The sequence below is a fragment of the Mustela putorius genome, unplaced genomic scaffold, assembly GCF_011764305.1.
Source record: "Mustela putorius furo isolate JIRA1106 unplaced genomic scaffold, ASM1176430v1.1 tig00000139_pilon_pilon_pilon, whole genome shotgun sequence".
Taxonomy (NCBI): Eukaryota; Metazoa; Chordata; class Mammalia; order Carnivora; family Mustelidae; genus Mustela; species Mustela putorius.
In genome coordinates this window covers 189,189-247,690 of record NW_025421293.1, presented here as the reverse complement: position 1 = coordinate 247,690, position 58,502 = coordinate 189,189, and the positions used below count along the sequence as shown (strand labels likewise).

The following is a 58,502-nucleotide window of genomic DNA, read 5'->3' as shown; positions in this document are numbered from 1 at the left end:
CTGAGCCGAAGGCAGCAGCTTAACCCACTGAGCCACCCAGGTGCCCCACCTTTTTTTTTTTTTTTAAAGATTTTATTTATTTATTTGACAGAGAGAAATCACAAGTAGACAGAGAGGCAGGCAGAGAGAGAGGAAGGGAAGCAGGTTCCCTGCTGAGCAGAGAGCCCAATGCGGGACTCCATCCCAGGACGCTGGGATCATGACCTGAGCCGAAGGCAGCGGCCCAACCCACTGAGCCACCCAGGTGCCCTGGCATTAACTCACCTTTAAATGTGTGGTAGAATTCGCCCATGAAGCCGTCTGGTCCTGGACTTTCGTTAGTTGGGAGTTTTTGATTACTGATTCAATTTCTTAACCAGTTACCAGTCTGTTCAAATTTTAATTCTTCTTATTTCAATTTTGGTAGTTTTTTTTTTTTTTTTTTTGACAGACAGAGATCACAAGCAGGCAGAAAGACAGGCAGAGAGAGAGGAGGAAGCAGGCTCCCCGCTGAGCAAAGAGCCTGATGCAGGGCTCGATCCCAGGACTCTGGGATCATGACCTGAGCCGAAGGCAGAGGCTTTAACCCACTGAGCCACCCAGGTGCCCCTCAATTTTGTAGTTTATATGTTTTTAAGAATTTATCCATTTCTTCCGGGTTGTCCAGTTAGTGGCATATTGTTTCTCATAATATTCTCTCGTACTTGTTTGTATGTCTGTGATGTTGGTTGTTGTTTATCCACTCGCATTGGTGATTTTATTTATTTGGATCCTTTCTCTTTTCTTTTTGATAAGTCTGCCTAGAGGTTTATCAATTTTATTATTTTTTTTTCCAAAGAGGCAGCTGGTGGTTTCATTGATCTGTTCTATTGATTTTTTGGTTTCTATAGCATTTATTTCTGCTCTAATTTTTATTATTTATTATTTATTAATTATTATTATTATTTATTATTTATTTATTATTTCCTTCCTTCTGCTGTCTTTAGGCTTCCTTTGTTCCATGTGTAGTTTTGTTTTATCAATGAAAGGAGGTGAATCAGGATCTTTCTGTGCTGCCATCTTAAACCCTCTCCATCCTGTTTTTCCTTCGCCCATTAAAATTTTGAGTTATTTGTTACTTTGCTATTTACTTGTAGGAGATTCTTATATATCTTGGATATTAACCTGTTATTGGATACATGATTTGAAAATACTATCTCCCATTTCTAGGTTACTTTTTAATTATTATTATTATTTTTATCCCTTTACTCTGCAAAGTTAATGAGTCAACTTGTTACTTTTGCTTTTGTTTTCTGTGTCATTTTCAAAAAAAAACTATTGACAAGACCATGTCAAGGAGATTCTCTGCTATGTTTTCTTCTAGAAATTTTATGATTTGAGGTCATATGCTTAAGTTTCTAATCCATTTTGTGCTCCTATTTTTTACACACTGTAGTCTGGTGTAAAATAACCATTCAACTTTATTATTATTTTTAAAGATTTTATTTATTTATTTATTTATTTATTATCAGAGAGAGAGAGAGCGCGCGCGCAAGAAGGCAGAGAGGCAGGCAGAGGGAGAGAGAGAAGCAGGCTCCCCACTGAGCAGGGAGCCCAATGCTGGACTCTATCTCAGGACTCTGGGATCATGACCTGAGCAGAAGGCAGCGGCTTAACTGACTGAGCCACTCAGGCATCCCCAGTTTTATTCCTGTATATATGTTCATTTAGTTTCCCTAACAAGGTTATCCTTTCCCCATTGTATACTCTGGAAACTTGGTTGAAAATTTGTTGCCTATGTGTCATATATTCCTAGGAATTCCATTCTGTTCTACTGGTCTATTATCTCTTTTTATTAGCATAATTTTCTCTAGATATATCCATATTGTGCTATATATCAGTACTTATTTCCTTTTTATCATTGAGTAATATTCTGCTTTATGAATATAGCACATTTTGTTTATCCATTCATCAGTTATTGGATATTTGGGTTGTTTCTGCTTTTGGTCTATTATGAATAATGCTATGAATGTAAATTTTGTACAGATACATGTTTTTATTTTTCTTGCAGATATACCTAGGAGAATTACCTGTCAGATAGAAACTCCACATTTATCATTTTGAAGAACTGCCGACTCTTCCAAAGTAGCTGCACCAATTTACATTTCCAGCAGCAGTGCCTGAACATTTCAGTTTCTCCCACTGTCCTCCCCAACACTTGCTATTATTTTAGTTGTAGCCATAAAAGAGGTTTTGAAGTATTATCTCATCATGCTTTTGATTTGCATTTCCTCAATGGTTAATGATGTTGAGTATCTTCTCATGTGTTTACTGGACATTTTTCTGTCTTCTTGGAGAAGTGTCTATTCAGATTTTTTGCTCTTTTTCAATTAGATTGCCTTTTTTAAAAAAAATTAGGTCGTCCTTTAAAAAATATTTTTATTTGAGAGAGGGAGAGAGAGAGAACAAGTGAGAGCCTGAGCCGGGAGGGCCAGGGAGGGAGGAGAGGGACAGGGAGGAGCAGACTCCTGGTGAGCAGGGAGCCTGACGCAGGACTCTATCCCAGTACCCTGGGATCATGACCTAAGCCAAAGGCAGACACTTAACTGACTGAGCCACCCAGGCACCCCCATTAGGTTGTTTTTTTATTGCAAGTTTTCCACAAATGGCCTACTAGATCTTTACATATTCTAAATATGAATCTCCATCAGATATGATTTTTTTTAAAGATTTTATTTATTTATTTGACAGAGAGAAATCACAAGTAGATGGAGAGGCAGGCAGAGAGAGAGAGAGAGAGGGAAGCAGGCTCCCTGCTGAGCAGAGAGCCCGATGTGGGACTCGATCCCAGGACCCTGAGATCATGACCCGAGCCGAAGGCAGCAGCTTAACCCACTGAGCCATCCAGGTGCCCTGATTTGCAGATTATTTCTTTCCAGTCTGTGACTTGTCTTTCTACCTTCTTGATGATTTCCTTGGCAGTACATTTTTTTTTTTTACATTTTGATAAAGTCTGATTTGTCTATTTTTTTCTTTTGTAATTGTGGCTGTGGTATTGCATCTAGGAAGACTTTGCTTATTCAAGATTATGAAGATTTAATACTAAGTAGTTTTTTTGTTTACCATTTTAAAAAAAAATTATATTTACAGATCTTATATTTAGTAGGTCTTTGATCCTTTTTGAGTTTTTTTTTTTAATGGTGTAAGAAAGGAGTCTAACTTTATTCTTTAGTATGTGGACTCCAGTTGTTCCAGCATCATTTGTTTAAAAACTCTTCTTTCCTTATTGGATTGTCATGACACCCTTATTAAGGAACGTATGTATTGCATGGAGCACTGGGTGTGGTGCATAAACAATGAATCTTGGAACACTGAAAAAATAAAATTAAATTAAAAAATTGATGGATCATCATAAATGTAAGGGTTTATTTATGGACTCTCAGTTGTGTTCTATTTATCGATATGTCTAATCTATGCCAGTACCATTGTGTCTCGATCATGATAGCTTTGTAGTAATTTTTGAAATCAATAAGTGTGAGTCCTCTACCTTTGTTCTTTTTCAAGAATATTTTGTCTATTCTTGCTCTTTGCATTTCTATATGAGTTTTAGGATTAGTTGGTCCGTTTCTGCAACCCCCTGAGAGTTTATTAGATCCGTGTTAGATCCGTCTTCTTTCACTGAAGACTTCCTTTATCCTTTGCATTTTCTTTAAAGATTTCATTTATTTATTTGACAGAGAGAAATCACAAGTAGGCAGAGAGGCAGACAGGGGCGGGGGGAAGCAAGCTCCATGCTGAGCAGAGAGCCCAATGTGGGGTCAATCCCAGGACCCTGGGATCATGACCTGAGCTGAAGGCAGAAGCTTTAACCCACTGAGCCACCCAGACACACCTTTATCCTTTGTATTAAAATATTTCGGTTTCATGTTTCTCGCAGATGAAATATTAGACTTACATAACAAATGTGCTCATCTAAATATCTGATCCTGAATATAAGAGTGACACCAATAAATGGAACCAATAAAATACCTTTATTTCTAAGGATATTGGAATGTTCAGATCTATTTGGAAACATTTTGGTGAATGTTAGCTGATAGTATGTTACAAGAAATTGTAAGAAGATAAAACTGCTCTAAGGGCAAACATTTTCAGACAAAGGGCCTGTTTTCAGGTTTACTCCTTGCCTTCCTCTTGATAATACGCCTGCCCTGTTTGTCATGGGATGTGATGAAGGGATTGTAGTGTGTGGAATAATGTCTGACCAAAATTCATGTCTACCCAGAACCTGAGAATGTGACTTCATTTTGAAATAGGGTCTTTGCAGATGTGATTAGTTAAGGATCTTAAGATAATATCATATTGGAATTAGGGCAGGTGCTAAAACCAATGTTATAAGAAGTGAGGAGACAGAGATACACAGAGAAAAGGGCCATGCAAAGATTGAGAAAGAGACTGATGTGATGCAGCTGTAAGCCAAGGGTTTCTGGAAGCCCATAGAATCTAGGAAGAAGAAAGATTTTCCCCTGAAGTCTTCAGAGAGAACATGGCCCTGCTGAAATCTTGGTTTTGTACTTTAGCCTCTAGAACTCAGAGGATACATTTCTGTTGCTTTAAACTTCTTAGTTTGTGGTAGTTTGATATGTCAGTCCAAGGAACTTAATAAGCTGGTGTGTGTGAAGTTATAACATTTTCATTAAAAATATTTTATTTGTTTATTTGACAGAGTGCTAGAGAGAGAGCACAAGTCAGCAGAGTGGCAGTGAGAGGGGGAGAGAGAGAAGCAGGCTCTCCACTGAGCAGGGAGCCTGATGTGGGCCCGATCCCAGGACCCTGGAATCATGACCCGAGCCAAAGGCAGCCGCTCAATGAACTGAGCCACCAGGGCACCCCTGAAATGTTGTGAAGGTAGCAGACTTTGATAGAATAAGCACTTTCAAATGTACTCTTAAGACTAGGGGTGGGACGCCTGGGTGGCTCAGTTGGTTAGGCAGCTGCCTTCGGCTCAGGTCATGATCCCAGCGTCCTGGGATCGAGTCCCACATCGGGCTCCTTGCTCAGCGGGGGGCCTGCTTCTCCCTCTGACTCTGCCTGCCATTCTGTCTGCCATTCTGTCTGCCTGTGCTCGCTCCCCCCCCCCCGATAAATAAATAAAATCTTAAAAAAAAAAAAAAAAGACTAGGGGTCAGCAAACTGTAACCTATAAGCTGTATCTGGCCTGCTGCAGGCTTTAAAAATTAATTCCAGTGTAATGAGTACACAGTGTCATATTAGCATCAGGTGTACAATGTAGGCTAAACAATTCTTTTTTTTATTAATTTTTAAAATTTTTATTAACATATAATGTATTATTAGCCCCAGGGGTACAGGTCTGTGAATCGCCAGATTTAGATACTTCATAGCACTCAACATAGCACATACCCTCCCAAGGGTCCATAACCCTGCCACCCTCTTCCTCCCCCCTCCCCCTGGAAACCCTCAGTTTGTTTTGTGAAATTAAGAGTCTTTTATGGTTTGTCTCCCTCTCGGTCCCATCTTGTTTCATTTATTCTTTTCCTACCCCCCAAACCCCCCACGTTGTATCTCTCCTTCCTCATATTAGGGAGATCATATGATAGTTGTCTTTCTCTGATTGACTTATTTCGCTAAGCATAATACCCTCTAGTTCCATCCACGTTGTCACAAATGGCAAGATTTCATTTCTTTTGATAGCTGCATAGTATTCTATTGTGTATATATACCACATCTTCTTTAGCCATTCATCTGTTGATGGACATCTAGATTCTTTCCATAGTTTGGCTATCATGGACATCACTGCTATAAACATTGGGTGCACATGCCCCTTTGGATCACTACATTTTTAATCTTTAGGGTAAATACCCAGTAGTGCAATTGCTGGGTTGTAGGGTAGCTCTATTTTCAACTTTTTGAGGAATCACCATGCTGTTTTCAAGAGTGGTTGCACCAGCTTGCATTCCCACCAACAGTGTAGGAGGGTTCCCCTTTCTCTGCATCCTCGCCAGCATCTATAATTTCCTGACTTGTTAATTTTAGCCATTCTGACTGGTGTGAGGTGGTATCTCATTGTGGTTTTGATTTGTATTTCCCTGATGCCGAGTGATGTGGAGCACTTTTTCATGTGTTTGTTGGCCATCTGGATGTCTTCTTTGCAGAAATGTCTGTTCATGTCTTCTGCCCATTTCTTGATTGGATTATTTGTTCTTTGGGTGTTGAGTTTGATAAGCTCTTTATAGATTTTGGATACTAGCCCTTTATCTGATATGTCATTTGCAAATATCTTCTCCCATTCTGTCAGTTGTCTTTTGATTTTGTTAACTGTTTCCTTTGCTGTGCAAAAGCTTTTGATCTTGATGAAATCCCAATAGTTCATTTTTGCCCTTGCTTCCCTTGTTTGGTGATGTTCCTAGGAAGAAGTTGTTGTGACTGAGGTCAAAGAGGTTTCTGCCTGTGTTCTCCTCAAGGATTTTGATGGATTCCTTTCTCACACTGAGGTCCTTCATCCATTTTGAGTTTATTTGTGGTGTAAGGAAATGGTCCAGTTTCATGCTTCTGCATGTGGCTGTCCAATTTTCCCAACACCATTTGTTGAAGAGACTGCATTTTTTTTCCATTGGATGTTCTTTCCTGTTTTGTCGAAGATTAGATAACCATAGAGTTGAGGGTCTATTTCTTATTGATTTTGAGGGGAGTTCTCTGCACCTCCTGGATTTTGATGGTTGTTCCCTTTGCCATATTAGGGAAATTCTCTCCAATAATTCTCTCCAATATAACTTTTGCTCCCCTCTCTTCTTCTTCTGGAATCCCAATTATTCTAATGTTGTTTTGTCTTATGGTATCACTTATCTCTCGAATTCTCCCCTCATGGTCTGGTAGGTGTTTGTCTCTCTTTTGCTCAGGTTCTTTGTTCTCTGTTATTTGGTCTTCTATATCACTAATTCCCTCTTCTGCCTCATTTATCCTAGCAGTAAGAGCCTCCATTTTTTACTGCACCTCATTAATAGTTTTTTTTTTTTAATTTCAATTTGGTTAGATTTTAGTTCTTTTATTTCTCCAGTGTTTCTCTAATATCTTCCATGGCTTTTTCAAGCCCGGCTAGTACCTTGAGAATTGTCATTCTGAACTCGAGTTCTGACATATTACCAATGTCCATATTGATTAAGTCCCTAGACTTCAGTACTGCCTCTTGTTCTTTTTTTTTTTTTTTAAATTATTTATTTATTTTATTTTTACAGAGATCACAAGCAGACAGAGAAGCAGAGAGAGAGAGGGAAGCAGGCTCCCTGCTTAGCAGAGAGCCCGATGCAGGACTCGATCCCAGGACCCTGAGATCATGACCTGAGCCGAAGGCAGCGGCTTAACCCACTGAGCCTCCCAGGCACCCTCTCTTGTTCTTTTTTATTGTGGTGACTTTTTCTGCCTTGTCATTTTATCCAGATAAGAATATATGAAGGAGCGAATAAAATACTAAAAGGGTGGCAAAGACCCCAGGAAAATGTGCTTTAACCAAATCAGAAGAGATACCAAATAGTGGGGAAAAGAAAGGGGGTAAAAAGAAGTTCAGGGAGGGGCGCCTGGGTGGCTCAGTGGGTTGGGCCACTGCCTTCAGCTCGGGTCATGATCTCGGGGTCCTGGGATCAAGTCCCACATGGGGCTCTCTGCTCGGCAGGGGGCCTGCTTCCCTTCCTCTCTCTCTGCCTGCCTCTCTGCCTGCTTGTGATCTCTCTCTGTCAAATAAATAAATAAAATCTTTAAAAAAAAAGAAAGAAGTTCAGGGGAAAAAATTAAAAAAAAAATAAAGGAAAAATATAAAAAAGAAAAAAGTATATATTAGACTCATGAATAGAACAGGGTCTTGCACTTAATTTTGGGAGTATTTTGGTCTCTTAGAAGAAACTACCTCTCAAAATTTTAAAGAATGAAAAACATATATAAGGGTAAACACAAGGAAGGGATGAATATGACTATAAAGATGAAATTTTTTTTTTAATTTCTAAAAAAAGAGTTGATAAGATAAGTTGGTTAGGAGAATAAAGAAAAAGAAAGTGGAGAGAATATGCTCAGGCTGGAGACGAGAACAAAGCCCTGTGCTAGATTTAGGGTATATTTTGATTAGAAGAAGTTGTATCCCAAATTTTTTTAGAAGAAAAAACCCAGGTGTATACAAAAAATAAAGTTAGATACAATGAAGCATAAAATATAAGTATAATAATGAAGGTTCAAAAAAGATTTTTTAAAAAATGAAAGGTATTGTTAAGATAAATTCACTAAAAAAATGTTAAAATAGGAAAGGGTAAAAGTTAAAAAATTTAGCAGAAGAAAAAATAAAATTAAAAAAAATTAATTTACTTTGCAAGACTAAAGAATCATGGGGAGAGAACCATGAATTCCATGCTTTTCTTTCTTCTCTGGAATTCTGCTGTTCTCCTTGGTAAGTGAACTTGGTGTTTGCTGGATATCTTGCTGATCTTCTGGGGGAGGGGCCTGTTGTAGTGATTCTCAAGTGTCTTTGCGGGAGACAGAATTGCCCCGCCCTTAGGAGGGGCCAGGTTAAGTAATCTGCTGGGATTCAATTTCGGGAGCTGTTATTCCCTCAACGCTTTCTGTAGAGTTCTGGAGGATGGGAATGAAAATTGTGGCCGCCCTATCTCCAGCCCGGAGAAGCCAAGAGCTCGGGGCCCCACTCCTCAGTACGCCCTCAGAGAAAAGCCTCAATCACTCCTATCTCCTTAGTCTCAGGCTGCGCTCCGAGTTCACCCAGCCTGTGGCCAAGCATCTCTGTCTGGCACACAGCCCCACCTGGAGTCTCCAAACCCCGCAGATCCCTGCATTCTTCGGGGGGGGGGGGGTGTCTCCCCGGTTCTTGTGGGGTCTCTCCTCACAGAGCAGCGGCCTGTGTCCCGGACCACAATTTAAGGTAACCCCAAGTTAAGAGCTCACTCCTTGGCTCTGTCTCTGTAGCCAGCTTCCCTGCTCTAATACCTGTGAGTTCTGCAACACTCAGACACCCCCGATCCTTCTGTGACCCCGTGGGACCTGAGACCATGTTGTCCCCACATGGGCTTCACTCCGGCTTAGCCTCTGGAGCGATGTCCCTCAGCAGAACAGACTTTTAAAAGTTCTGATTTTGTGCTCCGTTGCTCCGCTGCTTGCCAGCCCCTCCCCCCGCGGTCCATCCTCCTGTCTCTTTGGATTCACTTCTCTGCTTCTCCTACCTTTCAGAAAGTGGTCAATTTTCTGTTTCTAGGATTGTTGCTCTTCTTGTCTTCGATCTGTTGGATTTGTAGGTGTTCAGAATGGTTTGATAAGCTGTCTAGCTGATCTCCTGCTACCTGTTGTTGTCTCAGCCTGCTACTTCTCTGCCATCTTGACTCCTCCTAACTAGACTAAAGAATTCTATATGTTACTTAGTACTAGTCCCTTTCACCTATTCCACCCACCCCCTCACACACCTCCCCTCTGGCAAATACCTATTTACTCTCTATACTTAAGATTTTATTTTCTATGGCTGCCTTAGTGCTATGGTGGGAGATTTGAGTAACTTCCAAAGAACTGTATGTCCCCAAAGCGTAAAAACTGCGTAAAAAAAAAAAAAGCGTAAAAAAAATGGCTTACATCATCAAACTGTCTACTGACTTCATGACCACAGGCATCATGATGACAACAACTTTAAAAAGATCTTTAACTTTAAACTTTAAATCTTAATCTTTTAACTTTAAAAAAGGTATTTGGTAGAATGAAGTTGTCTACGAATGCATGATTCTCAAAACAGCAGTCACTTAAAGGAGACAGAAGTTTATTTCTCTCATCCACATTTAAACAGTGAAAAGCTGGAATGCCAACCTTATGATTACCAGCAACTCTGCTCCTTATGTATTGCTGATTTTCCATCCTCAACATATTGTTTCTACTTCATAAGCCAAGATGCAGCTAACCCATCTATATTCTAGTCAGTGGGAACAGAGAAAGGGAAAAAGAGCATACTTTCCTTGAAGGACTCTTCTAGGAATTTAGTCACACTTCTACCTATATTTAATTTGCCAAAACTCAGTCATGTGGTCACATGTAGCCACAAGGTGGCTGAGAAATTTATTCTGAGAGGCTAAGTGCACAGTTAAAAATCAGGGATTCTATTATTTTGGGAGGGAAGGAACAGATCTTAGGGAATGGACTAATAACGTCTGCCACAGCTAACCAGGCTGGCTTTTGTCCTTTTTGTTACTCAAGGATCCAAGGGAAAACACTATATCTCAAATAAAGTTGTAATAATATTAACATACTTAAACCTCTTGAACAAATGGCTTTATACCACAGGAATGCATCTGCGGTTCTGTTTCAGGAGTCCCACCAGGAAAATGGTCAAGGATTTGAATCTAGTTATTTCAGGGAGGACTTCATACCTGATTGTATGAAGTGGAGGGTGAGATAGAGAAATCTAGGGTAATTCTCTGGTGTCTGCCTTCAGTGAATTGGAAGGCTCTTGGGTATACTGGCATTTGAGAGATGAGAGAATGAGGAGGCTGTTCAGTGTGATTTACTTCTAAGGTTTTAAAAGTTGTTAAGGTTTATCCCCCCTAGGTGATGCTCAATTGCTCTACCTTTCAGTCCTACTGAATATTTTAAACTTCATTTTTTACATGGCTATCTGGGCCTCGGAGACAAATCATTCTTGCCTTGCATGTCTGTCCTTCTGTCTTATTTGAGCACCTTCCATGTCACTCAGCCATCTCTCATATCTTGGCAATCTGGACTTTCTAGGTTTCATATTATGAGATGGCAGCATGCTCTAAATTATAGCATTGTATTTATGTAAAATGTAAATGTGTAGTTGTATACAATTGTGTAGGATGAAGTATTAAAGACTGTGATGTAGAGGAAGAAAAGGGTGGTAGTCAGGAGTGTCCGTGATCTTGTAGCTGATTGGGCTATCATGCTATATTCAAAATATCATTATCAGGAGGTGTATTCTTACGGGGTTTTGCTCTAACTTATAAATTCTCAGTTCAATAAAATGTTCAAGTTCTTCCTACATTAGAATATCATTTCTTTCATCTCCTAATTCTTTTTTATAAAGTTTGGGCCTTTTTAAAGGTTCAATGAATGTTGTTTTTTAAAATAAGTTTTTTTTTTTTTTTAAATTCAAACCCACAGAAAAATTATAATAGTACAATGAGCAGCCATAAACCCTTACTCAATAAACCCTTACTCATAAACCCTTCACTCAAATCCATGAACATTTCACTCAAATATTCATCAATTGTTAAGATTTTGCATGTTTTTTCTCTCTTGCTATTATATTTTATACATAAACACACACAATCATTTGATATATATGTGTGTATATACAAATATATACACATGTGTGTGAGACATGTATTTTTTGGAAACCATTTGAGAGTTTCTTGCAGACAATGACACTTCAACCATAAATACTCCATTTATCATGTGTCTGCATCCTCATATATGACCACAGGGAAATTATAAAATTTCACATTGATACAATATTATGAATCCATAGCCACAATTTCTTAATGATCCCAATGATGTTCTTTATTGACCCAGGATTTAACCAACGATCATGCATTGCATTTAGTTGTGTTTACTTTCCTTGAAGTTTTCTTTTCTTTTCTTTTTTTACGACACTGACATTTAAAGAGTGTAAGCCAACTCTTCTGCAAAATAACTCCCAATTTGACTTTGCCTGATGGTTCCTGATGTGTGAATTCAGGCTAATGTTATTTGCAGGAACATTACATATGATATGTCTTTCTCAGAACATTATTATTACTAGTTACATGATTTCAGGGTGTCCCACTTTTTTTTACTTTGAAAATTTAATTAATTAGAGTATAGTTGACACATATTGTTACATTAGCTTCAGGTGTGCAACCAGTGATTCATGAACTCCATACCTTCCGCACTGTGCTCACCACAAGTGTAGCTACCACCTGTCACCCTCCATCACTGTTATGATACCATTGATTATTTTCCCTGTGCTGTACCTTTTATTCCTGTGACCTATTCATTCCATACCTGGAAGCCAGTACCATCTACTCCCCTCCACCCATTTTGTCCTTCCTTCTACTGTCCTCCCTTCTGGCAAGCATCAGTTTGTTCTCTGTATTTCTAGGTCTGATTCTACTTTCTGTTTGCTTATTCATTTTTTTTTTTTTAGATTCCGTTATAAGTGAAACAGTTTTTGATATTAGTTTAATCTTTGATTGAGGTAGGTAGGGTCTGCCAGATCTCTCCATTGTAATTTCCTTTGTAATTAATAATTAGTGATTAATATTAATACTTAATAATTAAAATTAATAATTAGTAATTGCTGGGAGATGCTTTTGAGATTGTGTGAATATACTGTTCTCCAAACAAACTTTCAGCCAAGAGTTTTAGCATTCATTCATGGCTCTCAATTATTGCCAAGGTGGTTATGAAATAGTAATTTTTCTATCTCTATTACACCTGCTACATTTTTTAGTTAGCATGATTTTGTAAAAAAGAGCTTTCCTTTTCCCCCACATCACATTTAAACGTTATTTTTTGCTTGAGATGTAGTCCACATACAGTGAGATGCATATGTAACTTAAGTATTCATCAGTTTTGATGAATACACACACACACACACACACACACACACACACACACACACACACTCAGACCACTGTGAAGACAGAACATTTCCATAAATTTCCTCATGTCCCTTCCTAGTCAAGCCATCTCCTCCGGAAGCGACCGCTGACCAAATTTCTATCACTATACATTAACACTGTTTATTCTAGATCTTCACATAAATGGAATCCTATGGTATCTATTTTAAGTCTAGCTTCTTTCACTAAGTATGTTTTTGAGATAGATTCATTTTTTTTGCATTCACCCCTTTAAAAATTTTGACTTTTTGTATTTGTATGGACTAATGGATTTTTAAATTTACTGTTTTATTCCTCCCATTCATTTTGAAGTCTGCATTTTCCCAAAATTAGCCGGTGGGAACCTTGTTAAGCTGATGTCTGTGTCTTTCTGAACTTGCCTCCATTAGTTTTTGTGAATTTCTTACTTTCTGGCAAAAAAGTGTGATCCAGGCTTACCTGTACTTTTCCTATCTTGGTTATTGGATCAGCAAATTCTCCAAGAAGTTTCAGTGGGGAATGGTATTTAGAAACCAAAATCTAGGTGTTAGGTGAGCGCTTTGCTACAAGAGTTTTTTTGCTTCCAGAATATTGTAGAAGATGTAGCTATCTGTATATTCAAATACTCATAGAGAAGCCTGTGTGCATGCATACAGGCATATAACAGAAACCTCTAAAAACCAATGTGCCTCTTCTTTTCCCTGTATTCTTTGTTTTTGTCCCCTTTCTCCTACAGTGAAAACCTTGGTACCCACTCCAGCAACATCAATGATTGATTTGCCAAATGCTACAGTACACACTAGATACTTTTGTAATTGTAGAAATAATATCACCACTAACAACAAACTTGCTAAGTATATTTGAGATTGCTTTTTGAATTTATTTTGTCTTTACTGCCTACAATGACAGCACTGTGTTAAAAATTTATTGGGATGATTTTTTTCTGTGTGGTTATTATCAATATTCTATACAATTAGGTTCATTTGTATTTGTATACAGTTTTGTATTCAAGGATAGGGAGAAACCTGTCATTTTAAATTTAATCTTCATTTTTGAATCTGTAAGTCATTAAAATGGTTCAAAACTCAAAAATATAAAAAGATATATTCAGAGAAGTTTCATTCCTTTCCAATTCCTTTAACCCTGTTCTTGTTCCCATAGGTGACCTATTTGTTTCTGGTTAGTCCTTCCTGTATTGATTCTTGCAAAGATAATCAAATACATGTGCATTCTTTTTCTTTCTTACAAAAAGTAACATTCCATATATGCTTTTCCACACTTGTCTCATTTAACATATTCTGAAAGTATCATTCACTCCAGATTAGCTTATTCTTTTTCAGATGCATAGAACGTTACTGTGTGGATGTACCATAGTTTGTTGAGAAATATTTCTTATATGAACATTTAGTTTTTTCCTCCAGTGTTTTAATAACCAACTTTGGACATATGTATTTAATTATTATTAGTGGTGTGTCTTCAGTGTGAATTTCTAGAATGGGTTTGCTCTATACTGCCAAATGCCCTTCGAGAGAAGTTGTGACATTTCTCCTGGTAATGTATAAGAGAATTTTAAAAGAGGCTTTAAATAATGCTAGTCAACTTCCCCTAGAAAAAAAAAATAATGCTAGTCAATAAAATTCCTATACCAAAATGACATGACAATGGGATAGATGATTTTGGGAAAGTTCAAGAGTCAAAATTTCATATCTGTACAAAAAGGTCTTAAAATGCCCCATGATATAATAAATATTTTGTTATAAAAGGAGATCCAAGAAGAGTCTTTGCACCTAGGTTTTATGGATGACCTAAGAATCAGCCAGGTGTTAATCCATAAGTTGCAACTTAATTTGTCTGACAGTATTATTCTTGTTTGGGTTAGATAAGATTACTAGAACCTAAGGAAGCTATTCAAATAGTACCTGGAAAGAACAACCTAAACCTATGAACAAATGAAAAACTGAAACCCTGGGAAAGTATTCAAATAAGGATAAGACAAAAAAAAAATCCATATAGGTTAACATTTTAATGGTTTTGGTATAATTAATATTCAGGTTACATTTTACCTTTTTTTTTTTTTTAACAGATTTTATTAGTTTGAGAGAAAGAGAGAGAGAAAGCACAAGCAGGAGGAGGGGCATGGAGAAGCAGACTCCCTGCTGAGTGGGGAACCCAATGTGGGGCTCTGTCCTACGAGTCCAGGATTATGATCTGAGCTGAAGGCAAAGGTTTAACCAACTGAGCTACCCAGGTGCCCCTTTTTTACTTGTTTCTTTTTTCTTTCTTTTTATTTATTTGACAGAATGAGAGTGAGAGAGCACAAACTGGGGCAGCAGGATAGGGAGAAGAGGAATCCCCACTGAGCAGGGAGCCTGATTTGAGGCTTGATCCCAGGACCCTGGGATCCTGATCTGAGCCAAAGGTAGATGCCTGATTGAGCCATCCAGATGCCCCTTTTCCCGTGTTTCTTAAGGTATTTAAAACATTTGATACGATCTTAAATTTTAGGCTTGTGATTTTTTATTTTTATTTTTATTTTATTTTATTTATTTATTTAGGCTTGTGATTTTAATGAAGCACTTTGATGTGTTTAAATTGAAATCAGTGCTTAAAAGAGTGGGTATATCTAATTTTAGAAATTCCTAAGTTTTTATATGTTAGTTTCACAGCTGTGAATAATTAGAGGAATGCTGGCTGCTTAAAGAATGTGTTTCTAAAACTAATAAACACTAAGCAAAATATAAATAGTAACAGATATATTTCTCCAAGCCCACAAGGCCTTTGGACATAAGAGAATCTATCAACCTGATGATCCTTTAACATTCTGAAGTTCTGAGAAAGTTACACAGATTTTAATGTGAGCAGCAACCTTTTGCTTTATTAACTTTAATATATTCAACAAATATTTTTCATGTGTTATAAAATGCTGCTCCAGGCACTATTTTTATTCACTGTACCAGTAAGTGATCCATGTTCTAGTGACATTTCTAATGAGAAATCCTTTATTATTATTATACATATTATATTATAGGATTATTATACATAATCCTTTATTATTATGTATAAACTTTAATCTCTTTTCATAAAGGATGAATGGACATAGTTGGATGGACCAAATGAACTAAGATATTTGAAAGGGTAATGTCTTGCCCTCCTAGACAGAAATAAGTCATAACTAACAGGTTTTTGAATGACTACTATTCCTCTGGCTTCTCTACTCCAAGAACAATATATAATCAATATACTAAGAGTTCACTCTTTAACTTGCAACATTTTGAAAAGAACAAAGGACATGAAAAGAATTTGATCCCAGAATGATATAGTTTACTGTACAACTAAGATAAGCATCATCATTTATGACCCAAAGAAATTTAATAAGCTTCTAATTTTTAATTCTTATTTATTATGATGAATTGGTGAAAATCTCTGGGGAACTGTGGTCTGGATAAGTCCAGACACTTCTTTTCTAGGATTATCTAAGTTCTGCGGAAACTCTCCTGAAAATCCCATTGTTTTCACCTGTGTTGATACACTGCCTTGTATTGGAACCCTTAACACTCTTTGCAGATAGGTTTTTTTTTTCTGGTTGCAAAATTAAACTTTGTTCAAAGCCTTTACCAATTTTAATTAACCATTACTTCTTTTAATACATACCTCCACTGTCTGAAATTTCACCTTAGCTCACTTTCTTTCTGAAATGTGGGTGCCCTCTTTATGGAAAATGAATGTTAAATGTAGCTCATTTTGGTGCCTGTTTCCAGAACAGATCTGACCTGAAAGTGGACCCCTACTACACAGACATTTGAACACAAAATACTATTAAAAATCCTTCTTGACTATAGTAACTCAGGATTTTATTAGCTATTCCACACCCACTGATGCATGGGGCATAAATATACTTTGAAAAGTTTGTGACAAAATGAGTTCATTACTTTCTTGGTTTTTAGCATTTTGGTTTTTAAAATCTTTAAGCATTTCAGCTTTGCCCCGAGAACTTTATAAAATCTAGTCTTTCAGAGGGAAAAAGAGAAGCCTTTGAGCTGAGAGCTATGTTAGAAGAAAAAAGGTGAGGAAGCAAGGGGAAATGCAATCCTACCTTAACTTCATGGCTTCTTCAAGCCATGCCTTAGGAGACAGAAAAACAAAAAACCAAGCAACTGAAGCACCCCCAAAGGTGCAGCTGTTTGCTGCTTATGACAGTTTACATTTATAATGCTTTGTAACATCAAAAGGTGATAACCTGTTAAACAGGGCAGTATTCATAAAAATAAAATTTAACCACCTTAAATTCTTTTTGGAGAAAGGTGTTATATACACATATTTCAATAAATAAAATGAATTATTAAGCCAATTAGTAATACTTCCTTAGTTGTTTATATAAGCCAGTTAGGCTCTTCCCTGGTTCTTATCCTCATGATGGCACCACAGCTCAACATCTGGGATAGTCTCATACTTCTTGTCTTTCACAGATGTGCAGGGAGGTGCAGGCACTCTCAGCCCCTGGTCCTTACAGAGGAAAAAAAAAAAAGGCAACACAAAACAACAAGAAGAAACTTCTCTCTCCAAACCCACAAACAGAGCAGAAATACCCATTTTAGCGAAAACAATCTGCTATAAGGAAATTTAAACTAGAACAACAGGATAGAAAAGTAGACTTCTCTGAATCACTTTTTAAAGTCCATCACTATGATCCTCGGTCTCCCCCAAGACTCTTCTTAAAGTGATCCTAGGACTTGTTTGATGAAAATGCAAAAGTTGCTAAAAAACAAACAAATAAACAAATAAACACCACCATATCCTGTCATATTGTTTCTCAAATAAAGGTACAGATTTAGGTGGTACATCAAATAGAAACTTCTAATTTGGAAGTTATATATATATTGATAAATATCTGTTTATTTATTTTAGAACAGATATAATTGACATATAAAACTCATAATTTCCATAAATACTATTTCCTAGGACAAGGTTAAAAATTCTTAGTCCCTTTAAAGGAAAATATTAAGTAAACACAATATGATAAAAACTGTAAAGGAAACACACAAATGACGAAAGTTTGAGAAATATTGCCTTTATGTTTATTTCAAATTTATGTGACTGGTTACACTACATCATTGCCTTAATCAATGTTTACATAATTTAAAAACTTTATATCATAAAAGTTAAAGGTGAATAATTACAGATTATTGCCTACAAGATTTCTGGTCATTGAAAAAAGCTTTATATCAGATTTGGAATGTGACTTATAAGTTATTTTCACTATTTATAAGTGCTCCTTGGAATACACTACTAATTTAAAACCTAAATTTATTTAGTTTCTATGCATTAAAAGTTTTCTCTCCTCTGTAAATAATTTGATATTGAAAGGGATGAAAAGATCTGACCAAAAGTTTTCCCAGATTTATATATTCATATGATTCCCCCACCATGAGTTATGTGCTGCTGGGTAAGTGAAGGACTGGGACTTAAGGTTTTCCCACATTTATTATATTCACATAATTTCTCCCGAGTATGGATTTTCCTATGTTGATTAAGGTGTGCACTCTGGCTAAAGGCTTTCTCACATTCATTACATTTATAGGGTTTCTCTCCTGTATGAGTTCTCTCATGCTGATTAAGATGTGTCCTCTGGCTGAAGGCTTTCCCACAAAAACTACATTCATAAGGTTTCTCTCCAGTATGAAGTCTATGATGTTCAGTAAGGGATGTGATACGGCTAAAGGCTTTACCACATTGATTACATTTATAGGGCTTCTCTCCAGTATGAATTCTCAGATGTTGAGTAAAGGATGAATGCTGACGGAAGGCTTTTCCACATTCATTGCATATAAAAGGTTTTTCTCCTGTGTGAATTCTCTGATGTTGAACAAGATGTATCCTCTGGCTGAATCTTTTCCCACATTCATCACACTTATAGGGCTTCTCTCCTGTAAGGACTATCTGAGGTTGAGTAAGAGAGGAGTTGTGGCTGAAAACCTTCCCACATTCACTGGGTTTCTCTTCAGTATGAAAATGGTTAGTAAGAAGAATACCTTGATTGAAGATTTTTCCACACTCATTATATTGATAAGGATTCTTTCTTACATAGTTTCCCTGATAGTAAATCAAGTCTGGATTATGTTTGATGCTGTTTCCTTGTGTGTCAGAATTAAGAGGTATTTTAATGGAAGGAATTCTCTGATGCGTAATAAGGTTTGCATTCATGTTATAGTTTTCTCGAAATCTATTACAATCACGGCTTCTCTCCTGTGTGATCTTTTTGTGGGTTAAAGATATTTGTGCTAAGTATCTCTGCTGGTTTTCTTGGTTAAACTCTAACTGGTAATCAAAATCCCAGAGTCCTCCCAAGATGGAGTACCAGAAACTATCTCCTGTTAGTCTCTCCATTATCATGTCATGATTTTGTTTTTCATCAGAAATGTTCTGGTTTGGAGTCGATTTTTTGATTTCACGTCTACTCTCCCCATCTAAAAGAAATGCAGAACATACAAATACTTTGTGATCTCCTCTGTTTTGAAAAAGAAACTGTTGCACAATGAATTACCAAGGGAAGTATATAGTAATGTGGACAAGGTGTATGTGGCATAAGTTTTAAAATATGGCCATGTAACAAGGAAGACTATAAAAGGATGATGGAAAGCAGTAAGCAGGGGGAAATTTAAAACATGGATGGTAATCATAAGAAGAGATCATCCAGGAGTATCTATAGCTGAAAGGTAATGGAAAGGAAAACAAGAAATGTCAGAGAAAGTTCTGTGCTTAGAGGTGGGAGATATTAGAGGAAAGACTATACTTGTTGAAGACAGGTCCAAGTACTCCACCTTATAAATTTCATCTGTGGATTATTCTATGGTAGTGTCAGTGACCTGTTTATTTAAAAAAGTATTTCTTCATATTTTTATCTTTTGCTTAAAATGACACAATGAATACTTGCTTATAATAATACATTCAAATAATATGGAACTGCAGTAAGGAAGAATTTCAGCCCCTTAGAGGTCATTATTTTTAATAGTTTGGAGCCTGTCTTGCCAGATTTTTTTCCATGTTCATACAAATATAAATGTAAATCATATTCTAAACAAGCATGAATTGTGATAAAAAAAATTTCATTTCAGTCTCCTACTACTTCTTTAAACTTAATTTAATGGGGGCATTCTTACTATGCTTCTGGATGAAGATTTGGGCAGGTTCCATGGTTCCCCTAATTTTTAGATAACAAATACTCCTTCTGTTATATTAAGTTACAAACACAGTCTCTAATCAGTAATTAAAGTGTTCAGTCACCTGTTAATAATCAAAACTTCAAAATTAATTCCCTTTCCTTCGCCTTGGCCGTTAAGAGTCATAGTCTTCCTTTTTCCCTACCACCTGCCTCTTTCTGCATCCTACTCTTCCTACTCGTTTTTTCCCCTGGTGCTGTGCTCTCATTTCTTGTTCCCACTTTAATTATTTCCCTGGCTACCTCTTTCTTCACTCACTGTTGTTTAGTTCCCTTCTTTTTTGGGGGGGGGGGTGCGCAGAGGGCGAGAGAGAATCTTAGCTCCACACCAGCACAGAACCTGTTGTTGGGCTCAATTTTATGACCCTGAGATCATGACCTGATCCAGAATCAACAGTTGGACACTTAACCAAGTCACCCAGGTGCCCCTGTTTAGTTCCCGTCTAACAAGACTTTGAGGGTAGAAGCTGTGTGGAGGAAGAGATTAAAAGGCCAGTTTTTGTATGACTGTATGACTGAGTAGCTTCACATTCTCACCTTGGCAGAAGATTAAATAGGAACTCATGACTCTTGGGAGGTTTTAGCTGGACCTCTCTTTTTCCTCTCATTTCCATGATCTGGACAGATAAATCTTTACTTGGATAGTACCTTGGGACCATCCCTACAGCAATGAATCCTATTGGACAAAATCAAAGATGTTGGATGACTCGTAAACACCGATGATACCTTGGCTTGACAATCTTGCAAACTGCAGACAGATCCTAACTCAACAGTTTCTCCTGGCTCACCTATAAAAGCCATTTTATCAGTAGGCTGTTCTTGGACCTTGGACAGTTTTAGTTTTCTCAAATGTAAGTCATGTGCTAGTCTTGGTCTTTCAACCATAGGGAATGCATATAAAAGCTGAAAGCGTGTTTTCCCCTGTAGCTGGGACATATGATTATCATCCTAATGAGGGCACTTAACAGTAAAAGGGAGCACCATTAATAATTATGCCAAAAACTATCCTGGAAAAATAAAATGGAATTACACCATAATACTCTTTCGTACTTTGCTTTTTTTTTTAAAGAGAGAGATAAAGTGAGGAAAGGCAGAGAGAGAATCTTAAGCAGTGTGGAGCCTGATGTGGGGCTTGGTCTCACAATCCTGAAATCATGACATGAGCCAAAATCAAGAGTCTGGAGCTTAACTGAGCCACCCAGGCCTGTGAATTTTTTTTTTTCTCATTACTGCATATCATGAACACATTTCCATGTCAATAAATACATTTCCATAATTTTTAAAGGTTGTAAACTATCCACTTTTATGGATAAATAAAATTATGTTTAATCAATTCACATGGGCACTGGACTTACTGTTATTACAAACAGCATGGCAAGAATAGTTAGTTGGCTGAACATGAAATAGAAATTGTAGAAAGAAAAAGAAAATTGTTAAAAACAGATCAATATGCTTACAGATATTACAAAAAGATACAAAAACAGAACTTACTCTGGTCTAAAATTATATGTGGAAAAAAGTGATTTAAAATATTTGTTTTAAACCAATGGACATTTTCAACGAAATTATCAACTGAACCACTTTATTTTTAGCCAAAACACTTTGTCTGCCTAGGGACTTTGGCTCCAAAATGTTTAGAATTGTTGGCTGGAGTTTGGAAACAACTCCTTCTGCCTAGGAGTACAGTTCAGGGCCTTCATTCCCTACAGCCTAGCTTCTAAAACTTGCTTATTCCTGGAAACATGGCAGCTTGGTCAACATACTCATGGCCACCTTTGTTGACGGCCTTCTTTCCATGTCTTTCCTCTGAGTGAAAAGGGAAAACTGCTGCTGGTTGGCAGACTTGTCATCTATTGATACCAGGAGGAGTGACAATGCATGGACAATATAGGCACTGTTTCCCTACTCTGGATACCCTCAAGGCCCATCAGATATTCAATCACAGGGCTATCTATCTATGTCCCATTGGGATGCCAGGGTACAGAGTCTAGACTCCAGGTTGAGACAGTGATTATCTTGTGCTATCTGTGAAGAACATTTGTGAAGAACAAACTCTAATCCATTTGCTCTAGCTCCTTACTTAGCCCAAACCCCCATGTTAGTAGACATGACTGCAACTTACCTTGAAAGGAGGGTGGGCATTGACGAGGATGAATACTTTGATCAAGCTGTGTATATGAGATGATGTTTTGGTGCCTTTCACTCATTATCCACTGTCTACTTTCCTCCTCATTTGGCTTTACCTGGCTAGAAACCCAACCATTCACTGAAGCTCCCAAGTCTTAGTTTATACTTCTCCTGAATTGATTTCCTATCACATCTTATATTGCCTACGCCTCTGTTGTCTGAGATTATGGAAAAGGTGCTAGTTGGGAGGAAAGTGTTTTCAGACACAGAAGCAGAAGAGCTTCCTGTGCCTACACTGTGGGAATGACATGCATTCTGTTTGTGCCCAAGTTCTAAATTAAGTAAGTGCAATATCTTGGTCACAGCTACAGACTAAGGTTCTTTAGCTTATTAAGGGAGTTCCAGGCTTTCATTATTCTTGCAGGAGCCCAGGAGCTCTACATCAAGAAAAACAGGGGATTTGCATAGAACTACTGTAGTCTCAATATGGTAACTATTTGTCCCCACTGACTCCATACCCCTGAATCAACTCTTAGGGTGATGAGCCTTTAATAAAATTAGATTTCTAGGGTACCTAGACCTCTGACATCCTTTGCATCTAGGCAGGGATAGCTTCTAGATAGGATCTTAGAATTAGCATATTGTGATGCCACTGGGCAGCCACAACATCTTGGAAGGCCTTCTGCACTACTGCATACCTCACCTAGTAGACATCTTACCCTGCTTAGCCTCATCCAATGCCTTTTGAAATAAGTTGTTTAGAAGTCAGAAGAAAGGAAAGAGGAAGGGAAAGAAGGAGAGAAGGGAGAAAATGAAAGAATTAGGGAGAAAGGGAGGGAGGAAAACATTTTAAAAATTTATCTTTTTTTAAAAGATTGTATGTATGTACGTACGTGTGTGTGTGTGTGTGTGTGTGTGTGTGTGTGTGTATGTATGTATGTATTTGTGAGCAAGACAGCACGAGCAGGCAGGAGAGGGAGAAGCAGGCTCCCCAAGAGCAGGGAGCCTGATGCGCGTGTGATCCCAGGACTCCAGGATCATGACCCTGAGCCAAAGGCAGATGCTTAATCAACCGAGCCACCCAGGCACCCCAAGTTTATCCTTTCTATGTGTAAAGTACTATAGTATTTCTAGTTCTCTTTTGTTAACTAAAAAAAAGTGCCATGATTTATAGTAGGTTATAGTATTAATTTAGTGGATAGAACAATACATTAAAACTGAGAGAAAACAGGCTCAAAAAGTTTAGAAACTATCAGTTCATCAGACATAGAAGGATAAATGTTTTTTGGTAAGACTGTCTCAATTGTAGAGATTATACAGATCTTATGGGTTGCAATAAAAATGAATTTCTTAATGAGGGTGGTGGTTATAAATAATTAAAAACTACTGTTTTAGCAGAGGTCGGTAAGCTTTTTCTGTAAAGGGTCATAGTAAATATTTAAAGTTTTGTGGGTCGTATGGGCTTTATTGTTTAATCAACTCTGCTGTCATAGAGTGAAAGCAGCCACAAACAATATAGTGACAGAGTGAATGTGGCTCAGTTCCCATAAAATTGTTTACAGAAACACGTGACTGTAGACAATGTTTATTCATCCAAACAGTCTATAATACCAAACAGGGTTATCTGGAAAGGGAACCCCTGTGATAATCTAAGACCTCCTTATGCTGACTGGGTGATTCATCTTATACTAGCAATGTATGAGAGTGCTTTCTTCCCTACAGAGATTTCAACAGTGTGGGCAACTTTTTGGACTTTTGCTAAACTGAGAGATGAGAAAAGGTAATCTGTATTTTCATTTTGTGTTTCTTATGAGCGAGGCTGATCATTTTTTCTTACATTAAATGTATTTGTATTCTTTATCTAGTAACTGTTCAGAGATGTGTGTACTCTATTAGGCTGTTGGCCTCTTCCTGAGTTTGAGGAGCATTTTATTAATGGGAGCTTAGCCCTTTCGATAGAAGTTGCAAATATTTCCCTTTATTGCCACTTGCCTTTTTACCTGCTTATTGTTCTACACCACGCAGAGTGCAGGGATTTGTGTCTGTCGAATGTATAAATCTTTTTCTTTTATGGCTTCTAGATTTTGAAACATACTCAGAAATGATTTCTCTATTTCAAAGTTTTAAAAGATTTCTCCTGTGTTTTCTTCCAGGTCTCTTATGGTTTCATGTTTTACATTTAAAGCCTCTGATTCCTTTGAGATATCTTGGTTTAAGGGGTAAGTTATGGATCTAATTTTATCTCTTTCCAGATGGCTATTCACTATTCATTAAAAAATCTACTTTTTATAATTATATGTGTGGTGAGCATAGTACAAATATGAATCACTATGTTGTGTACCTGAAACTAATGTGATATTGTGTGTCAGTTATTCTCAAATTTAAAAAAAAAAGGTCTACCTTTTAAATACCAGTTGGCTCAATACCATTTTCTTAACATGTCCACCTTTCCCCTCCTAATTTGAAATAACGCCTTTATCATCTACTAAACTCCTGCATACATCTATTTCTGGATGTCCTATTCTGTTCAGTTGGTCTGCCCTGTTCTAACAAAATTTTACTGAATATTATCTAATTGAGACAATTCCTCTTGTTTTTCTCTGAGTTTTCCAGATTATTTTTGTTTCAGGTTTTTTCTTTTCTATTTCATTTTTTTATATGTCCAATTAACCAACATATAACCAATATGAAATTTAGAATGAGCTTATCTAGATCCCTCTAAAATCTTGAAGATACTGTTTATGGGATTATAGTACATGCATATTAGGGACACTGACATCTTGGTATGTCCATTTATTCAAGTTTATTTTTGTGTCTTTCAGAGTGTTTTAAAGTTTTCCTCATGCAGGTATTGCACCATTTCTTGTTAAAAGTTTATTTCTAGTGCATTTAATTTTTCTCCCTAATTGTTCTGAATTTCTCTTCCATTTGAACCCTTTATCCTGATGGCAGGCCTTTATTTCAAGCAAACATTGGAATGTGTGTGAGTCACAAGGTGATTATTTTTGGCTGTAAGCAGATTGGGCAAAGGCAGGGAAATACTCTGCCCAGCTTGTTTCCACGTGGGCCTTTGTAGCACCGGGTCTGCCTTCTTTCCCAGAGACCTGGTGACTCAGAAACAATAGACTCTGCTTCATGTACAGAGTGCCCACTTTCCTGGAAAATGCCTGGATTTATTTTGCTTAGAAAGAGAAAGAGAAAGAGAGAGAGAGAGAGAGAGAGAGAAATAAGCAGTGGCAGTGGATGAGGAGAAATAGGCTCCCCCATTGAGGAGGAAGCTGAGGCTCAATCCCAGGACCCTGGGATCATGACCTGAGCTGAAGGTAGTTGCTTAACGAACTGAGCCACCTAGGTGTCCCATCCACCTTCTTTATAATGGTGACACAGTAATCTAATGTATGTGCATACCATAATTTGTTTAACCTTTATTGGTCAACATTTAGGTAGTTTATAGCCTTGTTGTTTCCCCCAATATGAACATCCTTGTATATAAGTCAGTTGTCACATGGGACACTTCAGGTGGGTTTTGATATATTGTTCTTAAGGACTCTAAACATGCGTGTGTCCTATTACTTATATTTATTTTGTGCATAGTGATGACTAGAAGCCAACCAACACCATAAATGTCTTGACTAGCAATCAAAGATTTTCTATCAAAAGCAAAAAAAAAGTTTATTTCTAGGTGTTTTATTTTTTTGGTTACTACTAAATGGTTCTTCTCTTCCATCTTGTTTTCTAACTGGGTAGTTGTTTGTGCTTCTATTGTCACTCCACTTCAACAGTTAGTTACTTGGTTAATACAGTTATACTCTGAACTCAGATCCATATAAAGAGTCTCAAACTCGCTGTCACACTTTCTTGCCGGGGAAGTATACAATGCCCTTATTCACACGCTACTTGCTTTCTGATCTCATCTAGAACACCACTGCTTTAACCCATCCACTTTTTCCTAGTTTCCAGTCCTCTCCAGGCCTTACTTTACTTCTTGTCACTTCCTGGAATCTATGTCAAATCACCTGAATTAACAAACTCTCATTTTCTTCCTTTAGTTCCACTCATCTAGCAGGCCCTTGGCCTGAACTCTAACTCTACAAAACCTTTCTGGTGCAGAATAGAATAGGAGAAATGGCATATGCATGGACACTGGAAACCACAAATGCATGGGGCAAAATCTCATCTGGATCCTCAAAGCTGCTTGGTAATCTCTTGATTCATCTTTGGTCAGCTTCCATTGAACTTAACAGGCAAGAGCAAGTGCTCCTCAAGTTCTGTCCTTATGCCCCACCATTCCTTTACATTCAACAGGGGACCCTGCCTTCAACTGCACCAAGAAAGTAGAAATAACCATGTGCGAATTCCCCCAAATCTCCCACCAACAAACTTATTACATACAAAATCACCCTAATCTCCTTCCCAGTCTCACTCCCATCTCTTCTAGAACCTTGCTCTGTATTTTGTATTTATTTTCTACTTATTCCTTCTTTTTTTTTTTTAAAGATTTTATTTATTTATCCGACAGAGAGAGATCACAAGTAGGCAGAGAGGCAGGCAGAGAGAGAGAGGAGGAAGCAGGCTCCCCGCTGAGCAGAGAACCCGATGCGGGACTTGATCCCAGGACCCTGAGATCACGACCTGAGCGGAAGGCAGCGGCTTAACCCACTGAGCCACCCAGGTGCCCCTAAAATCATTCTTGCTTTGACAATCCTCTTTTGACACCACCTTCTATTCTCCCATTATGCTCTATTGTCTCCCTTTCTCATTTGAGCTTCTTGTAAGAATATTGCATACTTACAAGGTCCACCTTTTTAACCTCCTGTTCATTAAAAAATGTATTAACTGATTGTTCTTCTAATCACTCCCCTGTTATTTCTCTCTCTTTTTTTAAAAGATTGTATTTACTTATTGGACAGACAGAGATCACAAGCAGGCAGAGAGGCAGGCAGAGAGGAGGAAGCAGGCTCCCTGCTGAGCAGAGAGCCCGATGCGGGACTCGATCCCAGGACCTTGAGATCATGACCTGAGCCGAAGGCAGTGGCTTAACCCACTGAGCCACCCAGGCTCTCCTCTCTTATTTTTTTTTTTTTTTAAAGATTTTATTTATTTGACAAAGAGAGACACAGCAAGAGAGGGAACACAAGTAGGGGGATTGGGAGAGGGGAAAAGCACGCTTCTCACTGAGCAAGGAGACTAATGCAGGGCTTGATGTGGGGTTTGATCCTAGGACCCTGGGATCATGACCTGAGCCAAAGGCAGATGCTGAATGACTAAGCCACCCAGGCACCTCATGTTATTTCTCTTATTAATTAACATAATTGCTAACCTCTTTGTTGCTAAATCAAACACTTACTAGGTCTTACCTCAGTGAGGAAGAGGTTTCTAGGTAAACAGGCATCAATAGATGCCAGTAAGGCAAGCAGTACCCCAGAGGGCAAGCCAGAATTACATGAGGCCATCAACAGAAATGTCTTACCACATCCTTATAAGAGGAACCAGTGACTGTGTCCCTGTGTCTTACAGGATAATGCCAAAATGCAAGCTGTCTCCTTGAAGGAGACTGACAGCCTGCTTGTTCCTGACAAGGTGGAATGAGGAAATCATTTGTTCAACCTGACCTGTGAACCAAGAGCCTTAGGAATCTACAAAATAAGTTCTGGAAACTTTCTTAAGTTAGCGATTATTTTCTCTAGCTGGGGGTCTGTGGATAGGGATATATGGGAAATAGCATGAATCCTACAAATGGACTTGCCTGTGGGAAAAAAATACCTGAAGGAAAAAACACCTGAGGGAAACAATAGATTTGCCTTCTGCTGTAAGTGCCTATGCTGGCAACTCACCTGGAAAAGGAGTTTTTCATTTCTTTTTTTTTTTTTTAAGATTTTATTTATTTATTTGTGGGAGAGAATGAGGGCGAGAAAGAGAAAGAGCACGAGAGGGGAAAAGGTGAGAGGGAGAAGCAGACTTCCCACTGAGTGGGGAGTTCAATGCAGATTCCATCCTGGGACTCCAGGATCACGACCTGAGCTGAAAGCAGATGCTTAACCAACTGTGTCACCTGGGCGCCTAGGGCGTTTTTCATCTTCTTCCTTTAGCTTCCTACTTCCCAGGTTTCAGGGTGTGGAGATTCATAGAAATAACGTCACCTACTACTGTTGGAGAAAGTGTTCGGAGGTTCTTGAGAAAATGTTTTATTAGCTTCTACCCATAGAATGCCAGCACTGGTCAGACCAAAATTCAGGTAAAGTGAGGCTGAAAGAGGAGCAGGTTTCTCACCCAAGATGACCTGGAGCACTAAAATCAATAAGGACAGCCAAGTCAAAGCCACCCTGAGAAAGAAGCTGAAGTCTGAATGGCAGAAAACCAAGTCCAAATGGGAAAACACTGTGCCAGAGCAAAGAATCAGGGTGGAAACTACATAAAGAAGGGGTAGCTGAGTTCAGGATAAAAAACTACAGTGTAAAATACCTAACTCAGTATCTGGCATACATTTAGAAGTGAACTACTTACTGATACAACCAGGCAGAACATTTTAGGTGGTATGCCAACAAGAGGGAGCTAAGGTTTTGTTTTTGTTTTTATTTTTTAGTTAATACCTCTCTTATTTCATGGATGCTTTATTTATTTATTTTTTATTTTATTTTTATTTTTAAAGATTTTTATTTATTTATTTGACAGAGAGAAATCACAAGTAGATGGAGAGGCAGGCAGAGAGAGAGAGAGGGAAGCAGGCTTCCTGCTGAGCAGAGAGCCCGATGCGGGACTCGATCCCAGGACCCTGAGATCATGACCTGAGCCGAAGGCAGCAGCTTAACCCACTGAGCCACCCAGGCGCCCTCATGGATGCTTTAAAGAGAGAGTATAACATCAACAGATCCAGGTTTTGAAATATTTAATTAAGATGATAGTATGACATTCATAAACAAAAATATAATCTAAAATCTGGGAAGATTATATGGGTGAAATATTGAGGCTAAAAATACAGCAATGGGAAAATGCCATAGAAGGGTTACTTAAAAGGAATATACTACAGAGAAGAACACTAAGCCTGTAGGAATACATACATTTAGAAGAATAAAAAGGGAGAGAAAGCAGTGTAGGAGCATATAGAGATACTGGACACAGACTACAAAAGGCAAGAATCATGTACATCGCAAGCCAGAGTGAAAGAAAATTTCTAAAAAAGTAAAGTAAAAAAAAAAAATCTTAGTACATATTTAAAAAGAAAAGTAAAGGCAACACAAACCAATGCAACAAGATTAGAGGAGACAATAACTTTTTTTTTTTAAAGCCACTGGATTCGACTGAAGGAAGTTGGTAATAATCTCCAAGAAAACCACTTTAATGGTACAGATAGGATAGGAGTCATGTCACAAAGGTAATCAAGAGAATTAAAATTGAGGCTATGGGTTTTAGACAAGTTTAAAGAGTTTGATAACAAAAGGAAAAGGAATGAAGAAACAGAAAATTCTATGTGGAGATCTGCAACATCAAAGTAGTCATGAATGTTAGAGTTAATACCTGCACACTAACTTTTTGTTGTGTGAATTTTTTAATGATAAGTATATATTATCTGTGTAATTGGAAAAAATTAGAGGGCCATTTCCAGTTTGGAACAAAGTCAAACATAAACTGAATTTTTAAAAAGGTCTCAGTATTCTGTAAACCCCAGAGGCAAAGACTTCGAGCACAGTCAGTTGAATGTTTCAGAAGTGACTGCTTCTCTTCACTGAGCAGCAAATACCCAAAAGCTTGCTCCTCACCTGCGTGAGCGTCCACTGCACTGTCTCTTTCCATCCCCCGCTGCTCCTCTTTCTCCAACTGAGAGATCACCTCTGGCTTATAAAGTTGATGCCCTATTCATGGAAAAAAATGTATGCCATAGAAGTTTGTACTAGGAACAAAAATTTCTCTTAGAATTCATTTCCAACCTTTTTGGTCTTTGGAGCCTCTGGATTTAGAAAGGGGAAACTTCCAAGGCAATAAAATAAAGCTACCCAATCTCAAACTCAACAAAATCAAGACTTTTTACCTGAGGAGAAACAGCAAGAAAGAAAGGCCCTGTCTCCGGCACTGATTAGCATTCTGTGCTGGCCTGAACTATATTCACAAAAGATTTGGAAATTTTCACTACTTAAGGGAATAAACCCATTTAGAATGGTTTCTAGTTTTATAGGGACAACATCCTTACCGAGTGCTACCAGATTCCTGTAGTTCTCCAGCATCACATCTCGGTAAAGGATCTTCTGAGCAGGGTACAGCTGGTTCCACTCTTCTCTGGTGAAGTTCACAGCCACGTCCTGGAATGTCAGTGAGTCCTGAAGATATCAAGTATATCTCTGCTTAGCCAGAAACCAGTATTAACAGGGGCCCTTAGGGGAAGGGGAAAAGGTGTAGCAGTGGAAAAGGTTAGGATGTTTGAGCTGTTGTGGTGACAATCTTTAGGGTTCTCTGAGTAATCTAGGTCAAAATTTTTGAAACAACAATTAGTATGTGTTCAAGTCAGACATAAAAACATGTATGAAATTATGTTTACTTTTAAGCTTTTTACAGTTTTTGCAAGGGAAAGACTCTTATCATCTAAACAATTTTAAAAAACCATATGGGAAATTTATGTTGTAAGATTTCAGAAATAAAAGAATACAGGATTGGTTGAATTACTGTAAGGAGGTGTCAAGTTGGTGGATTTTGTGTAACCTTAACAGATTTTTAAACTCTTGACAGAATTGGAGAGGGGATATTCCAGTGGTTAAAAAAATAAAAAAAATCAAAAAGGGCAAACAGGTTGAGAGTAGAAGACATATGATGAATGTGGGATCAGTAAAAGAGACTTCCTCACTACAGTTAGGAAATTCAAATAAAAAAGGGTTACCTCTAAATTTTCTTAATGCTTTTTAACAATCATTTTGTTCTAAGAGACACCCACATATAAACACAGAAACATACAACCAATATATGCCACCCCCTCTTCCCTTACAATCTAATCCCTCCAAAATACCACCAACTTCATGGGCATAATAACTTAACTCTTCAGAATGAGTGTGGTTCTAGGGCATCTGGGTGGCTCAGTGGGTTAAGCCTCTGCCTTTGGCTCAGGACATGGTCTCAGGGTCCTGGGATCGAGCCCCGCATCGGGCTCTCTGCTCAGCAGGAAGCCTGCTTCTCCTTCTCTCTCTACCTGCCTCTCTGCCTACTTGTGATCTCTCTCTGTCAAATAAATAAATAAAATCTTTAAAAAAAAAAAAAGAATAAGTGTGGTGTTATAAATAAGGGCTTTCCCCCATAAGTTAACAGTCAATATTTAAGTATAGTACTGGCATTTTACTTAAATCAATTTTCATTCTTTGATAACATATCTTTCTAAAATGTATTTCAATTAAGTGACATAGGAATTTAGAAATTAATCACCAAGGCTGAAAGTAATTAAATAATTTACCCAAAGACATATGGTTAGTAAATAGCAAGAACTGGAATTCTTCTTCAATCTTATTCTAAAGCCTATACTCTTTACATCACACTGCAAAGGTATCTTTTCTGCATAAACTAATATTTTCCCTCTTGTGACTTTTATTTCTAATTTCCATTCTACTTTCCCCATGCTTCTTGAGGGTAGTAGCAGGCTGAAGAAAACTAGGAATTTATAGTCTACATTCTTTAGTATCTGCATTTGTAGTTCCTTTTTGGTTGTTTGAATCAGGACTTTTTCTCTCCTTCTATATCTTCTAATGATCTCGCACTTGGGTTACCAGTTTCTTCTCTTCTTTCCTTCTTTTAAAAAATATCCTTATTTGAATTCTATTTTAAATTAAAATATTAATATATATTAATATAAAAACATACAAAAAAGTACTTCATAAAAAATTGTTTGGGCTTCTTTCCTCTATCCAGCTCTTATGTCTAATCAGTATTTGTAGTTTTCAGTGTATTTCCTGATAATTCTTCACGCAAATATATGGCTTCTCATTTCCTCCCACTTTTTTTTTTTTTTTAGCCTCAAAGACAAGGTATTGTATACATTGTTTTTTAACTTAACTATGAACATTGGAGTACATATAGCCCTTCTTTTTGCTATATCTGTATCTTTGGGGGTAAATACCCAGTAGTGCAATTGTAGTAGTACTATTACTTATACTATGAATTGTATTACTTGTACTACTAATTGTAGTAGTGCTATTTTTAATTTCTTAAGGAATCTCCACACTGTTTTTCAAAGTGGCTGCACCAACTTGCATTCCCACCAACAGTGTAAGAGGGTTCCCCTTTCTCCACATCCTCTCCAACAGTTGTTGTTTACTGTCTTACTAATTTTGGTCATTCTCACTGATGTAAGGTGGTATCTCAATGTGGTTTTGATTTGAATCTCTATGATGGCTAATGATGATGAACATTTTTTCATGGGTCTGTTAGCCATTTGTATGTCTTCTTTGGAGAAGTGTCTGTTCATGTCTTCTACCCATGTTTTGACATCCTTATCAGTTTTTTGGGTGTTAAGTTTGAGGAGTTCTTTACAGATCTTGGATATAGCCCTTTGTCTATCATTTGCAAATATATTCTTCCATTCCATGGGTTGCCTCTTTGTTTTGTGGACTGTTTCCCCTGCTGTGCAGAAGCTTTTGATCTTTTTTTTTTTTTAAGATTTTATTTATTTATTTGACAGAGAGGGATCACAAGCAGGCAGAGAGGCAGGCAGAGAGAGGAAGAAGCAGGCTCCCTGCTGAGCAGAGAGTCCGATGTGGGGCTCGATCCCAGGACCCTGAGATCATGACCTGAGCCGAAGACAGTGGCTTAACCCACTGAGCCACCCAGGTGCCCCAAAGCTTTTGATCTTGATGAAGTCCCCAAAGTTCATTTTTGCTTTTGTTTCCTTTGCCTTTGGATACATATCTTGAAAGAAGTTGCTGTGGCTGATGTCGAAGAGGTTACTGCCTATGTTCTCCTCTAGGATTTTGATAGATTCCTGCCTCACATTGAGGTCTCTCATCCATTTCGAGTCTATCTTTGTGTATGGTGTGAGAGAATGGTCAAGTTTCATTTTTCTATACATAGCTGTCCAGTATTCTCAGCACCATTTATTGAAGAGAGTGTCTTTTTTCCACTGGTTATTTTTTCCTGCTTTGTCAAAGGTTACTTACCCACAGAGTTGAGGGTCCATATCTGGACTCTACTCTGTTCCATTGGTCTATGTGTCTGTTTTTGTTCCAGTACCAGCTGTCTTGGTGATCACAACTTTGTAATATAGCTTGAAATCAGGGAACGTGATGCCCCCAGTTTTTTCTTTTTCAACAATTCCTTAGCAATTCAGGGTCTTTTCTGGTTCCATACAAATTTTAGGATCGTTTGTTCCAGCACTTTGAAGAATGCTGGTGGAATTTTGATTGGGATGGCATTGAAAGTATACATTGCTCTGGGAAGTATAGACATTTTAACCGTTTCTTCTTCTGATCCATGAGAATGGAATGTTTTCCATCTTTTTGTGTCAACTTCAGTTTCTTTCATGAGTGTTCTATAGTTCCTCAAGTACAGATCCTTTACCTCTTTGGTTAGGTTTCTTTCAAGGTATCTTATGGTTCTTGGTGCTACAATAAATGGAATCAACTCTTTAATTTCCCTTTCTATATTTTTATTGCTAATGTATAAGAAAGCAACTGATTTCTGTGCATTGATTTTATACCACATCTTCTTAATCCACTCATCAGTCAATGGACACTGGGGGTCTCTCCATAGTTTGACTATTGTTGATAATGCTGCTATAAGCATTGGGATGCATATGTCCCTTCAAGTTTCTATTTCTGTATTCTTTGGGTACCTGGTAGTGTAACTGCTGGATTGCAGGGTAGTTCTATTTTTAACATTTTGAGGAACCTCCACGGTATTAACCAGAGTGGCTTCACCAGTTTACATTCTGACCAAGAGTGCAAAAGGGTTCCCCTTTCTCCACATCCTCACTAACACCTGTTGTTTCTTGTGTTGTTTAATTTACCCATCCTGACAGTTGTGAGGTGGTATCTCATAATGGTTTTGATTTGTATTTCCCTGATGATGAGTGATGTTGAGCATATTTTCATGTGTCCATTAGGCATCAGGATGTCTTTTTTTGGAAAAGTGTCTATTCATATCTTCTGTCCATTTCTTAATTGGGTTATCTGGGTTTTTTTGGGGTGTTGAATTTATAGGTTATTTTTTTTTAAGATTTTATTTATTTATTTGACAGAGATCACAAGTAGGCAGAAAGGCAGGCAGAGAGAGAGGAGGAAGCAGGCTCCCTACGGAGCAGAGAGCCTGATGCGGGGCTCGATCCCAGGACTCTGGGATCATGACCTGAGCCAAAGGCAGAGGCTTTAACCCACTGAGCCACCCAGGTGCCCTAATGGGTTCTTTATAGATTTTGGATATTAACCCTTTATCAGGAACGTTGTTTGCAAATATCTTCTCCCATTCTGTAGGCTGCCTTTTACTTTTGTGGATTGTTTCCTTTACTGTGCAGAAGCTTTTTATCTTGAACTCTCAATAGTTCACTTTTTTTTGCATTTCCCTTTCCTGTGGTGATGTTGAGTAAGAAGTTGCTACAGCTGAGGTCAAAGAGGTTGCTGCCTGTGTTCTCTAGGATTTTGATGGTTTCCTGTATCACATTTAGGTCTTTCATCCATTTTGAATTTATTTTAGAATGTGGTATAAGAAAGTGGTTTGGTTTCATTCTTCTGCATGTTGCTGTCCATTTTCCCAACACCATTTGTTGAAGAGATGGTCTTTTTTCCATTGGATATTCTTTTCTCTTTTGTTGAAGATTAGCTGGCCATACAATTTTGGGTCCATTTTTGCTTCTCTATTCTTTTCCACTAAACTATGTGTCTGTTTTTGTGCTAGTACCATACTGCCTTGATGATTAAAGCTTTGTAACAGAATTTAAAATCCACCATTATGATGCTCTCAGCTTTGATTTTCTTTTTCAACATTACTTTAGCTATTCAGGGTCTTTTCTGATTCCATACAAATTTTACGGTTGTTTGTTCTGGCTCTTTGAAAACTGTTGATAGTATTTTGATAGGGATCGCTTTGGATATATAGATTGCTTTGGGTAGCATAGACATTTTTTTTCCACTTTTTTATTACATTCAATTAGCTAACATATAGTACATCTTAAGTTTTTGAGATGCAGTGTTCAATGATTCATTAGTTCTGTATAATACTCAGTGCTCATCACCACATGTCCTCTCCTTAATACCGATCACTCACTTACCCTATCTCCTTACCCCACTCACTTCTGTAACACTTAGTTTGATTCCTGGAGTCCAGAGTCTCCATGGTTTGTCTCCCTCTCTGATTTCTTCCCATTCAGTTTTCCCTCCCTTCCCTTGTGGTCCACTGCACTATTCCTTATGTTCCACATATGAGTGAAACCATATGATAATTGTCTTTCTCTGCTTGACTTATTTCACTTCGCATAATCCCTTCTGGTTCCATCTATATCAGTGGAAATCATGGGTATTCATGCTTTTTGATGGCTGAGTAATATACCACTGTATATATAAACAACATCTTCTTGTAACATAGACATTTTTTTTTAAAGATTTTATTTATTTGACAGAGAGAGATCACAAGTAGGCAGAGAGGCAGGCAGAGAGAGAGAGAGAGGAGGAAGCAGGCTCCCTGCTAAGCAGAGAGCCCGACGTGGGACTCGATCCCAGCACCCTGAGATCATGACCTGAGCCAAAGGCAGCGGCCTAACCCACTGAGCCACCCAGGCGCCCCGTAACATAGACATTTTAACAGTATTTGTTCTTCCAGTCCATAGCATAGAATGTTTTTCCATTTCTTTGTGCCTTCCTCAGTTTCATGATTCATAAGTGTTTCATAGTTTTCAGAGTACAGATCTTTTTACCTCTTTGGCTAGGTTTATTCCTAGGTATCTTATGGTTTGGGGTGTGATTGTAAATGGGATCAATTGCTTGATTTCTCTTTCTGCTGCTTCATTGTTGGTATATAGAAATGCAACTGACTTCTGAGTATTGATTTTATATCCTGCTACTTTACTGAATTTCTGTATCAGTTCTAGCACTTAAAAAAATTTTTTTTTAAATTTTCAGCATAACAATATTCATTGTTTTTGCACCACACCCAGTGCTCCATGCAATCCGTGCCCTCTCCAATACCCACCACCTGGTTCCCCCAACCTCCCACCCCCCACCCCTTCAAAACCTTCAGATTGTTTTTCAGAGTCCATAGTCTCTCATGGTTCACCTCCCCTTCCAACTTCCCTCAATTCCCTTCTCCCCTCCATCTCCCCTTGTTCTCCATGCTATTTATTATGCTCCACACATAAGTGAAACCATATGATAATTGACTCTCTCTGCTTGACTTATTTCACTCAGCAGAATCTCTTCCAGTCCTATCCATGTTGGGTATTCATCCTTTCTGATGGATGCATAATACTCCATAGTGTATATGGACCACATCTTCCTTATCCATTCGTCTGTTGAAGGGCATCTTGGTTCTTTCCACAGTTTGGCGACCATGGCCATTGCTAGTTCTAGCACTTTTTAAATGAAATCTTTTGGGTTTTCTATATAGAGTGTCTGCGAAGAGTGAAAGCTTGGTTTTTTCTTGGGTGATTTGGATGACTTTTATTTCTTTGTGTCATCCTATTGCTGAGGTTAGGATTTCCAATACTATGTTGAATAGTGGTGAAAGTGGTATCTCTGTCGTATTTCTGACCTTAGGGGGAAAGCTCTCAGTTTTTACCCATTGAGGATGGTATTTGCTGTGGGTCTTTTGTATATAGCTTTTACGATGTTGAGGTATGTTCTTTCTACCTCTACTTTCTCGAGGGTTTTTATCAAGAAAGAATGCTGTATTTTGTCAAATGCTTTTTCTGCATTTACTGAGCGGAATCATACGGTTCTTATCCTTTCTTTTATTAATGTGGTGTATCAAATTGATTGATTTACAGATGTTGAACCACCCCGGTAGCCCAGAGATAAATCCCATTTGGTTGTGGTGAATAATTCTTTTAATGTACTGTCGAATCCTATTGCTGGTATCTTATTGAGAACTTTTGTGTACATGTTCATCAGGGCTATTGGCTATTGTCTAGTTTTGGAATCAAGGTAATGCTGGACTCATAGAATGAGCTTGGAAATTTTCCTTCCATTTGTATTTTGTTAAACAGCTCAGGGAATAGATTAATTCTTCTTTAAATGTTGGGTGGAATTCCCCTGGGATGCAGTCTGGCCCTGTACTTTTGTTTGTTGGGAGATTTTTGATTACTGCTTCAATTTCTTTGCTGGTTATGGGTCTGTTCAGGTTTTCTATATCTTCCTGTTTCACTTTTGGTGTTCATATATTTCTAGAAATGCATCCACATTTCTTTGAGATCGCCCCACTTGTTGGCATATAACTTTTCATATATTCTCTTAAAATTGTTTGTATTTCTGCTGTGTTGGTTGTGATCTCTCTTCTTTCTTTCTTTCTCTTTTTTTTTTTTTTAAAGATTTTATTTATTTATTTGACAGAGAGAGATCACAAGTAGGTAGAGAGGCAGGCAGAAAGAGAGGAGGAAGCAGGCTCCCCACTGAGCAGAGAGCCCAATGTGGGGCTTGATCCCAGGATCCTGGGATCACACCCTGAGCCAAAGGCAGAGGCTTTAACCCACTGAGCCACCCAGGCGCCCCGATCTCTCTTCTTTCATTCATGATTTTATCTATTTGGGTGCTTTTCTTTTTGTTAAGTGTGGCTAGGGGTTTAACAATTTTGTTAATTCTTTCAAAGAATTAGCTCCTAGTTTCATTGATCTGTTCTATTCTTTTTTTATTTCACTATAATTTATTTCTGCTCTAATCTTAATTATTTTCGTACTGCTGGACTTAGGCTTTATTTGCTGTATTTTCTCCAGCTTCTTTAGGTGTAAGGTTAGGTTGTATATTTGAGACTTTTTTGTTTCTTGAGAAAGGCCTGGATTGCTATATACTTCCCTCTCAAGGCTGCCTTTGCTACATCCCAAAGATTTTCGACTATTGTGTCTTCATTTTCATTTGTTCCCATGTATTTTAAAAATTTCTTCTTTAATTTCTTGGTTAACCCATTCATTCTTAAGTAGGATGTTCCCTGACCTCCATGTATTTGTGGTCTTTCCAAATTTTTTAGGAGGGTTGACTTCAAGTTTCATAGTGTGGTGGTCTGAAAATATGTCTGGTATGATCTCAACCTTTTTGTCTGGGTTGAGGCCTGATTTGTGACCCAGTATACCATCTATTCTGGAGAATGTTCCATATGCACTCAAAAAGAATGTGTATTCTGCTGCTTTAGGATGAAATACTCTGAATATGTCTGTTAAGTCCATCTGGTCCAGAGTGTTTTTCAAAGCTCTTGTTTCTTTGTTGATCTTCTGCTTAGATGATCTCTCCATTGCTATTAATGGGGTGTTAAAGTCCCCTATTATTGTATTATTATCAATGAGTTTCTTTAAACTTGTTATTTTTTTTAAATTTTTTATAAACATATAATATATTTTTAACCCCCGGGGTACAGGTCTGTGAATTGCCAGGTTTACACTCTCCACAGCACTCACCATAGCACATACCCTCCCCAATGTCCATAATGCCACCCCCCTTCTCCCAACCCCCCTCTCCCCAACAACCCTCAGTTTTAAACTTGTAACTTTTTAAGACTTTATTTATTTGACACAGAGAGAGAGAGAGAGAGAGAGAGAGATCACAAGTAGGCAGAGAGGGAGGGGGAAGCAGGTTCCCTGCCAAGCAGGGAGCCCGGTGCAGGGCTTGATCCCAGGACCCTGAAATCATGACCTGAGCTGAAGGCAGAGGCTTAACCCACTGAGCCACCCAGGTGCCCCTAAGCTTGTTATTAACTGATTTATATATTTGGCTTCTTCAAGGTTGGGTACATAAATATTTATAATGGTTATATCTTCTTGTTGGATGTACCCCTTTGTTATGATACAGTGCCCTTCTGCATCTCTTATTACAGTCTGGTTTAAAATCTAGTTTGTCTGAGATAAGGATTACTACTCCAGCTTTCTTTTGATGTCCATTAGGGTGACAGATGTTTCTGTACCTGCCACTTTTAATCTGGAGGGGACTTTCAGTCTAAAATGAGTCTCTCGTAAGCAGCAGAGTAATGGATCTTTTTTTTTTTTTTAATCCTTTTTGAATTCCTATGTCTTTTGATTGGAGCATTTAGTCCATTTATATTCAGAGTAATTACTGATAGATATGAATTTAGGGTACTGTATTACCTGTAAAAGTCACTGTTCTTGTAGATTTCTCTTTCCTTCCAGTCTTTGTTGCTTTTGGTCTCTCTCTTGTGCTCAAAGGGTCCCCTTTAGTATTTCTTGCAGAGCTGGTTTAGTGTTCTTGAACAACTTTAGTTTTTGCTTGTCTTGGAAATTTTTTTATCTCTCCTTCTAATCTGAATAAATTAACCTTTTGGATAAAGTATTCTTGGCTGTATATTTTTCTCATTTAGCACACTGAATATATCATGCCATTCTTTTCTGGTCTGCCAAGTTTCTGTGGTCAGATCTGCTGTTAAGTCATTTGGCTAAGGACCTTTTGTCTCAAGTTGTTTTGGAATTCTCATTACCTTTGTATTTTGCAAGTTTCACCATGATATGTCTTGGTGTGGACCCCTGTTTGTTGATTTTTGAGGGGAATTCTCTGTGCCTCCTGGACTGAATGCCTGTTTCCTTCCTCAGAAGGGAATTTTTCAGCTTTGTTCAAATAGGCCTTCTGCCCCTCTTTCCTGCTCTTCTTCTTTTGGAACTCCTATGATATAGATATTATTGTGCTTTGTGGAATAGCTGAGTTCTCTAAGTCTGTCTTAATGATCTAATAGTTTTCTTTCCCTCTTCTTGAGCTTCATTATTTTCCATAATTTTATCTTATCACCCCACCTATTGATCCTCTTCTTCCATCCTCATTGTTATTACATCCAGTCAGTTTTGCATGTCCGTTATAGCATTTTTTATTTTGGCCTATTTTCTAGGTCTTTTATCTCTTCAGCCACGGTTTCTCTGGAATCGTCTATGCTTCTTTCAAGCCCAGCTAGTATTTTTATGACTGTTGGTCTAAATTCTTGTTCAGCTTTATTGCTTATTTCTGTTTTGAGCAAATTCCTGGCTGCGATTTCTTCTTGATCTTTCTTTTGGGGAGAATTCCTCCATCTTGTAATTACGTCCAGGTTTCTGTCTTTTGTGTGTTATGAAAGCTTGTTATGTTTCCTGCTCCCGAGAGTAATACTGTATTAAGAAGGGGTCCTACACTGTCCACAACCTGGTGCTTCTGGAAGTGTTTTTGGTGTATGCTCTGTGCATTCTGCTATTGTGTTTTGGCTGCTCTTTCCCTCAGGTCAGTCCTCTACAGAGTTCCTCCTTGCTTGCAGTTGGGAGTATCTGGCTCTTCAATTATGTGTGCTTTGATTTGTTTGTTAAGATAAGTCTGCTTTTCCCTCTCCTACTCCTCCTGCTTCTGTTCCTTCCCTCCCTGTCTCTCTCTGTCAAATAAATAAATAAATAAATAAATAAATAAATAAAATCTTTAAAAAAAAAAAAAAAAGATAAGCCTGGGGTAAAAAAGAGTCTGATCCAATAAAGGAGGAAAGGAAAAGGAATATAAAAGGAAACAAACAAAAAACTGTACCAAAGATTAAGAAAGAAAGAAGGGAAAAAAGAAAAAGAAATAAGTCTGATCTAAAAAACAAGAAAAGGAAGCAAACAATAAAAAACTATAAGCCTAAATCCAAACACAAAATAAAGATTATATATAAAAAAAAAGGGTAAAAGAAAGAAAGCCTGGTCCCAGATCCACCAGAACTGATGCTGATGCTTTGGAGCACTCCATCAGACCTGGTACATTCCGGAGTGCCTGTGTTGATCTGAGGGAGAGGCCAGCTGCACTGGCTCACAGTTAGACTTGCCTTTGCAAAGATATCCCTGCCAGGAGCAGGGGACAGGCTTTGGTGTAAGGAATCTAGCCGCCATTGGAGGTGCTGTGTTTCTCTTTGAAGTCTGATGGTACTGTCAGCAGGGTGGGGGGTGGTGGAAAATGGTGCCTTCCTCTCTGTTTGGGGAGGGGAGCCAGGGGCTGCCACTGTTTAGGAGGCCCTTATGGAAAAGGGAACAATCTCCTGTGTTTTAGGCTTTGGTCAGATTGCTGCCCTTAACTTGTCTGTGCCCAGCTGTTGGCATGCCTGGTGTCAGTTCTCCTTTTTTTTTAATGTCTGGCTGGTGGTTGGGATTCAAAACTCCAAATCTTAAAGGGCCTGGCAAGGCTCTAACCTGCTTCCCTCCCCTGGAGGAGAGGCTCTTGGTGCACCTCGCACTGTTGTGTATCAGAAAAGCAGTCACATGATGCATGCACCATGGTTGGAGTCTATTGCAATGCACATTGAAAAGCTGTGACCAGGTCTGCCCATGCTTCTGTCTTTGCTGGTGAATGGCTGTTCTGTGGGCCCTTTGTCCTTAGAGAGGCAAAATATCCTATTCCAAATGTACTCCAGGATTGGGGGTGATCTCTTCTAGTATGACCCAGGGGATGACCTCACCATGGTGTATTGTGCAAACCCTACATATCCTCTCTCCCACTTTCCCTCTGTCCCTTACTTTGCTCCACAAAAAGGGTCCCCCCCCCTTCTTCTCCACCAATTCCTGGCTCTGAATCTCACATCTCCCATGTTCACTCCCTCCAGTTATCCAGATTGTTTTCTTAATCCCCAGATTGATTTCTGGTTGTTCACAATGATTTGATCTAGCTGTGTTTGAGGGCTGAGGCAAGCTCAGAGTCCCCCTACTACTCTACCATCTTAACTTCTCTCAGAGTGCATTCCTTTTTATGGCCAAATAGTATTCCATTGTGTACACACACACACACTGCATCTTCTTTTTGTAAAGATTATTTATTTATTTATTTGACAGAGAGAGAGAGAGAGAGAGATCACAAGCAGGCAGAGAGGCAGGCAGAGAGAGAGGAGGAAGCAGGCTCCCTGCTGAGCAGACAGCCTGACTTGGGGCTCGATCCCAGGACCCTGAGATCATGACCTGAGCTGAAGGCAGTGGCTTAGCCCACTGAGCCACCCAGGCGCCCCCACACTGCATCTTCTTTATCCATTCATCCACTGATGGACATTTAGGTTGATTCCACATCTTGGCTATTATAAATGATGCTGCAAAGAACACAGGGGTGCATATACCTTTCTGAATTTGTGTTTTTGTTTTCTTCATACATATACCCAGAAGCAGAATTGGGGGATTATATGGTAGTTCTATTTTTTGATTTTTGAACAGCCTCGACACTTTTATCCACAGTGGCTACACTAATTTACATTCCCACCAACAATCTCACCAACAACTGTATAGCCTTGCCAATACTTGTTAACTTTTGTCTTTTTGATAATAGTCATTCTGACTAGCGTGAGGTAATATCTCATTGTGGTTTTGGCTTTCATTTCCCTGATGATTAGTGATGTTGAGCACCTTCTCATTGGCCTTCTGTATATGTTCTTTAGAAAAATGTTTATTCAGATCCTCTGCTCATTTTTGCTTTTTTTGTTACTGACCTATATGAGTTCTTTATATGTTCTGGATATTAACCCTTTATCTGATATGTGATTGCAAATATCTTCTCCCACTCAATAGGTTCCTTTTTTATTTCGTTGATGGTTTATATCCCTGTGCAGAAAGAAGCCTTTCAGTTTGGTGGAGTCCCATTTGTTTATTTTTGCTTTTGTAGCCATTGCTTCTGGAGTCAGATCCCCCAAAATATCACTAAGACTGATGCCAAGGAGCTTATCACCTTTATTTTCTTCCAGGAGTTTTATGGTATGTGGTCTTACATCTTCCATTTTTTTCTTGAAAAAAAATTTTTTTAAAGATTTTTATTTATTTGAGAGAGAGAGAGTGAGAGAGAGAGAGAGATAGAAAGCGAGCACAAGCTGTGGTAGGAGCAGAGGGAAAGGGAGAAGCAGATTCTCCTGCTGAGCAGGGAGCTGGATGCGGGACTCAATCCCAGGGCACTGGGATAATGACCTGAGGCGAAGGCAGACATTTAACTGACTAAGCCACTTAGGTGCCCCTCTTAAAAATTTTTTATGGCTTAATTTTTCACATTTAAATGTTTGCTCCATTTGAAGACCATCCTAATGTAAAGTATGAGCTATGGATTCAACTTTACCTTTTTCTAGATGGTTCCCCAGAAATGTCATCATCAATCATTGAATAAACTAACTTTTCACCACTGGTTTGAGATGCAGTCTTTGTAATACACTAATTCCCATTTGTTCAACAAATCCTCAGTACTTCCTAAGTGACAATCATGGTGCTTGAGATATACAAGTGGGGAAAGAAAAAGACTAACATTCCCCCACTCTTATGAAACTTATATTGTAGCAGTGGAAAGTAGACAAAAAATATGATAACTGGGTAAATTATACATTATGTTAGAAGATAAGAGTAGAGTAAGAGGTACTGACAATGTGAGGGGTGAGGCACTGCAATTTTACATAGGGTGGTCAGGAAAGATGTTACTAGAGAGGTGACATTTGATAAAAGACTTGCAAAGTTAGCAGTACAAGGGCCCGAAGGCAACAGTGTGTGTGGCGTGTTCAAGGAAGAAGAATGTAGCCACTGTGGTTAAAAGATAGAAAAGGGGTAGAAAAGTAAAGGATTAAGTTAGGGCGGTAACAGGCCCAGATTCCGTAGGAATGTTTAGGCCATAAAGACTTTGACTTTTAATCTGAGTGAAATGGGAGCCATGCATTTTGAGCAGAGCAGTGACATGATCTGATTCACCATTACCCTACCACTTCCTGGGCTACATCTTTTTGAAATCACCTTTTTTTTCCCTTTGTCTTTACCACTCTTGCTAATCTCTGCAGTTTTCAAAGAAAAGCCCTCAAATCTACCTATTTTTCTTCACTTTCTAGTTTTAAGCTGTTATTTTCTATCATATACTATATGGCAGTAGCTTCCGAAGCAGATTTCTCCTCCTTCCTTTCTTGCTGCTCACAAATTCACTTGTCATATACCACACACCTGGGTGATATTTTTTTTTTTTAAAGATTTAATTTACTTATTTGAGAGAGAGAGCAGGAGGGAGAGGGAAAGAGAATCTGAAGGAGACTCCAGGTTGAGCACAGAGCCCAATGAAGGCCTTGATCCCACGAATGCAAGATCACGACCTGAGCCAGAACCAAGAGTTGGGCACTTAATCAAATGAGTCACATAGGCAAGCCACACCTGAGTGACTTTTAAAGTAGAATTCAGTTAATTATTATTTTACTATCCCATTTACCTTTCTTCCAAGGCTTTCTAGTGCATTTGGAATAAAAACAAAGCTTTTCTTCAGGGCCACAAGGCCCTGTGTACGCAGGCCCTGCCTTCTTCCCCAAGTTTATCTCAAGTCATTCTCTCCCTCCCTTCATTTCAACAATGGTGGCCTTTTAACTTCTTAAATATATACCAATTGATATTGGTATCTGGTGTATTAAGCTGAAAAGCCGGTTAAACTTGAGATCCATAGAAGGCATCTTAAACATTTAAATTTGAAATATATAATTGTATATTTATGTGCTCATCTTTTGATGTGAAACTAAGCCTTTTCTGAGTGATTTTAATGATTAAGTGTCCATATCCATAATGCATCAGTCAGCTTCTGTTTCAGTAAAATGCAACAAGTGACACTTGGGAAATTATATAGGTATAGAATCCTCTAAGATTTTTATGATTTTCCTTCAGTGTGTCACAGTTTGTTTACACATAATTTGACAGCAATTTTTAAAAAAGTGATGGACATTTATAAGGTCTTTCCAAAGTATTCAACTACTTTTCACAGAAACAACTCCTTGTCATAATTATACCTCATCAGCTTATATAATACTTAAATTATAGAACAGTAACAAGAGGCTTAAACAGGTTTTGCAGAGGTACAAGAGATTCTTGATAAACACTAGCTCCTGGAAGATGTCCTCAGGCATGTTTAATAATGCCATTAGCTGGGCATCATTGATTTTTTACAGAGAGAATGCGTGTGTTGTTAAGTCTGGTGAGTTAAGTGATGGGTGATTAAAAGATAGTCTATAGTTTCTTTTGCTTCTTTTATAATATCTAACACAGACATGAGCTCAAGATCTGCTAAAAATGCTGGAAGGATAGAAGAACTATAAAGGGTATATAAGGTGAATGAGAACCAGCCTATAGAAATTATCATCTGTCCCAAGAGTCTGAAGGGCTCTGGATTCACTTCTGAAAATTGAAAAATAAAAGGGCCCATATTCTTAGAACTATAACAGCATTCCAGAGAGTAAAACTGAACTTACCTGAGACCTGACTATCTGTGATCCATTACTCATTTCTTTCTCCTCCATGTTCCCCCCTTGGGAAAGTATAGCATTGTGAGAGGGCATAACTGGGAAAAAGAAAAAAAGGAGCATCTGGTAAATATATGATATTAATGCTGAAACTAACTTGCAATTTTTGCTTCCTGTCAGAATGGCAGACAGTTTAGAGAGAAGCCTTCTAAGACATAAGCTCAAAGGCTGGATAACTTATTGAGGAATTCAGTGTAGGACTTTCTCTTATTGCAGCATATGAGAAGCTCAAGAAAGCTCAGTGGTGCTTTGCCCTGACTACACACCTGGGGGATTTTTAAAAAATGCTAGTGCTCAGCCCCTATTCCCAGAGCTTTGCTTTTTGTTTTTGTTTTAATTTAAATTCTAGTTAGTTAACATATAGAGAAATATTTGTTTCAGGAGTGGAATTCAGTGATTCATCACTTACATAAAACACCCAGTGGTCATTGTAGCAAGTGCTTTCCTTAATACCCATTACCCCTCTAGCCCAGAGATTTGGGTAAATCCGGTATTATCCAAATTGGTCTAGGATGGGCCTGGGAAACAGCATTTTAAATTCTAAAGTCTCTAAGTAATTCTAAGTAGGAGATGACAACCACTGAGATGAGTTGATACAGAAAACATATGTTGAGGGCCTAATCTCTGAAGTTCTTTTTAGTACTCATTCTCTATGTTTCCTTCTTAGTACTTGTTCTCTACCATTTTAAAATCTGATTCCCCTTCTCTCATAATTTCCCTTTTAATTCCTGTATTGGAAAGATACACACAGAAAACTCCTAAAAACCAACCACTTCCCACCCCCAAACTGTGTGCAATTTTTCATACAATACACACATAGACTTTTCCAGAGAAGCCTGTGGGATTACCACAGGCTTTTTTTCAAATAACTAAACACAATGGCTTGGAAAGTAACAATTCCCTTGATTGCCTAAGGAATATCAGAATTATAATCAATTCAGATAAAGAGTGATTTTGGGCTTAACACTCTTTTTCCTCCAAGCTCTTCTAAAAATCTAAGTGAATTTATCAACCATGTGAAAAACTCATGTAGTAGTTCTCAATCTGGGCCATGCATTAGACTCAGTTCAGATTTTAAGTTATACATATGTAAATGTATAAATGCCCAGGCTCCACCCAAGAGATACTAAACCAGAATCTGTTGAGGTGAAGTCTGGCCTTTACACATTTTTTTTAAGTGCCTGACAAATGATTCTGATGCAAGCAGGGATTCAGAACAACTGTGAGAGCCTCTCATTTCCTTAACTTCTTCAATGCCAATGATTTTCATCTTCATTCTACTTCAGGCACCTACTTCTAGTACCACAGCACTTTTGAAGTCTTTCTTACCTTATAAAACACTACACTATGAATCAGGAGACCTTAGGTTCTGAATTGGATGGATGGGTAAGGAAGTGAAGGCAGGAGTGGCTCAATGTAAGGGAAAAATAGGAAAAAGCAGTGTTTATCAAAGTGTGGTCTGAAGATCACTTGAATCATACCATTTGCTGAAAAACAGATTCACTGGTCTTACTCCAGACATTATGAAATAGCATCTCTGGGGAGGAGGTTATTCTTGGTCCATGGATTGCATTAAAAAGTTATTTCTTCCCTGGAATCAGACCATTCTCTCCAGCCTCCTACAGACCTGAATCTAGTACATAACTTCTCATTCTTCTGTCTTCAACTTTATCTGTCGTTTTTATTGACTCCTTCCTGCCATAATTTAAAACCTTTTACTATATCTCCCAACATTAAAAACTTTCACTGGTTATGTGCCCATTTCTAACTACCATTCATTCTTTTTTCAAAGCTACAACTCTTCAAAGGATTGTCAATACTTGTCTCTACTTCTCCATTACTGACTTATTTTTCAATTATCTGTGACCTTTCTTCTGTTCTGGCATCAGCACGGCACTGAAATTGCTCTGGTTAGGAATACCAAAACCTCTTATGTTCAAGCATTGGAGTTCATTGCTTTTTGGGCTCTGATGAGTATCTGACACTGCTGACAACTGTGCTTTGCTTTATGTCCAGTCTTTCTCAGTGAGCTATGCGCTAGTCCTTTTCCTCTGCTTACCGTTTACATATTGTTGTTCCTTAAAATTTTCCAGTATCTAATTTTGTTCCCTCCACAGATGAAGTAAAGTCATCTTTACTTGTAAAGTATACAAACCTGATCACATCAGTACCTCACTTTGAAATTCTTTAGTACCTCCCTACAGTTCTTAGATTGGAGTACAAAGCCATAAAAAATCTTATGACCTTTTCCCTGACTTCTCAAGCCACTCTCCTGTTTGTTTTTGAGGATTCATTTACACTGTTCTGCTTTTAAGTCCTTAAGTGTGCCATGTATGGTATATCTCCCCTGCCCCTCCTCTCCAGATAATACCTACTCTTCCTTTAGATCTCAGCTTAAATCAAGGAAGATTTTTATATCACAGACCAAGTGAGGTTCCACATTTACACCTTCCTGTTTTTGCTAGCACTTTCTTATCATTGTAATTATTTGTATAGTCATTTTTATTTATACCTCACCCTTGTGTGATGTTAGCTTCCATGAAGGCAGGAACCTATTGTCTTATTTATTATTCTACTTTGAATGCTCTCTGTATGTGGCTCAAAGTAGGTACTCAATAATATTTGCTAAGTGAGTAAATGAAAGGATTCTGGTGTTTTCTATTTTTTAATTTTTTATTTTGAACCAATCTTAGACTTACAGTAAAGTTGCAAAAGCAGGACACAATTCCCACATACCATTCACCCTACTTGTACTAATGTTAATGTTCTATATGACCAGGGTACAATGATCAAAACCAGGAATTTAAGTTGGTACAATACTATTAAATCAAACTAATCAAAATTTAATGGTTTCTCCACTAGTATTTTTTCTCTGATCCAGGATCTCTAGTTGCTTTTTTCCCCCTTTTTCTTCTCCAATCTGTAAGTTCCTCAGCCTTTCATAAGCTTACTATGAAGAATACTGAGGAGTTATTTTGTAGGGTCCCTTAATTTGGGTTTGTCTGTTTTCTCATGATTGGAAAGAAGTTAAGTATTTTTGGGAGGAATATCACAGAAGTGATTTTATCTCTTTCTTAGTGCATGATATTAATGGGTTTATGATGTTGATATGCCTCATTAATGATAATGTTAACCTTTATCACTGGGTTAAGGTGGGGTTTACCCCACTAATTCAGTGTGAAGCTACTATCTTTCCCTTCATAGCTAATAAATATCTTTGGGGAGATGCTTGAAGATTATAAAAATATCTGGATTTTTCTCAAACCCACTAATTTTATTTTTATAGCTTGCCTTAAGTTTTATTTATTTAAAATTTTCTTAAGTTAACATATAGTGCAATATTGGTTTCTGGAGTAGGATTCAGTGATTCATTACTTACATACAACACCCAGTGCTCCTCACATTAACTGCCCCCTTTAATACTCATTCCCCCACCCACATACCTCCATCAAACCTCAGTTTGTTTTTTGTCTTTAAGAGTCACTTATGGCTTGCTTTCCCTCTCTCCTTTTTTCCTTTCTCCTCTTCCATATGTTCATCTATTTTCTCTTTGAATTCCACATATGAGTGAGATCATGTATGAAACCCACTAATTTTAGCATCCATCAGTGTATCTTGTCCTCAACAATCAGTAATATGGTGTTTGCCTAATGGTGATTTCTCTATTTCTCTCTTTACCACTAATTTATTAATTGGATTTTTTCGGTAAGGAAAAGCTGCTCTTTATCTCTTATCATTTATTTACTAATTTATATCTCTATGAACTCATGAATATTTATTTTGATTTATAAACCCCAGGATTATCATTACTTATTGTATAAGTTGTTTTGGGTTTGGCTAGTAGAAGTCTCCTATGTTATTTTGATCAGCCTCTATCCTATTCTGAACACTTTCTGGCACCATAAGATGTTTTAGGCTCTTGTATTATCCCTCCCTGGCCCTGGAAATCAACTACCCATCCAAAGAAACAGTTCCTTTTATTGGAGAAATGCTTAGAAACAAAGATCTGGGTACTAGGTGTGTTCACTGGAACTGGGGTATCATTGCTTCTAGGTCCTCTAGCAGAGATAGAAGAGATATATATGTATGCATATTAATCATACATATACATACTTCTATTGGATCTTCTATGTATCAAATGCCATGAGTTCATACTAACACCTCTGATTCCAATCCAGTACCTCAAGGGCTCATTTTAGTCTTCCTCCTTTCCTCATTGGTAACTTCTTCAACCATAAAAAAATTGTTGACTCTTAGTTCATTTACTTATTTGTTCAATTTTAGTACATACATAGTTTCAGAATTAACTCATATCCCTGTGAGAAACACATTTATTAACTTGATTACAGCATTTATATAGAGTTCTCTTTGTCTTCAGTTATAAGTATCCAACCAAGATAGTGTTTCCTGACGTTATTTGGATTAGTCTTTTTCTTTGCCATTTCTTTCAGTGTGGTTATGTCACTCACTTGTAATACATTTGTTAGTATTTGCATTTATTCTCTTCTATTTATACTCATGTGGCTTCCTTCAGCTTTACCTACTGCCATGGTTTCATTGATCATCTCTTCTAAGCTACATAACCACACCAACCACCCAACCACCCAACCACCTTATAACTACCCAACCACCTTTCTCGACATCCCTAGGCAGATGTCTCTCAGATTTCTCAAACCTAACATGTCCAAAACTCATTCTCTCTCAAGCCTCTTGTCATAGATTTTGCAATGGAGTAAAGTACGTATGAATACCAACTCTACTGCCAGAATGACTGGGTTTGATTCCCAGCTCCACAACTTACTTGCTGTGAGTTCGGTTGTGTAAGTTACTCAACCTTTCTATATGGTTCACTTTCCTCACCTGCAAAACTAATAATAATAGTACTTACCTCATATGTTTTTTGTAAGGATTAAGTGAGTGAATATTCTGAAACCATTTAGAATGTAATAGCCCGTGGTAGCCATATTTATATGTTACATATTATTCTTACTCTATTAAATTCCCTATCTCAATGAATAGCATCAGCAAGCCTGAAACCTGAATGTCATTCCTGACCTCTTTCTTTCCCTTAGTCTCTCTCTTCAATTAAAAGTCAAATCCTGGTAAATTTATCCCCTTAAATATGTAGTGAATTCTCCATCTTCACTTCCACCACCTTGATTCAAGCCACTATCACCTTTCACTTTGACTACTGCCATACTCATCGAACTAGTCCTTAACTTTAGTCCAATATTTTTCTCACACCAGAACCAGAGTGATCTCCCTCCACACTCCTTCTCTACCTTGGAAATACCTTCATTTTATTTCTTGACAAATATTCAAACAAAATTTTTTGTAGATATAGAAAAGCAGAAAGAAAATCCTACCATCACCCAGAGATAACCAGTTACTTTTTTGGATACACACATTTTATAATATGGTTTGTGTATATATATATGTGTGTGTGTGTGTGTGTGTGTATATATATATATATATATATATATATATATATATATAAAGCTTTTTTTCAAAATGTGGGTTTTAATTATTTTAATTGATGATATTGTACATATCACTTCAGGACAGAAAACAAAACTAAATATCATTAAAAGATTAGGGTTATATAGTCTCTTCAACAAATGATGATGGGAAATCAGTACAAGAGAATGCAACTGGACCACCTTCTTATACCATATACAAATATAAATTATAAATGGACTAAAGACCTAAATGAGATCCAAAACCATAACAAATCCTATTAGAGAGCATAGGCAGTAATAATGTCTCTAACACTGACTGTATCAACATTTTTCTAAATATGACTTAGCAATTGCACTACTAGGTATTTACCCAAAGGATACAAAAATACAGATTTGAAGGGGTACATGTACCCCAATGTTTATAGCAGCATTATCAACAACAGCCAAACTATGGAGAGAGCCCCAAAGTCCAACAACTGATGAATGGATAAAGCTGTGGTGTGTACATACACACACACACACACACACACACAATGGAATATGAGTCAGCCATCAAAAAGAATGAAATTTTGCCATTTTGCAATGATGTGAATGGAACTATGGTGTATTATGCTAAGTGAAATAAGTCAGTCAGAGAAGGACAAATACCATATGATTTCTCATACATGGACTTTAAGAAAGAAAACAGATGAACATATGGGAAGGGGAAAAGAAAAAAAGAGAGGGAAGCAAGCCATAAGTGACTTTTAAAGACAGAAAACAAACTGAGGGTTAATGGATGGGTTCCATGGGTGATGGGTATTAAAGAGGTCACTTGTGAGGAGCACTGGGTGTTATATGTAAGGATGAATCACTAAATTCTACTCCCAAAACCAATATTGCATTATATGCTAATGAAATGTAAATTTTAAAAAGTCACTTTCCACATAGAAAAAACAAAAACAAATTATTAAAAAAGTGGCACATATGTATGTGCCACATTTTATCTTATATTTATTTATTTATTTATTTATTTATTTTTCAAAGATTTTATTTATTTATTTGACAGACAGAGCTCACAAGTAGGTGGAGAGGCAGGAAGCGGGGGGGGGAAGCAGGCTCCCTGCGGAGCAGAGAGCCCGATGCGGGGCTCGATCTCAGGACCCTGGGATCATGACCTGAGCCGAAGGCAGAGGCTTTAACCCACTGAGCCACCCAGGAGCCCATGTGCCACATTTTAAAATGTATTTTATATATTTATAAAATTTTAATATATTTATATATTTTATATATACACACTCACGCACGCAGAATGGAATATTGCTCAGCCATTTCAAAAAGAATGAAATCTTGCTATTTCCAACAGCATGGATGGAGCTAGAGAATATCATGCTAACCGAGATAAATCTGTCAGAGAAAGACACATGCCATATGATTTTATTCTTATGTGTAATTTAAGAAACAAAACAAATGAACAAAGGAAAAAGAGAAAGACAAACCAAGAATGAGACTCTTAAATACAGAGAACAAACTGATAGTTGCCAAAGGGGAGATGAATAAGGGGGATAAGGCTGGTGAAGGGATAAGGTCAAATAGGAGATGGGGATTAAAGAGTACACTTATCACGCTGAGCACTGAGTAATACATAGAACTGCTAGATCACTTACTGTACACCTGAAGTTAATGCCACACTATATGTTAAGCATACTGGAATTAAAAACTAAAAATAAATAAACAAATATATATGTATGAAAATATGTAAACAAAATAAAAAATAAAAATAATAAAATTTAAAATAGTGTTACAGTATAATCAACTGCATGCAATACCCAAAATTTATTTAACAACTTCATAAACTTTGGAAGCCTTCTTTTCCCTTCTTCCCTTCCACCCTTCCTTCCACTGTTATAGACAACAGCAAACATTGTACAGTTTTGGCATAATTTTGTCTGAATATTTCTTTAGGATAAATTCCTAGAAGTGGAACTGCTGGATCAAAACAAAGGTAAAACACTATTGAGGAAGGCTGTATCATTTTACTAATTCATCAACAATATGAGAGTGACCATTAGCCAAGAATAATAAGCATGATTTAAAAAAATAGAATAAAAATAGTAAAATATAATAAATAGTACATAACCTAATTCTTAGATAACATGGAAGGCAGAACTTCCTATTTTCAGCTTTCATATTTTATCTTTTATAAATTACCCTTTGTGTCATTTGTCCACCTTTCTACCATTTTGCCTTTTTCTTATTGATCTGTAAGAATTCTTTATTACAAACTATATTGTGCAGGAAAAGATTAACTGAGTGGGTCTGGGTCGTCCAAACGCTGCACATTTTAAGGAGAGGTTTGAGCCTGGTCTGGTTCCTGAGAGATAACCTATAATGCCTTGCAACCCTCTGCCTGTTCAAGTGTCTCTGGTTACCTGAGGCTTTGGGGCAGGTCAGAAAGTTTATGCTAAAATAGGATTTATAGTGGCATTCTTGGAACACGTAGGATCACCTTGACCTCTGGAGGGACTGGAGATTGAAGATCAATAAAACAGGTGGTCAGCTATGGCTACGTGACCAACTTCCAATAAATACTCTGGATGCCAAAGTTTGCATGAGGTTCCCTGGCTGGCAATACTGTATGTATGTTATTACACATCACTTCAGGGGGAATTAAACACTATCTGCATGACTCTTACTGAGAGAAGACAACTGAAAGCTTTGCACCTGGTCTTTCCCTGACTCTGCTATACCTGCTTTTTTTGTTGCAGATTTTAATCGGTCTCTTTTCATTGTAATACTCATGCTACTGTAAGTATAACAATTTTGCTGAGTTCTGTGAGGTTTTTTTTTAGCAAATCACTGAACCTGAGGGTGGTCTTGGGGATCCCTGAACACAGACATAAACAGCAACTCCCTTGTGATAACATAAATAACAAATGTAGTCTCCATGTTATCATTTGTCTTTCATTCTTTGATGCTTACAAAAAAAAAGCTGATTTAAAAATCTCCATCATAAAATGTTTTCTTCTCCCCTGTGTAGGTCCTAAGTATGTGTGAGGGTTTTGTTTTGTTTTTTCCTTACACAGTTATACATGTTCGTAAGTATTTTACACACGCTACATGAAGACATTAGTACACAACACTTGGGAGTCTATGAGTAAGACTGAGTGACCTTCAACACCTCTTCTATTTTACTTTCCCCCCTGGAAGTAATTCACCATCAGTCATTTGGTGTACATTTTTTCGGCCATTTATGAACATATATAATATAACCACATTCCTACATAACATAATTCAACATATTGTGTGCCACTGTTCTGCAGCATCATTTATTTCCTAAATGTCTTAGAGATCTTTCCTTGTTTAACTTCAAAATAAACTACCTTATTCTATTTTATAGCAGTACAGTATTCTACCATATGGATCTATCATAATATATTTAACCATATTGCTAGTGAACATTTAGGCTGTACCCATTTCTCACAATTGCAAATAATATTGTAATAAACATCTTTTTACACACCTCCTTGTGTACCTGTGCAAGTATTCCTGCAAGACTGAGTCCAGAATGAAATTTCTGAGCCTGAGTGAGCTCATTTAACATTTTGGTATGAATTGTGAAATTCTCATTCAAAGTGGCTTCCTCAGTCTTACAACTGGTGCCCTTCCCTGGGCACTTTCCTCGACACCTTGCATCATCAATATTTTTATATATTGCTAGGCTACTGGGTGAAAAATATCTTTGTCTTTATTTGCATTCTATGGTTAAGCATTAAAAAATTTTTGTGTGTGTTTTGGTTACCTGTATTTTTTTTTTAATTGAATAATTTATTTGAGAGAAAGGGAGTGCCAGAGAGAGAGCACAAGCAGGGGCAGGGGCAGAGGGAAAAGCAGGCTCCCTGCTCAGCCCCATGCAGGGCTCAATCCCAGAACCCTGAGATCAGGACCTGAGCCAAAGGGAGACGCTTAATCCACTGAGCCATCCAGGCACCCTGGTTACCTTTATTTCTTCTAAACATGGCCTATGTGTATCCTTTGCCCATTTTTCTTTTCTCTCTCTCTCTCTTTTTTTTTTTTTTTTTTTTTTGCTATTAACAGAGGCTCTTTACATATTATGGACATTAATCCTTTGTCTCTTACACATATTGCAAATATTTTCATGTGTCTTGTTTTTAGCCCTTTGTTCTCTTTGAATACAGAAATGTAAAATTTTGACATAATCTAATGAGTTTTTCCCAGACGGTTGTGTCATGGCACGGCTACAGCATGAAGTGCAAGGGGGGAAGGCGAAACGGTGCAGCGTTAAGATCATAAAGGGCTTTGAGGGCACTTCTAAGGAAGCGCACTACTGTCCTGATGGCAACCGAGCACCATGCAAAGGCAACACAGCGACTCTCAACAAACATTCCCCATCTAGCAACTATCGACTGAGCACCAAAGTACCACGATCAAACCTCTCAGAGAATTATCATTTTTTTCAAGTTTCACAATTTCAAATACATCACGAGAAACAGACCATTGTGTCAAAGGGCGTAACGGGGACTTGCGCTGCTGCCTACGAAAACATATTTTAAACATAAAGCAGAATGGTATCAGTGCGGAAACTGCCAGAGCGTCGGGAAGCGGGTCCGAGTTTGCGGAATATCCGCGCCTGCGGAGCACAACAAAAGTCACTTCAACTCAGTGGGAAACTGATTCAGTTCCTAACGGCAGGACGACCGGGAAAAAGGCATATTCCTACCCAACCACTTACAACAAAATAAATAGCCCCCAAATATAGGTAGACATGTAAAAAAGATATTTAAAAATCCTTTAAAAGCCGTAGAAACAAATAAAGGCGAATGTGTTCGTGATCTGGAGACGGGGAGAAACTTCCCGAAACGGTAACGCCCTCGCCCACACGGAAACCCGCTGCAGAATGCACGACCCCGGGCTGGGGGGTGCGGGTCTCGGCGACGGCTGGGGGCGCGGCCGGGGACTCCGGGTCGAACGCGGGGAGCGACCGCGACGCGCGCACCCCCGGGCCGCCCCCTGCCCTGCCCCCTCGCCCGCCTCCGGGCCCGCGGCGCGCCGCACTCACCGGCCTCCACAGACAAAGGGCGCTCTGGGCGGCTCCGCCCCCTGACGCCGCGGCCGCCGCCGGGCCTGACCTGGGCGGGACGCCGTGCAGAGAGCCCGACTCCCCCAGCCAAGGACGCCCAGCGGCGGGGCCCTTGGGGCTGGACCGGCCGCCCGCGCCAGCCCGGCCCCGACCGAAACCTCCCCGCGATGGCGACCGCGCCGCGCGGGCTTGGGCTGCGCCACACGCATGCGCCGGCGGCGCCCCGGGCGGCCGGCTTCCCGCAGGCTGGACTCGGAGCTCCCACACGCTCGCCCGCGGGCTGCCACGGCAGCGGCGCTCCCGGGGCCCCGGACCTCCGCCCCGCGCTCCTAGGGCTCCGCCGCCGCGCCGCGGGGTGGGGGCGAGTCGGCCAAGGCCCGCCCGCAGCCCTTACCGGTCCGAGGATGCGAGGACCGGGTTCGCGCCGGATCCTGGGCCCCTGCCCGCTCCTCGTAGGGAGAGACCCGAGCGCAACGATGACGGACGAACGCGGCTTTCCGTCGTAACGCCGGTCTCCTGAGGAGAAGAGCAGCGTTCTGTCAGCGGGGCTACGGTCGGCTTAGCCGGGGTTCAGGACGCTCTCGGCGCGACCCCGACCGCAGGGGTGGATCCGGCGACGCCGGTCTCCTTCACCCTCGAAACCGTGTGAGAAGCAGGGACTGTGCGGTCCTGCCGCCTAGGGACACTCGCCAGCGGCGATGTGAACTGCACAGACTCGTTGCCTGGAAGACATTCCGGAGCCCGAGGCTTCTCTCTGCGCGTTTGCTTCTGGCACCTCAACGCGGCCGACGAACCGCTTCCACAGGGAGGTTTGGTGGCAGCGCCTCAACTGCACTCCTGAATGGGTGGTGAAATACAGCCTTGTCCTTTGCACCTGCGCAGAGCCTTTTTAAAATAAACGAAATTCAAGTTTAATCCCAGTTTATATTAGTTTCAAGTTTAATCCCAGTATAGTTAGTTTACATTAGTTTCATGTGTAAAATACAGTGATTGGACAATTCCGTATATTACTCAGTGCTTATCCCGGTAGGTGTGTTCTTACCCCCTTCACCAGTTTCACCCACCGACCCACCCACCTCCCAGCTGGTAACCATTAGCTTGTTATCTACAGTTGAGTCTTTTTCTTGGTTTATCTCTTCCCGCCCCACCCCCTTTGCTTGTTTGTTTTGTTTCTTAAATTCCACATATGAGTGAAATTATATGGTATTTGTCTTTCTCTGACTGACTTATTTCACCTGACGTAATACCCTCTACTTCCAATCAAGTGGTTGCAAATGGCAAGATTTCATTCTTTTTGATGGTTGAGTATTATTCTGTACTATTCGTATATATACACATATCTATGTGTATATATATTCATATATATGAACATATACTGTATTGTGCATACAGAATAAAATTGTACTGTGCATTATAGATAATGTTTATTATTCTATTTTATATATATGTAAAACAGACATACACACACACATATATATACTACTTCTTTATCCATCAGTCATGGACATGGGTTGTTTCCATATGTGGCTATTAGATAAAGCTGCTATAAATAAAGGGGTGCATATCTCCATTTGAATTAGAGTTTTTGTATCATTTGGGTAAATACCCAATAGTGTCATTCCTTGATTGCAGAGTGGTTCTGTTTTTAACTTTTTGAGGAACCTCCATACTCTTTTCCACAGTGGCTTTACTGTTAGGGTCCGTAATCAAAGGAGCGAGACTGATGCAAAGTGAAGGTCAAACAAAACTTTATTTCTCGCCAAGCATTCCGGTGGGGGCCGTCTCTTACAAAGAGGCGACCCTTCCCCACCTCACAGACTAACTTTTATAGAGGTAGTTGAGCCCGACTATACACAGGTGGCCAATGAGATTGCAAGACACAGAGAAAACTGCACAGTCAGGCTAGGTTACACAGGGTGGCCAATTGAATTTCAATTTACCCTAGTAGGTATATGTGTGCCCCACTGATTGGATGTCTGCACCTGCCCTGACCCGCCCTCCTATCTGGGCTTTGCAAGTAAGTTCCTTTGGGAGGGGCAGGGTCAATCTAAGTTCTCTGCATAAACACAAAATGGCTCCGGCTGGCTAAGTAGGCCCTTACATTTACCACTTTGCATTCCCCCTAACAGTGTAAGAGGGGTCCTTTTCCTCCACATCCTCCCCAACACTTGTTTCTTGTGTTTTTTATTTTAGCCATTCTATCAGGTCTGAGGTGATATCTCATTGTAGTTTTGATTTGTATTTTCCTGATGATGAGTGATGTTGAGCATTTTTTCATGTGCCTGTTGGCCATCTGGATGTCTTCTTTGGAGAAATGTCTATTCATGTCTTCTGCCCATTTCTTGATTGGATTATTTGTTTTTTTGGGTTTTGAGTTGTATAAATTATTTGTATATCTTGGATACTAAAGTTTTATCAGATATATTATTTGCAAATATCTTCTCATTCAGTACGTTGCTTTCTAGTTCTGTTGATTGTTTCTTTTACTGTGCAGTTTTTTATTTTGATGTAGTCTCAATAGTTTATGTTTTGCTTTTGTTTCCCTTGCTTTAGGAGACATACCTAGAAAAATGTTGCGACAGCCAATGTTAGGGAAATTACTACCTGTGCTTCTAGGTTTTTTATGGTTTCAGGCCACACATTTAGGTCTT

At 38.5% G+C, this 58,502-nt stretch overlaps 1 protein-coding gene across 3 annotated transcripts; it reads right to left on the bottom strand.

The window, feature by feature from the left end:
- Window positions 1-17,654: 17,654 nt before the first annotated feature.
- ZNF713 (zinc finger protein 713) lies at window positions 17,655-56,359 on the bottom strand. 3 transcript variants are annotated; one of them, XM_004761739.3, is made up of 5 exons: window positions 56,246-56,359; window positions 45,262-45,350; window positions 30,131-30,257; window positions 29,703-29,795; window positions 17,655-19,066 (listed from the first exon to the last, which is right to left on the bottom strand). In XM_004761739.3, the coding sequence occupies exons 2-5, from the start codon at window positions 45,346-45,348 to the stop codon at window positions 18,009-18,011; spliced, it is 1,365 nt and encodes a 454-aa protein (XP_004761796.1). In that variant the 5' UTR covers window positions 45,349-45,350; window positions 56,246-56,359; the 3' UTR covers window positions 17,655-18,008. The 3 variants fall into 3 exon arrangements, with proteins under 3 accessions (XP_004761796.1, XP_044930813.1, XP_044930814.1); XM_045074878.1 differs by lacking the exon at window positions 56,246-56,359 and adding an exon at window positions 55,831-55,961; XM_045074879.1 differs by lacking the exons at window positions 29,703-29,795; window positions 56,246-56,359 and adding an exon at window positions 55,831-55,961.
- Between the last annotated feature and the right edge of the window lie 2,143 nt (window positions 56,360-58,502).

Bases quoted from the DNA above. Each gene is read 5' to 3' on its own strand.
- ZNF713 (XM_004761739.3), bottom strand. From the start codon at position 45,348: ATGCCCTCTCACAATGCTATACTTTCCCAAGGGGGGAACATGGAGGAG. The intron at 30,258-45,261 runs GTAAGTTCAGTT...TGATATCTTCAG, and splicing joins CACAGATAGTCAGGTCTCAG to GACTCACTGACATTCCAGGA. The intron at 19,067-29,702 runs GTGAGGAGCAAG...CATTTCTTTTAG, and splicing joins TGCAGTGGACGCTCACGCAG to ATGGGGAGAGTAGACGTGAA.